This window comes from Gossypium raimondii, chromosome 8, assembly GCF_025698545.1.
Source record: "Gossypium raimondii isolate GPD5lz chromosome 8, ASM2569854v1, whole genome shotgun sequence".
Taxonomy (NCBI): domain Eukaryota; kingdom Viridiplantae; phylum Streptophyta; class Magnoliopsida; order Malvales; family Malvaceae; genus Gossypium; species Gossypium raimondii.
In genome coordinates, this window is record NC_068572.1 from 3831499 (window position 1) to 3903587 (window position 72089).

General features: G+C 30.7%; 5 protein-coding genes and 2 long non-coding RNA genes across 8 annotated transcripts; 3 read left to right on the forward strand and 4 right to left on the reverse strand.

The window, feature by feature from the left end:
• Positions 1 to 1823: 1823 nt before the first annotated feature.
• LOC105790363 (serine/arginine-rich splicing factor RS31) lies at positions 1824 to 4975 on the reverse strand. 2 transcript variants are annotated; one of them, XM_012617930.2, is made up of 6 exons: positions 4870 to 4975; positions 4555 to 4705; positions 2868 to 2980; positions 2551 to 2780; positions 2219 to 2470; positions 1824 to 2120 (listed from the first exon to the last, which is right to left on the reverse strand). In XM_012617930.2, the coding sequence occupies exons 2-6, from the start codon at positions 4658 to 4660 to the stop codon at positions 2090 to 2092; spliced, it is 732 nt and encodes a 243-aa protein (XP_012473384.1). In that variant the 5' UTR covers positions 4661 to 4705; positions 4870 to 4975; the 3' UTR covers positions 1824 to 2089. The 2 variants fall into 2 exon arrangements, with proteins under 2 accessions (XP_012473384.1, XP_012473383.1); XM_012617929.2 differs by having other exon boundaries at positions 1824 to 2123.
• A 6633-nt stretch (positions 4976 to 11608) lies between these two features.
• On the forward strand, positions 11609 to 12364 carry LOC105790364 (auxin-responsive protein SAUR32). The gene has a single exon (XM_012617931.2). The coding sequence runs from the start codon at positions 11861 to 11863 to the stop codon at positions 12224 to 12226; it is 366 nt and encodes a 121-aa protein (XP_012473385.1). The 5' UTR covers positions 11609 to 11860; the 3' UTR covers positions 12227 to 12364.
• Positions 12365 to 26216: 13852 nt separating this feature from the next.
• On the reverse strand, positions 26217 to 28660 carry LOC128042848 (uncharacterized). Its single transcript, XR_008198312.1, has 3 exons — positions 28560 to 28660; positions 28056 to 28127; positions 26217 to 26422 (listed from the first exon to the last, which is right to left on the reverse strand). It is a non-coding gene; the product is annotated as an uncharacterized LOC128042848 (long non-coding RNA).
• Positions 28661 to 33082: 4422 nt separating this feature from the next.
• LOC105790365 (uncharacterized) lies at positions 33083 to 35539 on the forward strand. The gene is made up of 3 exons (XR_001132456.2): positions 33083 to 33248; positions 35036 to 35150; positions 35321 to 35539. It is a non-coding gene; the product is annotated as an uncharacterized LOC105790365 (long non-coding RNA).
• A 1638-nt stretch (positions 35540 to 37177) lies between these two features.
• Positions 37178 to 37744, reverse strand: LOC105790366 (uncharacterized). Its single transcript, XM_012617933.2, has one exon. The coding sequence runs from the start codon at positions 37742 to 37744 to the stop codon at positions 37178 to 37180; it is 567 nt and encodes a 188-aa protein (XP_012473387.1).
• Positions 37745 to 44383: 6639 nt separating this feature from the next.
• On the forward strand, positions 44384 to 45379 carry LOC105790367 (60S acidic ribosomal protein P1). Its single transcript, XM_012617934.2, has 4 exons — positions 44384 to 44533; positions 44624 to 44704; positions 44841 to 45059; positions 45149 to 45379. The coding sequence occupies exons 2-4, from the start codon at positions 44633 to 44635 to the stop codon at positions 45200 to 45202; spliced, it is 345 nt and encodes a 114-aa protein (XP_012473388.1). The 5' UTR covers positions 44384 to 44533; positions 44624 to 44632; the 3' UTR covers positions 45203 to 45379.
• A 3602-nt stretch (positions 45380 to 48981) lies between these two features.
• Positions 48982 to 51458, reverse strand: LOC105793519 (WAT1-related protein At3g30340). Its single transcript, XM_012622421.2, has 5 exons — positions 51216 to 51458; positions 50966 to 51145; positions 50493 to 50889; positions 49819 to 49970; positions 48982 to 49387 (listed from the first exon to the last, which is right to left on the reverse strand). The coding sequence occupies exons 1-5, from the start codon at positions 51395 to 51397 to the stop codon at positions 49258 to 49260; spliced, it is 1041 nt and encodes a 346-aa protein (XP_012477875.1). The 5' UTR covers positions 51398 to 51458; the 3' UTR covers positions 48982 to 49257.
• Between the last annotated feature and the right edge of the window lie 20631 nt (positions 51459 to 72089).

Sequence of the window (72089 nt, forward strand, 5' to 3'; positions counted from 1 at the left end):
CTAAAAAGTAATAAAGGAAATATTCCGAGTTTGGGATTTTAAAGGAATTGTGCCCTAACGTATTGGGCCGCGATTTCTTAAATCTTGGATAAATGGATATTCTTTTAATTTTTTTATTATACGAGTATTCTGACCTAATTCATTTTGGAGGAAATTAGAATGTTGTACCCTAACGTATTGGGTGTGGCATTTTTGCTTCTCTGAATTGAGAAGGGTCTTAATACGCAACGTTTTAAGTTTTTAAAGATTATATTTTTAAAGTTTTCAACCTTAAGACATTAATTAATTAACTAGGTACCAATTTTTGGGTGTAATGAGGGTGCTAATCCTTCCTCATACGTAACCAACTCCCGGACCCTTTTTTCTAAAATTCGTAGACTAAAGCCGTTTTTTTAGGTGATCCAATCACACCTCAATAAAAGATTGGTGGCGACTCCCAATTTTCATTTTTTAAAGTCGACAACTTAAAATTTTTGTTTTTCAAAAAAATGGTTTCGACATAGGTCATAGACTATATATAATCTAATAATTAAAATTTTAAGGTACAGTTTTAATCAATAAGTATTTTATTTATATTTAGAAAAATTATATAATTTTAACCCATCATATCTATAATTGATGCTTTTAGGGTGCCTTAAATAAACTTTTTAATTATGTACCCAAAAATCAACTTTTTTAAGTGTTGCAATTTATTCAATAAAAAATATTAATTTATGATTATAATTTTAGAGAAATATTGTATGAAATTGAGATTCTACGTATCTTTATCTCTTTTAATAGGAGAACGATAAATCAGGTTCTTTTTTTCCCTTTAAAATACATAATTAAAAATATTTTTGGGTAAACTACACTTGAGGTCACCCAACTATGCTTAAGTTTCTTTTTTGGTCCAATTTCGTTAGCAGCAGTTAACCAACTAAAGGGTAAATCACGTGGTGGTTTTAAAATTAACATAATAATAAATTTAACCCCCAATATGTATACATTATTGTCAATTTACTCTTAATTCAAAATAAATTATAAAATTCAAAAATCATCATCATCATGTGTCCTGGTTTCAATTATTGAATGCAAAAGCTGTGGTGGCCTAGTTATTGAGTTGGAGAGTGATTATCGACCGTAGATATTGGAGTGGGGCCACAACAAACTAAAATTTCTTAAGATATTCTTTATAACTAAAAAAAGATCCTAAAATATGTTTTAATGGTGCTGCTAAGCTCCTTCCCAGTAAATTTTAGCCTCCCATTACTATTTGTTTTCAAATTTCTTTCTTCTGCTAAATTTTGTTTTAAAGACCCATTTTTCTGATTTTATTTTTCAAACTGTTTTTGGTGCTGTTGTTAGCCATTTCGAAACAATGGCGTCGCCCGGACACGAAGCGGAGACCTTCAGTGTGTTAGACTGATGTGATAACCAACTACACCACGACACCGTTTCCGCTTGATGAGTCGCAGAAGCCGTATTCAAGTTTTAAAATAATTAAGCTCGTAACGTATGTGAATTGTCTCGAGAATGATTTATATAAAAATTTAATTTGAATGTATCCCTTAAAATAGCTTATTTCATGGATTATTATTTTGTACAGGAAAATTCACATATTTGTAAAATAATAATTAAAAGATGCAGTTACACCATCTACAAAATCAGTGAGCAAACTAACAAACGCATTTCTAGTATTTTCTAAACTCATCGTTTCAATCAATATTTGGATCACATTTGATAACGTCTAATCCTGATTTGTATTATATTCCAACACTTCCAATATTTCTGTCCTGTCCTCTAATTTTTTTGCGTTACGTTAATGCTTAGCAAACATCAAAAGATTGAGCTTCAACCATGGGAATATTCTATATATTAACAGGAATAAAAGATTCTAGAGTGCATACCAAGATATCATCATAAGCCCATGATTCCCAATTCAGACTGAAAATTACAACCACCGTATCCAATTGTACTTTTGACCTAACAAATCTCTCCAACTTATAAAAGAGTTCAATCAAGAAAAATGCTACTCATTCTTCTACTCAAACTGCAAACTCTAATAAGTGCATGTTTTCAACATATTCTTCTCCATCATTCCGACCGCCATTCATGTCCGGGACCTTCGAACTGGGGATCGGCTGCTAATTCAATGAACATTAAGAACTAATAAATCATTTGAAACATGTTATAAGTGGCTCGAACAACAAGAAACAATAAATAGGCTTTTAATAACTACCTGCGATATCTCCCATACTCGGGACTCTTGTGCCTGTCATAAGCAGGACCGTTATAGCGATCATAAACAGGACTCCGAGCCCTACCATAATCAGGACTTGGTCGCCTTCTATATGCAGGGCTTGGAGACCTCCGATATGGACTATCCCCATGTCTGCCATTACCTCCTCTTCTGGGACTATCGTATCTACCATCCCTCTCATCATCATCCCTTAAAGCATATTCAACTGACACAACTCGATCCAGTAACTTGCTGTAAAATGCATAACATTAGTAGCTTAGAACCAATACTGTCTCACCATGAAATTAATACAAAAATGAGTATACTTCTACCTTCTTTGTGTAGCCTCAAGGGCTTTGCTTGCATCCTCTTGTGTGGCAAATTGCACAAATGCAAAGTTCCGCCTAATGCGAACATTAAGAACCTTCCCATATGGCTCAAAATGCTTCAGTATATCTCTTTCCCTGGTGCGAATCGGGTCAAAGTTGATAACAAACAAGGTTTTGGTGGGCCTTTGATTTGTTGTTGATCTAGATCCATCACGATGCCTACCACGTTCTCCCTGACAGTAAAACCATCCTTAAAATCATAAACCTTAAAATCAAAACCAGCAACTATCAAACATAACTCAGAAAGAGCAATAACATACCTTTGCCCACTCCACGGACAGTCGCCGCCGATCATATCCAAAAGCACTATTATCAAGTCCACGAATAGCATCTTCAGCATCACGTTCATCCTCAAAATAAACAAAAGCAAACCCTATAACATAAACCGAAATCAGAGGCAGAAATTACAGTTTTACAATTGGTGTTATACCCACACAACGACAGGTACATCAGCCAAATCAGAGAGGATTTCTTTTCCCTGCTAGAACTAAGAAAAATATACAGCACCTGCATATATGTGAAGGAATGGCTGATGCACATAAGGATGTAGAAGCGTTGCATGATGCACTAAATCAAGATGGTGGCATGTTAAAAGTTAAAATCCAAGTTTTCAGGGTCTGAAGACATTATTGCAAAGCATGTTTCGCCATTCAGACAGCAGGAGTTCAGAAATTGAAGGCATGGCATGACAGATTTCAGTTGTCCTCTATAGTCAGTGGTACAAGGCATGACATGATAGTTTGATTGGTCACCACCAGCCAGTCAGGATGGTGAGTAACATAATCGAGTGAAGAAAATGCAGGATGATGCCATCTGTGGGTGGCAGGAGAGTAGATAGGCAAGCAGACAAGATTTTTTTTGCAGAAAGTTGGCGAGCCCATATAGAAGCTCAATTTCCTTCAGAAGAAGTTCCTGCGCCAAAACAAACACTTAGGTGGCATTCTCCAGTAAACTGGAATCCTTCAGGTGTCATTTAATTTCTCCCAGATAGTGTGGTCAGATATACAGACCGCTGTAGATGTATATCTGACATCCAATTCCAAAACAAAGTAAATGACCATTTTACAATTCCGATCAATCAAAAATCAATCCCGCATCCATTCTTGAGCCTGAATATAAGCAAGTCTAGAGCTCAAGAAATCACCAGACATTCCCCACATTATCATAGCTTTAGGTTAGTTAAGACATTATAGTGTTATCATTGTTTTCTTTTCTTTCACTTATTTCATTAGATACACCTCCTTTAATTGTAAGAAAGGGATAACATTAAACTCTATACTTCTCAATATTTCAGTATCCAACAACAGACACGGACCACAGGGAAATCATGTATACCAAAAAGAAAATTGCATGTTTTGTAGATACAGATCAAGCTTTAGAGTTTATTATATATCTGATGCTATATAGAGAGATGAATAGAAAAATGCACACACATATATACATTTTGCGCTTTACTTCATTCTTTGTTTGTGTTTTTTTTTTTTTTTTTTGCGCCCTGCGCCTGAGGCAATATAAGGGTTCTAGCACCTAGAGTGCACCTTACAGAATTGAAAACAAGGTCACAGAAGGCAAAGGTCATAACTAGCGTATGCATATTCTAATTTAAGATGAATAAAAAACGAGGGATATTGATGAAAAGTTAACCGAGAAAGAAAATTCCAAAATAGTAACTCCACAAGCGTATTCATTATAAGGTAAACTCCATTAGAGCTAAAGGGGAAACAAAATTTAAAGACGTCATCATTTGCAAATGTTCCAGATTCCAGAACAATAATAAGAAAAAACGATGACATTAAGTTCTCTTTGTCAATTGAAGTAAAGAAAATGTTCTACGATCAGCCAAACTATCAAGAAAATTAAATGAAAAGACGGATCAAACCACAAAAAAAGAGCATGCATTTTAAAGCAATAAAGGTTCACATTTCACTGTTTTAACAGTATTTTTACCAGATTTCATATCAACTCGGTCGATCCTCCCATACTTGGAAAACAAACGCTCCAGTTCTGACTGCCGAGTCTCGAACTCGAAATTCCCCACAAAAACAGGCCTCATTTTCCCCGAAAAAAAATATATCGTCACCTTATCCTCACCAGAAACCTAATCGTACAAGAAGAAAAAGAAAAGACAATTTTAAACCCTGCCTTAAAAAAAATCTACCAGTACTAACATAAAATGGAGGACCGTGTTTACTGACGATTTGCCTTTATTTTCCAGGGAAACAAACAAGCCAAATGAGATAAGTGAAAAGAGAGAGAGAGTACCTTGCGATGTAGCGATTAAACCTCAAAAAAAAAAAAACCTAGATGAGAGAGAGAGAGAGAGAGAGAGAAAGCGTGTTTAGGATTTGGGTGCAAGGATAGCATAAATAAGAGAGTAGGGATTATATATATGGGCGTAAATTCTGTACTTATTAACGCCAAACAAAGCCCATACCGTTTGATTATTGTTCAGTCCAGCGTGGCACGATGATATCCGTTTGATTATCAAAGACGTAGGTTTCTAGTGAAAAGCTAAGGGCGGGTAAAAGTTTAAATTTTCAAAAGGTCCTTGTACTCTTTAGAAATTTTAACTTTAGTTCCTATACTTTAATTTTGAAGCATTTAATCCCTATATATTTTTTGAGATTTAAAAACCTTGGTGTCACTGTCAATTTTGCTGCTAGAATTGGTGTTTGGGATGTTATAAATAGGTAAAATAACTCTTTTACCCCATAATAATTACAACTTATAAAAACATACGAAAGAGTGTAAAACTATTTTTACATCAGTATAAATGGATCCCTCCCATTTATATAAATATATAGAATTATAGTATTTTTACACCGGTATAAGTTCCGAATTAGACCCTCCCCAACTCATAAATAGGAGTATAATGCGCTTCAACATACTTGAACCCACATCCTCCTGCATTGGCAACAATGCCCATACCAATCTAGCCAAAACTCAATTTTTTAATTAGTTGTTAAGTAATATATTTTAATTAACTTTACAAATTTATTACCCAAATGGTTGAACATAATTAAAATATAATAAATTCGTAATTAAAACATTTATCCATGAATATAGTTAACCAAAATTATTTCATTTCAGTTGATTTATCCTAAATGAATTTTGGTTCATTGGACCGTTAATGATTTTAAAACTTCACGAACAGACTGGATTAAATCTGGGCTTTGAGATGACTTTAAAATAACATAGGCTTGACTGAACTTTTGGGCCTAAATCTACATTAATCCCATAAAAAATAAAGAGTAAACTATAAAAATAGTCACTTTTGTTTGCCTCAGATTACATATTAGTCACTTATGTTTGAAATGTTACGTTTTAGTCACTCACGTTATTGTTTTGTTACGAAGTGGTCACTCTACTGTTAAACTTCGTTACCTCTCTAATGGCAGTCCTACGTGGCAGTCCAAATGTGTTTTAAATGCCAACTTGGATGTCCAGTTACTGGAATGAAAATAGCTTTTTAATTAAATAAATTTAATTTGGACTGCCATGTAGGACCGTCGTTAGGGAGGTAACGGAGCTTAATAGTAGAGTGACCAGTTCGTAACAAAACGATAACGTAAGTGATTTGACCTGTTCGTATTAAAAAAATTTATATTACTATTTTTATATAAAAACAAATTTTAAAAAAATATAATGCATCAAATGCACTAAAAACAAAGATAAACTATTCTCAACAAATTGAAAATAAATTAAAAAATTATTTATACTTAAATAACACTAAGATAGTTGCAACTTAGCAAGCAAAAACCTATAAAATAGTAGCAAAATTAACAATAAAACAAAAGTTATACAATATTCAAATAATAACAACAAAATAGTAACAATGTGTAGCTAAACAACAACGTAAACAACGAAAACAGCAGCAAAAAGCAACAATTTTTTATATATACTTGGGCCTGGGCCGAAAAAACTTATTTGAGACCCGACCTATCTAAAAAATGGGCCTTATTTTTTACCAAAATCTGGACTTATATTTTTGTCCAAATCCTCTAACTTTTTAAATAAACATTCGAACAGGGCCATGCGTGATATGGTCTACTAAATATCAACCCATGCCAAATTTCAAAAAATTAAATTAAGTTTAAAATTAGTTTCAAATTAATTGAAACAAAAAACCAATTACATTCTAACTTATTATTTAATTTTCAAAATTAAAATATTATACATTATTTGCAATTAAAAAAAAACAGGCTAAAATGTTGACCTCAAAAATTAGGGGGCAAAAAATCCTCCCCAGATGACCCAACCAACTTAATGGACCCTCTAGATTAATGCTCACACTATCTAATCTGCACCCTGATCGGCTCGCATCAAATGGTCATAAAACCTTTTTGGTTGTTTTTGAGGTTCACAAGTTTACTATATATATTTTTGAAGTTAGCTAATGAAATCTAACCATCAAGATATTGGGTCCCATCAGCTATGATAAGTTAAGGATGGTTTTGGTCATTTACGTTTACTACAATATTTAATTTTACCGTAATCATAATTTTTACACTAATCGTAGCTAAACGTACCATCGCCCATCTAAATCTACCCTAAGAGATTTTAATGAGATAAGGTTGCAGCAAGTTTTTAAAGTAGTTGTTTATGTGTTAGCATAAATGTCCACTTCGGTTATTATTGTACCATATACATATCTTGTCTTATTTGTTGACACGTTTGATCAAAATATTTTTAAGGATTTTGTGCAATCAATCTTGTGTTTATTATAGAGAAGATATTGGATCAAACAATATTATTTTTCAATGATTTTTATGTGATCTACTTACGTTATATACCGAGATATGCAATTTAGGAAGTTATGGATAAGTTTTATGATTTTTGTATCATTATGTTAAGGATAATTGATTTGGTAAGATTTGTGCATATCAAAATGGATGAAAGGTTACTTTTTGAATATAGATTCGTACTCTAATTGTTGAAGGCTTGATCAACCTCAGTAGATATGTTTTATTATTGATACAATTTCTTTAAATGGTTCTCGAAATGCAATGAAGTGGTCACTTCGACTAGCGCTTCGATAGGAAACATAACTTGTCACTTTTGGAGTTAGAAATCTTTTCAATCAAATCAGTAGGACGGTAACTTAAATATTTTTAGTGAATGTATGTTGACCTATATTTGAATATCCATCTTGTGGAGCAATACATTTTTTAAAGATTAGATCAGATCGAATCAAGTAATCAAATATCGTAAAATATGGAGATTGAATCATGACATATTATTATTAGTTTACGGAATCTATCAAATGGTTAATGAGTTTACGGAGGGAAGGAGGAGAGATATTATTGGTCTCCCAATTTTGCTTGCCTCTCATGGAAGCATGAAATCGACAACATTATTTTGTATGGAACAAGCAATAGTACTATTAATAAATGTAAACGTTTATGGGTCCGACCAATATGAATTATTTTCGTACCATCAAGAATTGCCCTTTTTTTAAATTATTTTTTAACCATATTTAAATTTAAAAAAACACGAATTTTTATTAATTAATAACTTGGATCGAGTCGATTAATTTTTTCTGATCGAGTCTCAGTTCAATTGGCATGTATATTATTGTCAATGCAAGAAGACGTAGGTTCGAGTATATTGAAGCGTATTGTCTTCCTATTTATGAGTTAGGGAGGAGCAGATATGATACGAACCTATAATAAAATTGTTCAAAATGAATTTTTTTTATCTTAAAACTGATCTTATTTAAATAAATAATATTGAACCGACCTAAGATTAATTAAATCACTTATAAATAATATATATAATATTAATAATTTAAATCTAAAATTTAGAAACTTTACTAATAATGAAAACTAAAATAATAAAAGAAAGAGAATAAAGAAAATAATCTAAAATCTATGCAAAAAAAAAAGCAATCAAAGAAAATTTTGTAGAAAATTAAAGCCACAGATTTTATTTGTACGGATTTTTAGTTAATAAAATTATTTTTCTCGTATTTTAGCTCAAAATATGAGTATACGTTTAGGCTCGCACATTTTAATTTTATTTTTTATAAGATTTTTTAATAGTTACTAATATTATTTATTTTTATTAAAATTTCAAACACGAACAACTTAATGTAATGTTAATAGAATTATGTATTTAATTAAAATTATAATATTATAAATCGAAGTCGAGCTTAGAGGTGCTCATGGGTCAGGTCAGGTCTAAACATCATATTAACATACTTTATATTTGCTCAAGCCCAACTCGGTCCGAAATATGAACATAAAATTTTGCTCAAATTTGCCCATATTTGAAAAAAAAAAAAAAACTAACTCAAGTTTATTTTAGGCATGCCCATATTATTTTTAAATTATAATATATTATTTTAATATTTTATTATTTATTAAAAGTTTTTATATTTTCATCTTAAAATTATTTTAATGTTTATATAATAGTATTATACTAATATATATTTAGTGTAGGTTTATTTTTTAATATGTTCTAAATTACATATATATAAAAATAACATAATATAAAATATTGTAAACTTAAAATGGGTTGAGTCAGGCTCGGGCCTTGAATGTTCAAGACCAAGCCCGACCCATATTTTAAATTGGTCTAATTTATTTGCCTAAATTCATTTTCGAGCCTAACATTTTTACCCAAAAATTCTCAAATTTTAAATAAACTTTCGAACCTCGATAAATAGCCCGACCCATAAACAAATCTAGAATGACTTAAGCTTTATGTATTAAAATCCAAATCTGATCTATTTTTAAATGAATTTAAATTTTGATATAAAATTTAAAATTATATATAAACTTTGATGAAATTTACATTTTTATACATCCAACTTTAATTGTGATTAATATTTATTAATTATATATAATTTAAAGGAAAAAAAATTCTATACGGAATTAAGAGAAAAAAGAAAACTGTACCTGTGGACATAAGTGGACATAAGAGCAGAAGCCGAGGAGACCAGACCACCTCAATTCAATGTGTACTTGACATGTTGGTGACCTGCCATTGGCCTTGTCTTCATTTCCTTTTATCTTTCTTCTACTCTTAAACAACACTTCACTCCTTGTCGTCTGTCCTTCCTTGAAAACCACATCCCCCACTCCTCCTCCATCCACGTGTTTTTGTAAGTAAAAATATTATGGAGGTGATTGTATTAAAGTTAATTTGCATTTTATCTTATTTACTTAAAAATAGGTAAGTTAATATTTTTTTTTAAAAAATTAATCATTTTGTACCATTTAAAATTGATGTGGTTAATAGAATAACCAGATTACGGGTGTTCAAATTTCGGTTAAAACTGGATTAATCGACCGAACCGAGCTAAATTAGTTAATTGGTCGGTTAACCAATCTAATTCGGTCGGAGGTCAATTAATGATTTTTTGAAAGTTCGATTATCGGTTAGTTTGGTTTGAAATCGGGTAATTAACCGAATTAACCGAACTTTCAAAAAACCAATATTATATATTACCAATTCAATTAATTTCGATTAATTTGATTAATTTTAATTTGGTTAATTTGGTTAAATGAACATTACCAATTTGTTTATATATATATATATATATATATATATATTATACTTGTTTTAACAAAAAAACAAAAACAAAAACATAAAAATTTTGGTTAACCGACCAAAGTAACCGAAATAGTTCGGTTCGGTTAATTTGTTTTGAAAAAAATTTGATTCGGTTAACGGTTAAGGGGTTAAAAAGTTCGATTAATTTGGTTAATGCTAATTCGGATCAGTTAACCGATTGAACACCCCTAAACCAAATAGTGATACGTAGCATGCCACACGTACCTTATGCTTCCCTATAAGGACCAGTTTTTAACGCTAGATACATATAAAATTTTGAACGAAAGGACCAATTTGTTCATTTTTTTTAGTAAAGGGGACACATTGATGTAATCTGACTCCTAGTACAAGGGCCTCCATAGCATTTTTACGGTTTTACCCATTCTATTCTCACTCACACTTTTGCATTTCATTTTAAATCGGAAGATAATACATCCTTCTAATTTTTCCAACAATAACAATATCGACTAACCTACAACTCAATTGGCTTATACAGAATGTTAAAACATCAACACAATTATTTCTATTCTATTATTTTTATTTGTTAAATATGCTCTAAATCTTTGTACATTTTGTACTTTTGAAATTTAGTCCTCTAGGAATTTAGTCTCCTATATTTTCATATTTCAAAATCCAAAACCAATTTATTTTTGATAAGTGTTGAACATCCGAACCAATTGTTAACAATATCAAAATTTTTCTCGTTAAGTTCGCTAATATGACATTTTGAAATTAATAAACTACTAACTTGATAGCCATGTAATAAAAAATATTGTAATGAACATGAATTTAATAAAAAAATTTAGCGATATTAATGATTAGACTTGAATTTTGAAAATTAAAAAGTAGCATAACTAAATTCCTAAAAACTAAAAGTAGAAGAACTAAATTACAAACGTTCTAATAGTATAGGGACTTAGAGTAAATTTTAACTTTTTAATTTATATAATTTTATTAATATATATATATTTACCTTCACCATGGTATCATATGAACTAACCCTAAGATTAAAAGGGGCCTAATTTTTTTTTTAGCTTTTAGTGTGGATTCATCTCCTAGGTCCTAACAACTTTTCAGTTCTTATTATATTACATTTTATAATTTTTTTAAAAGGAGTTTAATTTATTATTTTGCCTAAGGTCCCAAAAATATTAAGAATGGGCATGCATCACGATTTCTAATCTTTGTTTTATGATATAATGCTTATAACTACTTATACTCCCTCCCCAACCTTTAAATAATAAGATAATACGCTTTGACGCACTCAAAATCATGTCCTCTTATACTAGCAACAATACCTATCCCAACAGAGCTAAAACCCAATGATCATATTCCATTTTAAATAAGCCCATCTAGAATCATCAACTTTTATAATCTAGTACTTTCCACACCATATAAAATCCCCATTCTTAACATCAAATTCCATCTTTCTTTTTCCCTTCTTTTTGGCAGCATCTCTCAATTTCTTCATCTTTATATAATATTATATATAATATTTATCTTCTCCAAATTTCTGGTGGGTATGAGTTTTACGCATATTGGTGCAGATTATTATTTGTCAACCATGACCAACTCCCCCAACTCTCTCACTTACTCAATTCACTACCTCCCATTTCAACAATGAACCCTTCCCCTTCTTCTTCCCTCTAACTTCCTTTTTCTTCTTAAATTAGGGTTTTCTTCTTTTTTTTTTACGATGGGTAGTGGAGAGAAAAGCTTTAGGAACTTTCATTTACACCTACCACACCTTCATCTTCACCATCATCAACATCAGCAAGGGAAGAAGCAAGGGAGTGATGTGCCGAAAGGATGTTTAGCCATCAAGGTCGGGTCCGAAGGAGAGGAGCAACAAAGATTCGTGGTGCCTGTCATTTACTTCAATCATCCTTTGTTCATGCAGTTGTTGAAAGAAGCTGAAGAAGAGTACGGGTTCGACCAAAAGGGCACCATTACTATCCCTTGTAACGTCCAAGAGTTTAGAAATGTAAGGGGTTTGATTGATAGGGAAAATTCTCTTCACCATCATCATCACCATCATTATGTTTGGTGTTTTAGGGTTTGATGTAATAATTTAAAAAAGAATTAATGGTTTGCAAGTGCTGAACAACGGTGGCGGCCGAAACCATTAACATCAATCATAGATTTTGATTATCTCTACACTAGTATTCATCCAACTATTAATAAATTTTTATTATGATCACTTAACTATTCAATTTTATCTTTCATTACTCAGTTATTTTGAATTTTTGGGTGTCTCTACTTTTGCGTTAACTAGCTTGTGATTAAAAAAATTAATTAACTGAGTGATAATTTATAACGTTCTATAGTTAGATGATTAAAAAGAAATTTCTAATAGGTGAGTAACTATTATTGTAGTTTATCCCTTTTTTCTCTCCAATTTTTATATAGGAGAATAATGTATTTCAACGCACTTAAACACATGTCCTGCTGCACTAATAATAATGTTGGTGCCAATCGAGTTAAGACTTAATCGGTCCCAATAAATTAATTTGTTGTTGTTGGTAGAGGTTGGATGGGGTGGGTGGTGGTTAAAGAGGATCGATCCATGATGATTAAACAATGATGCCATAATGACGATATAAATGTTGCTTATAATATCAGTAACTTTTGTTTGTATTCTTTGGTTAGGAGCCGTGATGGAAACGCAGCAAAATTCTTTTCTTTTCAATATCTTAAAGATACTGAAATTAATTTATAAATTTGTAAGGGATCAAAAATGTAATTTATTGTTAGATTGATTTATGATTTTATAAATTTTCAAGGGATTTGAATATAATTTTATCATTTAAAAGGTTAATTAACTAAAAAGTTAAAATACGTTATAAGTTTACTTAATTTTCACGAATTTATAATTTATTTTTTTACTTTTATTTTTAAAAATTTAATTATTTATTTTTAAAATTTTAAAACTCGGGTTTAATTATTACTATTATTATGATGTAATTATTTTGTGGTGTGTAGTATTTCCAAGTCTTAATGGTATTTTGGCATCATTAGATTAGACGAGGGATCGTGGTAGGGTCCTTGGTGTTGCTTTAAGTTGATACATTGGAAAAGACTTTTTAATCAATTACGGAATTAATCAATTACTTTATTTTTTTTTCTCGGGAAAATTATACTTAAGGTCCTTAAACTATTAGTAAGTTTATCTTTTGATTACTTAACTACTCAAAAGTTTTTATTTAAGCCATTGGTCTGTTAAGGTTTTTTTTTTTTAAATATTCAGTTAGTGAGCTCCAAGCGATTATTCGACCATTGATACAATGAATATATTGGTACCTATCGACGAGTAGAAGAACATACCTTAGATCTAAGCCTATTTGACGGTCAATGTCAGAAATTGGAGAAAAAAGTTGTTTGAACTTTGCTTCGCAGATTTGTGGCATTCAAAGTTATTTCGTGAAAAAAAAAACTATAGAAGAGAAGCAGAAGAAGAGCTTTCGATTGGTACAGACGGTATGAACGGAGAAGGCCATACAACAACGATTTCAACAACCCAATGACTTAAATGAAAACTTTCGAATAGTTTAGTGATCATTTTATAACTTTTTAAAGTTTAGTAACTAAAATATAAACTTACTAATAATTTAGTGACGTTAAGTGTAATTTACCTTTTGTTTTTCATTTAAACCGTGATATATAGTTTTGAAACATGATAGTTTGGTGGTCGGTGCCGTTTTGGTACTAGCTGTAACATATACTTTCTCAGTCTTAAATTAGTATCAAATAGTTTAAGTTTTGTTTCAGTCAAAATTTGGTATATGTGTTTTGATCTAATTTTTGAATATCGGCTTGAGATTTTATTATTTAAATTAATTTTCAATATTTTTATCTTAATTTTTATTTTTATTTACATTTAAAATAAATATAATCATTTAATTAAATTATTCAACTTAATTACTAAATTTAAATTTTATATTTGGACATATAAATATATTTATATATATGTATGGATTAGAAGTATATATTTTGCATGCACATCAAAATATACCAATATCAATAAAAAATATAAACGATACGTTTACTAGTACAATATTAATTAATTTCACATATTTTTTTATATCATTTATGTTTGAAAACAAAAAGAAAATGTAAAATATTTTAAGTCTGAAACAGATTTAAAAACACTTTTAAAATTGACTTTTCTCATATATTATGTTTTTCAAAAGAGTCAACTCAGGGATCGACCCCTGACGGGTAGATTTTGCACCTAAAAGAAAATAAAATTTACGGTTCACAATATTTGTTTTTTGATACAATGCCTAAAATTATTTATAGTCTCTTCTCAACGCTTCAATAAGAGAATAATGCGCTTCAGCGTACTCAAATCCACGTTCTCCTGTATTGGCAATAATATCAATACCAACTGAACTAAAACTTGAATTTACTTAATTATTTTTTAACAACAACAATATGATATAAATACCTGGATTACCTGTTGTAATTAATATTAAAGTTTGTGTGGTATTGTAGGGCACACATCTGGCCTTAACACCAGACAATCAAAGTGCAATTTGTACCATAATATTCTCTGCTAACAAACCTTGCTGTGCTTTCATTGCCATAGGTGTTGTTGGGGTTTGCCTATTTTTTACTAAATTTTATATCATACCAAAACACATATATATATATATATATATATATATACTTGGGTATTGATAAGCCTAGAGATTGCTTAGATGCATGTATCTACTTAGGATGATGTAAGATTGGATCCCATTCCAATTTCATAACAAATAATTTAAGAATTACTTGCAGGTATGGTGTGTGTGTTTTTTTATTACAATAATAAAAGAGGAAGAACATTTTGATGGCAGATGGAAACTTTCATTTTGGGTAATAAAATAGAGTTCAAATACAAATATAAAACAGTTGTACTATAAATTGAATTCTCATCAATCCGAATTTACTCAATGATTTTTTATGGGATTTCCTTGATCTTGATAGAACTATACGGGATCTTTTGCATTACACCAACCAAGATGTGAGCTGTAGCATTAGCTTCTCTTGGAACTTTCTGTAAAATCACCTCCCACTTCCTCCTACAAAGTTCCTGTATGCTCCTCCATTTTCATTATTGTTCTAACCTCAATTTTCATTTGTAAGTTGCATCGAACAAGTAATATACTCGTTCATTGGTTATGAGTGGAAAGAAAATTAAAAAGATGAAAATTTGAACGGGTAGAGGAAGACGGAAAATATAGTTTTTTCTTTTTTCATACTTGGTAGAAAAGTAGAAGAATTGAAAGAAAAAGTAATTTCCTTTCCATCCATTACTTGGTAAAGTTGAAAAATAAAATAAAATATTTGAAAATGTATAATTTTGAACTATCATACATATTTGTTTCATTTTCTCTCCCATGATCATTCTAATCTAAAAGGATTGTTTTTTATGCATTAATATGAAAAATGATCATCTCTCTTATTTTCTTTCCTACCAAATACACTCAAAATTTATTTTATTTTTACTTTTTCACTCAACCAAACATAACTTGTTGACACCATTTTTTTGATAAAACGGGTCGACTTGGATTTTAAAACGAAAACTAAAAAACGGGAGTCGCCACCAATCCTTTTTAATGAGGTGTGATTGGATCACCTCAAAAAGTGGTTGTTTTTAATAAACGGTTTGATTTTATTAAAACAATGATTTTAGTCCACGAAATTTAGAAAAATAGGTTCGAGAGTCGGTTACGTATGAGGAAGGATTAGCATCCTCGTAACGCCCAAAAATTGGATTAAAATTTAAGAGGATATTTGGCTATTTAGTCCAACGAGAAATCGAAACCCAGCATGTAATAGGCCCAATTTGCCCGGGCCCAAAAGCAAAAAAAAAACCAAAAATGAAATAAATAAAACCAATAGAAATTTAAAATTAAAAGTCCAATTAACAACAGTCTAATAGCAGTCCATTTACAATAGCCAATCGACCCAATAAGGCCCAAATAGTCACTAAACCCAAACATCAGCCCAATGCCCAACCCAAATCAGCCCAAAACACAAAACGACACATGGAAACCCCAATAGCGAGGGTTCCCAGCGCAGCATTAGTGACGTCCCTTCACTCTCCCTCCGTACGTGACAAGCCCCCATGAGCTTGCGCCCTTGCCTCTGTACCTCCACGTCGACCTCTGCCCTCGTACTTGCAAAATACACACGAAAACAAGCAGAGAAAGATAACAGAATAGGGGCAACAGAGGGGATTTGGGGGGAGCATTTTTCTTTTCTTTTCTTTTATTTTCATTTTGTAATTCGGGCCATAAAAAGGTCATTCGAATACTGTAAGAAAAAAAAACACACACGCATATAGAAATACAAAAAAGAAGAGCAAAAGAAAATTTTTTGCAAAAGGTGATTCTTTTTTCTCTTTTCTGTTCGTTTACTGCTGTTGATAGTTCTAAAATAAAAGACGGGAGGTTCTTACCTTCGTGTAGACGCCGATGAAGCCTCGTTTGCTCCGCCCTAGTCGAAGTCTGATGAGGTTTCGGGTTCGAAGGCGGCGGAGGACAACGAAAGGACCTAGTTAGTTTTTTTTTGATGGTTTAAAGGAATAGTCTGAGTATAGGGATTTTAGGGTTGGGACTTGATTTTTACGGGGCATAAGGAACGACACCGTTTAGGGCCTGTTTCAATGGCTCTAAAATGGTGCCGTATTGGTACCGACCCGATGACCCGACCCAGGAGCGGCAGAGATCCGCGCGCTGTGGCTTCGGTAGGGTTATTTGCGCATTCGGTCCCCCTCCTTTGTGGCGTGTTCATATTAGTTCTTTTTCTTTATTTATGAATTTCGCACTTGATTTTGGTTTTGTTTCATTTTGGCCCAGGTTGTACGCCGCGTTTTGGAGGGACGGGATTATTTCCCATTTGGTCCCCTGAGTCATCCGCGTGCTACATTTGGCCCCTTCCCCCCTTTTTTCCTTTGTTTTATTTTATTTTTATTTTCATTTATTCCCTTCAATTCTGTCTTATTTTAATTTAATCCATATTTGTTTGATTTGATGCTTGATTTTCATTTTGTTTAAAATTTATTATTCTGTTTCAAATGTATATATGTGTATGTTTAATTTAAATCTAGCATTTATTTTAATATTTAAGCTTAAATATTGTTTTAAAGTTCATCATTAGATTCATAAAATATAACATATTATTATTTATTATTATTATTATTGCTATTATCTAAATTTATTATACATATATCATTATAAAATTTTCTTTCCGTTTTGTATGTATCGTTTATTTAAATTAGCACACGATATATACTTTGAGTTTCTTTCCATGTGAAATTTATTTGAAAATTCATTTATATATTATTATATCCCTTTCTAACCTTTTGATATATTTCAATATTCATTTTATTTATTCAAAACTTGTCACATTTTATTTATGTTATTTCACTTAGCTCTTCTTTCAAAATCGATGATTAATTCGTTTAGTTGTTGAATGTTGATATTTGTGTTCGCACGATATGTGATGGATATTATTGCCCGCATATGTATTATGTTATTTATTAGTGTTTGTTGTTTATTGATGATCGTTTGGTATATACTTTAGCTCATTAATTATAGTTTCGTGTTGTATATTAACATCCCATCGTTTTAATCTAAAATATTTAGTTTCATTAAAGCATTAAAACCCTTTTTTACAAAAGTTTTCAAAAATAACGCAATACTCGACATTTAGGATCTTCGAAAGGATTGGGCCCTAACGTATTGGGTTCCAATTCTCCTCGTTGAATCTAAATAATCGAGGATATGCTTCAATCAAAACAAAAAAAACTCATTCTCGGGAATTTGATATGTGTCCTAATGTATTGGATGCGATATGTCATTTTCTCGAAATGAGGTTTAAAAAAATAAGGGTTGTGTTCAATGCTAGGAATTTTGAGGAATTGTACTCTAACGTATTGGGTTTCAATTTTTCATCTGACTTCAAGCAATTGAATATCCCTTTTCAACCTCAAGAATTTTGAAAATCTAAAGACAAGCTCGTTCTCGAGTACTAAAAATGTCGTGTCCTAATGTATTGGGTATGACATTTTATTACTCTGAGATGAGATGGTCTTTAGCATTCACATCGATTTATCCAAGCATATTTTGTAAAATTAATATAAATAAAAAAGAAAGGATCTATTTAAAATTTTTTCAAAATTTCGACATTAAGACATTAAACAATCAATTCGGTACCAATTTTGGGCGTCACGAGGGTGCTAACCCTTCCTCGTGCATAACCGCCTCCCGAACCTATTTTCTCAAAATTCGCAGACCCAAAATTGTTTTCAAGGTGAACCGATCACACCTCAATAAAGGATCGGCGGCGACTCCCAAATTTTATTTTTAAAAATCGATCCCTGTTTTTTTTCAAACTTAAAAAGTGGTTTCGACACAGCACATTAGGGTACGTATTCTCGAATTTCCAAACGCGAAATATTGCCTTATTTTGAATTTTTTTAAAAGGATATTTGACTATGTGGTCGAACGAGAAAAAAATCGAAACCCAGCACGTTTTCTCGAATTTCCAAACGCAAAACATTTCCTTAATCGAAACCCAACACGTTTTCTCGAATTTTCAAACGCAAAACATTTCCTTACTTCGAAAATTTTTTTTAAAGGATATTTGGCTATTTGGTCGAACGAGAAAATCGAAACCCAGCACATTAAGGCATGTTTTCTAGAATTTCCAAACGCAAAACATTGCCTTACTTTGAAATTTCTTTTGATGTATAGTATTAATATGCGTAACAAAATGCTAATGAATACGATAATGTGAGCATAGATAATATGAACAATAGCAACAAAGTAAAATAAAAGGACAAAATAATATCATGCAAAATAACAAGTATATAAATAAATAAAACTAAAACATTCTTTCTAAATAATAATAAAAATATAAATAAAGAAAGTGAATAAGATTATAAAAGAGTAAAAGATATATATAAGTACGAATGTATATAAAAATTGAAAGAGAAATAAAACATGTAAGTATATTTATATATTCGTGAAAATAAAATGTGTATTGATACGTATGGATATGTATTTAAATTATAGAGATATACATGAGATATAAGTATGTACATATATATATATGTATTATAAAATGGGCATTTTACTAAAAAAAAGCCCTTTTTTTTCATTAATTACCGAAATGGGCCAACTATTTAATTATTTACCGGATTGGTCCATTTTCCCCGAAGTCGCGTCCATGTCGTAGCGATGTCGTAGTACGCTGTCAGAGACATGTTATCGTCGGTAGCGATGTCTTGATTTCAGAAGAAATCGCGTCCTAGAGGAAGCGATTTCCTGCTGAGTCAACACATCGCGCTGACGTGGCAGCGATGTCAGCCCGTGCGTGAACAGTGCCCAACGGTCAAATATTTGACCGTTGCCCCTACCCCTTTTTATTTTTTCACAAACAAATCCTCTCTCATATTTCCTCTCAATTTTCTCTCAATTTCCTTCCAAAATTCTTATAAATCCATATTTAATTTCAATTTCCTCTCAATTTCATTCCAAAAATCTCTCAAACCCATATTTAATTTCAATTTGCTCTCAATTTCCTTTTTTAAAATAGTTTTAAATTTTTTTTATATTTTTATAATCGTAAAAATTTCTACGATTTCATCAATGGCCGGATCATTGACTCGTCTTGATAGGCATCACATATCGGTGGAACAAATGAAAATGGTAAGTGTTAAATTGTTTCTGCTCTGACTTATGCATTCTGAGAACATTTTCTGCCTAATTTATAACCTCAGCCCAAACATGCTACTGTAGCAAAAGCGCGTCCCTAAGGGCGCGATTTTTACAAATTCTTCTCAAATAGCATCTTGCTAGAAGCGAATTTATACTATTTGCTCAGAAACGTCAAAAAAAAATTATTTCATCCATGACCTACTATAGCAAGAGCGTGTCCACGAGGGCGCGATTTTAAAATTTCTTCTCTAATAGCATCCTGCTAGAAGCGATTTTATACTATTTGCTCAGAAAGGTCAAAAAAAATTATTTCTTCCTGGATCTAAAAACCCTAAAAACCTAAACCCTAAGCCCTAAAAGCCGAAAAAACCTAACGTGAAAAAAAACGTCAAAATCGCGTCCCCCGGAACGTGCTACGTGTCGTGCCGATGACATCATTGACGTCGGTAGCGATGTCTTGACTTCGGCAGAAATCGCCTCTAGGACGCGATTTCTGTGAAGTCAAGACATCGCGTTGACGTGGCAAGAATGTCTCGACAGCATACTCGACATCGCTACCGACGTGGACGCGATTTCGGGGAAAATGGACCAATCCGGTAAATAATTAAATAGTTGGCCCATTTCGATAATTAATGAAAAAAATGGGCTTTTTTTGGTAAAATGCCCTTATAAAATATGATAAAGAATGTATAAACATGTGTGTATATATATTTATGAAAATTAAATATATACATAGATATGTACATAAATTATAGAATATATAAATAAGTATATATTAAAAAATAATGTATATATATTATAAAATATATGCCTATATATATGAATAATAAAATTTGAAGTTTGAAAAGTATAAATAAGTAAATAATAATATTAATATTAATGATGTAATATAATAGTAATAATAATATTAAAATAATTAATTTAATAATAAAATAACTAAAATAACAAATAGAGGATTAAATTGGAAACTAGACTAAATTTTGGGGTCGAAATTAAAAAAATGAAAAAAAATATTGAAAAGGATTAAATCATAACTCGCGTGAAAAGAAGAGGACCAAAAGGGAAATCCCACGTTAATTAAACGACGTCGTTCCAGCGAGGTCTGTGCACAGGGTCTATGGACCAAATCGAAAGAAAAATAAAAATCTGTGGCAAAATTAAAAAAAAGGGATAGGACCTAACCAGCCTCAAAAGCGGAAGGACTGAGGATGAAAATAGCCCCCTTTGTCCAAAAACACGCGTATCCTAGGCGGTTCGGGTCGGGTGGATCGGGTTAGGCCAAAACGACGCCGTTTTGGTGCCTGAGAGGCTTGCCCAAAACGACGTTGTTTTGGGGGACTATAAAAGTCAAGTTTTTTTTTTTAAATTGCATTTTCCTTCTTTCTCTAAAAAAAAGAAATTCTCTCAAATTTCCTCTCCCCTATCCGGGCACCAGCCCAAAATCCTGTAACAGCCCGATTTTGACCCTAATCGGACAAAGTTGTTTCGGGACCACAAATCCAAGTAAAAAAATATTTTTAAATTATTTTTGGTATTTGCAGTATGTGAATTGATATGTGTAAAAATTTCGTATAAAAATTTGATCATTTGAGTGCTCAATTTGATAAAATAACTTAATCGCGTAAAATGAAAATTTAGAAGGTCAAACTTAAAAGCACTCAATTGTTGTTGTCTTTCAAAAATGAGGGTTTTAAATGGTAATTAGGCCATTTAGTAGATAGTGGGCAGCAATGGTTAATATTGCCCTTAAGTTATATGTTTATAATTTATTTAATTAAGGTTAATTTAGTCATTAAGTAAATTATAATATTATAACTAAAAATAAGTAATGAAAAGATGAATATTTCATCTTTCTTAGCCGAATAGTGAAAATGAAGAAACCTTCCATGGCTTTTTAAAGTTTCGGCACTTCCATAGCAAAATTAAGATCAAGAACGAAGAAAACGGAATTGGATCAGGGGAAAACGAAAGTAGTCGAGTAATCGATCGTGTCCGCCGATATCCGAGATTTTGAGGTGGTTACGAGTTCGGGATCGTCAGTAAAGTTTATCACACTATTGGATAATTACAATCAAGAACGAAGAAAACGGAATTGTATCGGGGGAAAACGAAAGTAGTCGAGTAATCGATCGTGTCCGCCGATATCCAAGGTAAGTCAATTAGCAAGTAAATGTTATCTAAATTGAATATATATATATATATATATATATATACATTTTTTACCACACATATGATAAGTTAGAACTTAAAATGTGTAAATTAAATAAAACCTTGTAATTTACCTATATATTATAGCCGAATATAAGAATTAATATTAATAAGTTGATGTTAATGATTTACGTTTCATGTATGTTAGCTAAATATGCTATAAATTCAATGATTCAAACAAATGGTGGAATAAATATACATAGATGTGTAAATTGAATGTAAGGCTTAATTCTTTGGATTGAATTTAAGTTATGAGTTAAAGATATGGTTCTAAAGTATATTATAAGTTCTTGTAATAAAATTTAAATACTATGAATTACATATATTTTTGTGCGTATTGTTAGAACATAGTTATATACGTATATTCATGTTCTTGAGCTGGAAAATTAATGTATGAATTTTATAGGTATAAGAGGGTTCGAACATAGATTACAAAAACATTTGTGCTGAATGTAATGTTTTTTTTTTAGTTATACCTATGTGGTCCGAATGTAAGTTTATTATGAAGAATCGAATATAATTCAATGTTACGGATATGCAATTACTGAGTAAGACTTATGAAATTATAAATAACTATACGAAAGAGCGTCTTTGTATTTGAGATTCTGAGGCTTGTGCCTAGCAGGCTTAATGCCGGTCAAATATTCAGACTATACGTCTAGCAGGCTTAATGCCGGTGAAATATTCAGATTATACGTCTAGCAGGCTTAATGCCGGTGAAATATTCAGACTATACGTCTAGCAGGCTTAATGCCGGTGAAATATTCAGATCATACGTCTAGCAGGCTTAATGCCGGTGAAATATTCAGACTATACGTCCAGCAGGCTTAATGCCGGTGAAATATTCAGACTATACGTCTAGCAGGCTTCATGTCGGTGTACGGAATCAGGCTTTAAGCCTAGCAGGCTATGTGCCGGTGAATTTATTTAAAACGTGTGTTCAGAAAGTTCTTGTTAATGTAATTTTAAATGTAGTCAGACATGTGAATGAATTATATCTGCAGGTATGTATTAATTAAATGAATGAATGGAAATAAGGTAAGTTGTCTATTCGGAATGAAATATCATAAGTGTTTGTAATATTATAAGTTACCAATTTTATTTAGAGATGTAAATTGGCTTAGTTGATAACTAAGCTACCATAACGAAGGCTTATATATGGATGAATTAAGGTATGTTTAGATTAATAGAAAGGTATATGGAATTGAAAGTGTAACCAAGAGATGTATAATATCCTTATAAATAATTTAATTGTTCTTTTATTTTATTTGTTAAATTTTATCTATGCTATTGACTTACTAAGCTTTAAAATGCTTACTGTATGCGTTTGTCTGTTTATTTTGTCTTATAGATTTTGAGGTGGTTACGAGTTCGGGATTGTCAGTAAAGTTTATCACACTATTGGATAATTACGGTATTTTAAGCTGAAATTTTCTTGAAACTATGGCATGTATAGACTAGTTTGAAATTGTTTCTTTTGAGAGTATATTTGTATTAAAGCCATGCGAATATGGCTTAATTAGCTTGCTCTACTCGATTTTGGATTGGATTAAAGACCATGCACATTTTGGTTTTGGTTTGACATTATAGGAAAATTGTAAGGTAAATAAATGTTGTGTGTGTGGTTTATTCGAACTAGGTATGAGCTTAATATATATATAACATGGTTATAGGTGAAAGTATACATTATTTTAGAGAGGAATTTGGTCTTGAATGCTAATGAAAAGTTAAACTTGAGAAGTTGGATTCTATATGCAAGTATATATGTTAAAATGGGGTATGAAATGCATTTTTATAAGGTGATGAAATAAAAACTTTGTTAAATGATATTTGTATAGATAATTACGTGTGTGCATATATATGGTTTTAGTATATATATACATATATATACTTGATAATTAAAGTTGGCCTTGAAGTTTATAATATTTTGGAATAAGGCGATGGTTGAATATGCATGTTCGGCTTGGTCATAGTAAATATTAAGTAAAATGTTTCACATTTTAATTTAGCATCCATGATATATATATATATATATATATATATATATATATATATATATATGTATGTATGTATAATGGTGATTTATCAAAATGTTTGACATTAATGATGGGGTGGTTGTTGTTAAATAATGAACTTTGCTTAAAAGTATATTTGACTTGTTAAATATATAATATGAGAATAATAAAGTTGAAAGTATATATGCAGTTAGTGAGTAGAGAATATTAAATTATTGAGTTATAAATTTATGCAAAGGTTGAATAAAAAAATGCTATGTCTTGGACTCAGATTAGTAAATATTATATATATATTTGTATATATATATTCATATAGAATGTCTTGAAATTTGTTTGATTCAAGTATATAGGTGATAAGAAACATAATTATGTATATAAGATTTGCAAAATTGACACGGATATATATATGTATAAATTGCTATATGAAACTTAAGTTTTTCATTAAATGAGTATATATATAATATTTATATTCGAGTATACCTTTGATTAAATTTGGTTACGTTGATAAGGAATGGAACTATGTAATAATTTGAATTGTCTAGTAAGTATATTTAGCATTGTTCTTGCGTGTTTAAGATTGTTCAATAATTGTCTATAATCATGTTAAGTTCAGTAATGCCTTGTAACCCTAATCTGGAGACGGACACGGGTTAGGGGTGTTACAAATCCGGCCAACGCCGCCGTCGCGCCGGCCACCATACACGGTGGCCGAAAAAATAAAAAAGGTATATTTTTTATTATTTTTTATATGTTATGTATATATTTATATTATGTATATTATTAAAAATCAAAAGTAGAAAAACGAATAAATAAATAAAGTTAGAAACTAGGAAAACCTTTGTGTTTCTTTGCTCTTTATTTTTTCTTGGATCCTTTTTATTTCCGAAAGAAACCTCAAAAAACTCCTCTCCTTTTACAGCAGGTTCGGTTTTTAGCTGAAAGAAAAGAAAAAAAAATCCCTCTTTACAATTTGTTTTCTTAAGCTTTTATAGCCATTTTTACAAGATTCAAATCTATTCTTGTCATTTCTCTGCAGGCAAGTGGACGACGACGGTGGCAGAGAGTAGGTGGCGGTGGCAGGAGTTGGTGGCTGCTAAAGCGGCGGGGTGGTTGACCAGCAGGCCCTAGGTGCGACGCACCTAGGGTTAGGGATTGTTGTTTTCTGCTATTGGGTGTTGGGCTAGGGTTTTTGAATATTGGGCTATAGGTTTTGGGCTTGTTTTATTATTTTGATGGTATGGGCCTGCTGATTTGTAATTTGGACTGTTTATTGATTTTTGGTTTGGTCTTGGTCTGCTTTGAGTGTACTGGGCCCGGGCAAAATTGGGCCTGTACACAACTTAAATCTCAATCTTACCAATGATGCAGCAACCCTTTGTCATGGTTGAAAATTGAAATTATAAAATCAGAAGTTTAGATGGAGTGATTGAATTATTTCAAAAAATTTTAAAAATATAAATTCATAAAAATTCATAAAAATTAAAAATTAAAAAAAACATAATGAAAAATCCTAAATTCTTTTTTGGCATAATGCCAAAATAGACCCTAACATTTGAATGTTTGGTCACTATGGCCCTTTATGTTTTTTTTGAGCACTTTAACACCTAACCTTTTTTTTGGTCAAATTGATCTATTTTTAATAGACATGATGACGTGGCCTTTAGTTGACTAAAAGTCAACATTAACCGCTGACATGGTGCTCCAAATGTCATTAAATGCTGGCGTGTCACTATTTTGTTAGCAAATTATTTTAAAATTATTAAAATAATAATAATAAAATCCTAATTTCTTCTCCCCCAACTCTCTGTTTCTTTCCTACATTTCTAGTTTCCTATCACATTTCAATCAAAAAAATCTCACCATCTTTCTTCTTCAATAAAAAATCCCACAAAATATTTTGAAAATAAAAATCTATAATGGAAGAACAAAGATATGGGGAATATTAAGAAGGCTACTGAAGAAAGAATCATGGAGGTGGAAGTACGTTTTAGGGTCAACTTTCAAGTGAAAGTGTAACCCCCTTAACCCTAAACCGTCGCCGAAACAGGGTTACGGAGCATTACCGGATATATCGGATAACTTATAACTAGTTCACAAATAAATAGCATATATAGCATACTTGTATCAAATATGTCATATTAGTTCCATTTCATACTTATAACCAATTTAAACATCATTCTACAACCACAAGCACAAAACTCTTATACTTAAACCTATACATCACTTAGGTACATGCCACGTTATCAAAAGAAAGGTACATCACTAAAATTTCTCTGAGGTCGAGATTGCTCTGGATGCTGGACCAAACACTGGTTTTCTACTAACCTGCTCATGGAAACAACCGTACGCTGAGTATGGGAATACTCAGTGGTATTACCATAATTCAAATTTATAACATTCATCGGTAAATTATATACATTCAATTTATACCTACAGTTATTCATTAATTATCTCATACTTTAAATCAACTTGATCATTAATAACAATAAGCAATATTTCAATCTTATATTTAATTGTATTCATACCTTATTTCACTATCTAAATTTTATTGGATTTTTCAACATCTCATTCTAATAACTCATTCCAATTCATGCAAATTCAATCAATTTATCAACTCATTCATTATCATTTCTATTGATATTCAATTTATACTTTAAATCTTTTAATAATCAAATTAAACATTTAGACCAATATGTTTCAATAATAATAATAACTAATTTTATAAAATTGTATTCAAATTAACTCATACACTATTTCTTAATTCAATTTATACGATTAATCTTTCAATAAACATTTAATACATAAAATCAACTTGTTTCAACAACAACAACAATAATAACTATCTTTTAATTCGATTCGTTCATTTGTAATCAATTTACACTTATAATCTTTTAACACTCAATTTATACATTAAATCCATAAATAAATTTCAAGAACTTGTATTCGATTAAATTCACATATTATTTCACTATTTCAAATCATTTTATTTTCACTTCTCATTTCTCAACAATATCTATTTCAATTTGCTTTTCTTCACTTAGATTTTTACATCATCTCATACTACCAAAACCATTTCATGAACTATACCATTATCTATTTCTTGAACCCATGGTTCATACATTTCATTTCCATATCTCAATTTAATATCTTATTTCAATTCATATTCAAGATCATTCAATAAAATTATATTATCCTTATTATTCATTTACCCCTATTAACTTGACTCGGACTTTGCCAGATACACGGATCCAACCAAACACACCAGAATGGCACCCAGTGTCTCATCGGATAATTCGAAGCAATAGTTGACACCCAGTGTCTCATCGGCAAAGCCGAAGAAATATAGTGACACCCAGTGTCTCATCGACTCGAGGTCGAAGTATCCCTGAACTCTTCCAATCCTATGGCATGCCAACTATATCCGACTCAGCCCAACTAGTTAATAGGGTATTCAAATAATTTTTTTTTCTATTTCAAATTCACTTTCGATTCAATCACAATTCATTTCAAATTCACTTTTCACTTACTAATCAATATACAATTCAATACCAATACATTTTTCCACTTTCCAATCAATGTACCATCAAATGCTCATATATATTCATACTTCATTTCAATTTCATTCAATTCAGAATTTCTCATGTTCACAATTCAAATCAATTTCTCAATCTAATATGTGTTTCAGTACCACATTCATTCTTTTAGTTCAAATCATATCACTAGTAATTTCCATTCAATTCACATATAATTCAATATCATTTAATTCAATATCGATATTCATCTTATTTTTATTTACTAAACATATTATTCAAAATTCAACAATTGCTATTAATAAATTCAATACCAATACATATTTTTCATTCAATTCAATCATGATACTTACCTCAATTTGCTTATCATGTATATTAATTTAAAATTTAACAATTAATAATTAAATTCGAATTATGGTAATACTAACCGAAATTTTCTCGAATCACCTTGTCCACCTTCTCCTTTCCTTTCTCGAACAATGACTCTTGCACGACATTAGCTACGTAATTAAACAATTAAAAATCATTAGTACAAAATTTCATCAAAATATTTCCATTTATACCTAAATTTACTTAAATTCTAATTTAATCTCTTATCAATACTAATTTTATTTTCCCAATCTAACTCCATATTCTCTATTAATTCTTACTATAAACTCATTTTAACTCTTCAATTTCACCATAAATCCCTAATTTCAAAATTCTTTCAATTTAGTCCCTACTATTCAAAACTTATGTTTTATTTTATAAATCAACCCTTTACTAACTTCTAACTTGAAATTCAATCAATTTAACCCTAATTCATCAATTAATTCAACATAACTCATGTCTAAAAATCTACTATCTTTCAAAATTTCAACACATACTTAATAGTATTTTGCTCTAATTTCATAAAACTCAAAATTACAAGAAAAGGAGTTAAATTAACTTACCAAATTAACTTTGAACCTTGAAACCCTAAATTTTCCTTCTTTCCTTCCCTTTCTTTTTTTTTCCTTCCTCCCTGTTTTCGTTTTGCTATTGTGTTTCTATTCTCTTTTCTATCTTTTAATTCTTTTGTTTTATATATATAATAATATAATATTATAATAATATAATTAATATTATAATAATATAATTAATATAATATTATAATATTATAATTAATATTGTAATATTATAATATTATAATTAATATTATAATAATATAATTAATATAATAATTATTTATTAAGTAAATAAATATAATATATATTAACTAAAATATCTCAGATATTTCTTTGGTTGTGCCGCCTCAATTTAGGCTGATGGCATAATTGCCTATTTAGTCCTTTTAACTTTTCTTTAATCTATAATTAAACTTTTATCTCTATTACAATTTAATTCTTTTCATAATTAGCCTCAATTTAGACAAATTCACTTAATTAAAACCTAATTAACTACATTAACTAACTTCATAAATATTTATCATAAATATTTATGAGTCCAATTACCGAAATGGAGTCTCGGAATATTTTTTCAATTTTATCATTTTTAATCAATTAACCATCGAACATTAAAATTTCTTAACGAAACTTTAATACTACCCTAATGACACTCCGTAAATATTTATAAAAATATTTACGGCTTAGTTTATAATATCGAGGTCTCGATACCTCGTTTTCGACCCAATTTATCTAATAAATTTTTTTTAAATCACAAAATTTACTAATTTTAGAAATATTTCTAAAATCACACTTAACTTATAATTATTAATTAATAAAATTTCTAAATTTTTCATCGGATTTAGTGATCTCAAATAACGGTTCTAACATTACTGAAAATTGGGCTGTGGGCTGTTACAGAAAGAGACTAAACATTCATCACTTTTCTTTCATTGACGATTTGCTTTTCAAAATCGCTTTGAAATTCAAAATCGCTTCCATTTTCGAAGCAATTTTCTTGGTTTCTACTATTTGTTTCTTCTATCTTTGTTGTATATATATTTATCTGTGGGTTCCTTTTTGGCATTTTCTTTTGGGTTTAGATACGAGAGAATAAAGATTTAATATCAATGGCTTTTACAATAAGAAGGAAGAAAAAAAGTTTCATTCTTTGTGTTTTAGATTGTTGGGTTTAGGTTTGAGTTTTTAAGATGAGAATGGGGATGATATGGGTTTGGGTTTTAGACCATCGATCTAACTTTTTCGAATGGAGTACTAGCTCACGAGAGTAGCTCCGTCGAGGTTTGAAAGCTTCACAATGGAGACGACTACGAAGATGAACAATGGAGAAGAAGAAACAACGGTGATGATGATGATTTTAAAATAATTTTAGTAATTTTAAGAACAGGTTTCAAAAACCCAGAAAGTGATTAAGGAGGCTTTTCAATGGAACAGGGATAATAATGATGAGGAACGATGGTGATGATGATGATGATTTTAAAATCATTTGCTGACGTGATATATAAAATAAAATAGTGCCACGTCAGCATTTAATTACATTTGGACCGCCATATCAGCAGTTAATGTTGATAGTTAGTCAATTAATGACCACATCAGCATCTCTGTTAAAAATAGATCAATTTGACCCCAAAAAAAGCTAAGTGTTAAAGTGCTCTCTATAAAATGCATAAAAGGTCAAAGTGACCAGACAGCACGTTAGGAGCCATTTTTGACATTATACCCTTTTTTTTCTTTTATATAATTGGGAGAGGAAGATGAGTTATCAACCCAAGCTCACATACCCTCTCAATGTACTAACTTCTTTTATTAAATTAATTCAAATTTAATTAAAAAACAATAAATATAGTCTTAGTGGGTTTTAACCAGTTTTAAAGGTTAAAATATATTGTTAGGTCCTATATTTTGACAAAATTTGAAATTTAATTCATATACTTAAAAGTTAAAAATTAAGTCCTATTTTTTTATTTAAAAATTTCAATTTAGTCATTAAAATCGTAAGTATTTTCTATCAAATTTAATCAACTTGAAATTTTTAGCTATTGATTTTTAATAATTCTATAAATTCTTTAATTTTTTAATAATGCCCCTAATTTTTTATTTTAATTTCTTGATTTTTTTAATACCCTTAATTAATAACATTCAGGGGTTGGACTCACTAACTTTTTTAATAATATTTTTCACTGAATTTTTTTATGAATAGAATACCAGCTGGTGCATTTATCTCTATCTTCAATAAGGCCGCAGTCACCATTGGATCGGACAAGATCTTGATTAGGGCCTCAAATATCAAAGGTGTTATTCTTTGGGCTCTTTTTTTCAATTCGGTATCTAAATTTGATCTCAAAGTTCAATTTAGTACCTAAGTTACTTGGCTTTATATTTCAATTTGCTTCAAATAAGTAATTTATTGTAAGCTACTAATCTCGATAGTCAACGTCATAAATTGGAATCTCCTTGCGAGTTAGAAATACCTATAAAGTTAGGACTTCGCAAGCTCATGATCTCGTGAAGTCAAGACCCTGTGAGCTCATATCATGGGGTCACATCTTAACATGGATAGAATAAATGCCATCCATTTATTACTTATATTTGTTATCTTGACATGACATTCCATCTAGGCCTTTAGCGTAGCTGTTTACAGTCGTTGGCTTTCAGTAGAGCATGGAGATAAAATTCTCATTTCAAGACAATTCATTCGATTGTAGGAAGACCGGATTGACTACTTGACAAACAACACTTCTAAAACTTCTCCCAAAAGAACTGGTCTTCCTCAACACTCCTCAAACAAACACGCAAAAAAAATTAAAGGGTAAACTACCAAAATAGTCACTTTTGTTTGGCTCAGGTTACATTTTAGTCACTTATGTTTGAAATATTACGTTTTAGTCACTTATGTTATCACGTTGTAACATTTTAGTCACTGAGCCGTTAGTTTACATTATGATTATGTGATAAATTGATGTGGCACGTTAAATCATCATGTCAAACAAAAATTCTAGGTTAATTTATACAATCGGTCCCCATATTTTTTCGTTTGGAGCAATTTAATTTTTTTTCTTTTATGTTTTTTTAACTTTCTTTCTTTTCCATTCTCTTATGCTTCTCACTTTGTTTTTCTCCCTTCTCCATTTCTTTCAACGTAGTTTTTCTATGTTTTATTTTTTAGAACAATTTAATTTTTTTCGAGTGAGGCGAGCTTGTGGGCTAGTTACAAATGGAAAGCATAGAAAAACTATGTTAAAAGAAATGAAGAAGGGAGGAAAATAGAGGGAGAAGCATAAGAGAATGGAAAAAAAAAGTTAGAAGAACATAAAAGAAAATTTTTAAATTGTTGAAAATGAAAAAATATAGGGACCAATTGTAGAATTTAACCTAAAATTTTCGTTTGAAATGATGATTTAACATGCCACATCAACTTACCGTTACACCATTGTCGACAATTAACGACTCAGTGACTAAAATGTTACAACACGATAACGTAAGTGACTAAAACGTAACATTTCAAACATAAGTGACTAAAATGTAACCTAAGGCAAACAAAAGTGACTATTTTGATAGTTTACCCAAAATTAAACAACTAATTTAAACATAGGGAATATTGTAACACGGAATTATACTACATATGTTAAATTACACATTTTTAGTACATATATTGTTCATTCGAGTTAACTTTAAGGACTAAATGTGACATTCACCATTTATATAACTAATATACAAATTTTATTATTACAAAAGTTAGGGTCCGTTTGTTTGGTGTAAAATGTTTTCCGGAAAACATTTTCCGAAATTTCCGGTGTTTGTTTTGTGTAAAATGAATTCCCATATGAAAACATTTTACAAACACAGGTAAAATCAAAAGCAGATTTTGGAAATTGTCTTACCGATTTCTAATCTGTAAGACATTTTCCCTCTTCTCTTCTAAGGGTCTGTTTGATTGACGGAATTGATTTTCCGGAAAATCATTTCCAACTTTTCCAGCGTTTGATTGGAGGAAAATATTTTCCATTTGGAAAATGAACTCCAAAACAAGGGAAAATGGGTTACATTTAGGAAAATGTCTTACCCTTTCAATTTCGTAAGACATTTTCCGTGCTCTCCTCTCTATCGCCTCCTTCATTCCTTCCTTCATTTCAGGTAGAAAATTACTTACATTTATCGATTTTCCAAGAACTTGTTTTTAATTATTCAATACTTATTTTTTAACACAATTACAAATAATTTATTTGATATTAGTTTTTCAATTTATAACGATTAATATTGTAGCTTAATAATTGAGTATTATTATAAATAAATCAATGCAATATATGTAAAAATAATTTAAAATATAAAAATTTATTAATATATATTAATATATGTAAAACAACTTTTCCGAAAAATATTTTCAAAAAATGCCAAGCGAGAAAATATTTTACATGATTCAATCAAACACCGTAAAATATTTTCCATAAATCATTTTACGAAAAGTAAAACATTTTCCGTAAATCATTTTACGGAAAATATTTTCTTGGCAATCAAACAGACCCTAAGTAGTGGTTCTCCCTCTTCCTCCGACTCCTCATCTCCGTTCATTGGCCTCACCGCACCATCTTTGCATCGTCGTCTCTGTCGGTCGACCATCGGCCTTGCCTCTGTATTCTGAAGAAACCCTAAAACATTAGGGTCCACAGTCGAGAAAAATTCATCTCTGATCTCCTCGAGGTATCTACATATTTCTCTAATGTCTCATCTCTGATCGATTACTCTTATGTTTTCCTTCCTTTTCTCTCTAATTTTTGTTTCATGTAATACAGAAATTTTTTTAAATAATAAAAAAGAAAAATCGAAGCCCTTCGTTTTTCAACTTTGTCTTACCCGATCAATTTGAGCTACAGTTTTGTGTTATGATATGGATATTGAGTGTTGGGTTTAAATGATTGCTTAATCTTAGCTTGGACTCACACTAACTTTAGACTCATCTGTTAGTATTTTCTGGTTTACTGGTTTCAGGTAAAGCATGGTTGTCTAGTAAACAAGAATTATGATGCTTATAGGTATATTTAACTTGTGCATCAGTGACTGTAACTTCTACAGATTTCTTGCCTTCACCTTGACTGAGTAGCTACAATGGAATCTAAAAATCAGTATATGTATTGTGCTCCCAGGATTCTGGTTTGCTAGTAGTCCTTTTTTATCCATTAACTCCAAAATTCTAGTGATATGTTCTTGATTTTCCACAAAGTTAGCATATTTCTGGTTGTTAGATTCCTTAAATGTGTCCAGTTGAATCTAGAATGGGTATTGAGTCTAGTTCCTTCTGCCATTTCTTTGTATTTCTTGTGCTTTTCCAGCATCTATGGCTGAATCTTGACTAGCTCTAAAACCAAATTTTTACTTAATCAAGAATTGAGAAGAGAGGCCAGAGAAGAAAAAGGAATTTGAGTCTGTTCAGTCATAATCTCTTAATACAGAAACTATACATATATAATATCTAACAATAATCCCTTGCTAATAGTTGCCTGATTTCTGATTTTGCTTGATGAGCTTGCCTGCACAATTTTGCCACAAGTATTTGACTTTGTTGAGTTGGCATTTGTTGCAAGGTTAATAGTGTGCTTCAGAAATTGTCCTTCAATGCTATGTTTATACATTAGGGATCTGCTAGTTTTTCTATGTACGTCCTCTGTCCTAGCAATAGAATTGCTCTTCCTTCTTAGAGAGTTAAGAGCAGGTGATTTACATGTGATGAAGGACAAGATCATGCTAGTTCTATTGGAAGTGTCAATAAAAGTTTGGATATCTGTTGTTGGCATTTTGTACAAGGATATGTTGGTCATTTCTTTTACTTCAATACTTTAACATTTGATCCTGCATTTTCTCATATTAAGGGGATAATGATGTGGAATTTATCATGCTTATTGAAGGATTATATTTTGGACATGTTTCATTAGTTTCATATTATGTTTTATTGGGTTCAATTGTAAATTTCAGTATCGAGGAAACTTTTTGTCATTTTTGATTGAGTGAAATTTGAGTTTCAACTGTTGTTTCAGTAGAAAATTTTCAAATTTTTTTATGCCCTTTTGTTTTCCTTGGATAACTAAGAAATCACCCAAATAAATGTTTTGAATAAGATGTTTTGTAATGTCATGGAACTACTACTAGGATTATGTTGAACTTGAACATGTAGCAAAACTGGAAACTTCTTACATAGGTCGGCTTCTAGCAGTACTTTGTGATAAACCATTTGCAGAGTCTCATTGTATTTTATTACATACATCTGAATAAGATGTTTTGTAATGTCATGGAACTACTACAAAAATGTCTTGGTTCTTCTTGAGCAAGTATAAAATTTTAATTGTTCTTTCATGCTTGTAATCAGGTACTTGAATTTGCAATTACTTTTGTGATAAAATCATCAATGTTCCATCGTGTAAAATGAATTTGCAATTCTATACTTTTGGTTTTTTAATTTGTGATACTAGGAGTGATTTTTTTTAAATTTGTAGAGAGTTAAGGCATTGCATATTCGGGACATGGATGTTGTAGTTGAGCCCGGAATTTGATGGATGGAACTTAATGAATACTTGGAGCCTTATGGTTTATTTTTCCCTCTTGATCCAGGTCAGTTTGTTAGAGTTATCCTTGCAACATATCATTTTCTTAATGAAAAATAACTTATTGCAACATTCAGCTACACTCCTTGATGAAAGGACCATATATATATATATATATATTATATTATTTATTGGCTTGAGTGTAACATTATCATCTTAAACCATGTTGACCTGCAGGGCCTGGTGCAACAATAGGAGGCATGTGCGCAACACGCTGCTCTGGATCTTTAGCCATGATGTAGTTGCTACTCTACTACTGTCTTTCTTTGCATTCCCTAGTTGCCCCCTTAGTCTGTTGAAAAATTACATTTGAAATCTCTCTTACTGAGGTTTGTAGAATTTTCATTTCAGCAATTTTGTACCAAACAAGTGTATTCAGATATGAAATGATGGATGTTTTTTTCTCCTGGAAAATGTATATCTCTGTTTAAACTTCTGAAAGAATGCATAGGTGTTGATTCCTCACTGAAAACATTTTATGCGATTAGGGCACTTATATCTTCAATGCCTATATAGTCCATGTTTTAGTTCACCATGGGTTAAACAATGGTCTACGGGCTTTTGTGTCCCTTTTGATAAATAATAAACATTAAAAACATTTAAATGCCTCACATACTGAGGAGTCAGCTTGTGCCATTAGTGACCTTTTTCAGCAGAACAGTAGTTATTTTCAGGAAAATATATGTAAAAATAACTTTTCTGGAAAATATTTTTAGGAAATCTGCCAAACAGCAGAAAATATTCTACACAGATTCATCCAAACACTAGAAAATATTTTCTGTAAATCATTTTACAGAAAAGTAAAACATTTTCCAGAAATCATTTTACGGAAAATATTTTATTGGCAAACAAACGGACCCTTAGTATGAAATAATTTTGATTGGATAATGACCCATCAGCTCTGGATTTTAAGGAACAATTTTTAGTACATATAAAATAGGTTTAAGCTTCAAAAAGCCCTCAAATTTAAAAAAAAAAAAACAATTAAGTTCTTGCTTTTTTTTTTACTCATTTGGGTACTTAAACTTTCAAAATGCATTAAGAATGCCCTCAAACCTTTTCAGAAAAAGTAATTAAGCTCTTACTTTTTTTTGTACTCAATTGGGTACTTGAACTTTCAAAATGCATCAAAAAGACCCTCAAACTTAAAAAAAAAAAGCAATTAAGCTCATGCTTTTATTAAAAATTAGAAAAAAATATAAAAATTAAAATCAATAAAAGTTATAAATATTGTTAAATTTTAATTAAAAATTCAAATATTAAAAATTAGAAAAATATAAAATAGTAAAAATGTAAAAAATGTAAAATTTTATAAAGTCGTAAGAAAATTATACAAAATATACGAAATATAAATTTTGTAAATTTTTATCGTATCAAAAGAAGAATTTTATAATTTTCTATAACTTTTATTGATTTTTACTTTTTTGTCATTTTTATGACATGTCACATGGTGTTGCAACACGTGATAACTTTAATTGAAAATTACTAGGGTCGTTAATTTTTTTATGATTTTATAAAATTTTATAATTTGTTACGATTTTATAAAAAATTCTAATTTTTCTATATTTTATTAAAATTTAATAATTTTTATAAAATTTATTAATTTTATAAATTATTTTCTAATTTTTAATAAGAGAAGGGGTTTAATTGCTTTTTTGAAAAAATTTGAGGGTCTTTTTGATGCATTTTGAAAGTTCAAGTACCCAATTGAGTGAACAAAATATAGGCTCAGTTGCTTTGTTTGAAGAAGTTTGAGAGCCTTTTTGATGGATTTTGAAAGTTTAAGTGCTCAATTGAGTGAAAAAAAAAAAGAAGGGCTTAATTGCTTCTTTTATTTTTATTTTTTGAAAATGTTTGAGGGCTTTTTACACAGCCTATAAAATATTGCAAATTTGATTAAACTTCAAGGGCTAAACTTGACATTAATCCCCTTATATAATTTTTGAAAATTACATAATTACATATAAAATAAGTACCCCAAATTTAATTAAACATAAAAATATTATCCCTTTAATTTGTACACTAATAACGAGGTCACCATCTATCTTGAGCATAATTTCTCAACGATCCTTTCCCACCACAAGACACACACCACTGATCAGACTTAGCCACCGACGACGATGACACCCCATCCCCACACTTAGCCACCGCCCTCACACTCTCTATCAACGCCTCCGTTCGAGCCTCCTGCGCCATGATCTCCGCCAACTTGTCCGGACTTATCACTAGCTTCACTTTCCACACTCTGGGTGTCGCCGCCTCCTCCGTGTCGGTTCTCTTCAACAGTACCCTCTGCTGATGATCGAACGACATACGATACGGAGACGAAGAAGTGGATACAAGATCGTTGCTGTTGTTGTTGTTGTTGTTGAGGGGCAGGAGATAGTAGAGCTGGCCTGCACGGAGCTTTTCGTTGTTAAACAAAGGCTGCTGAGAGAGCAAAGTGTGAGGGGTGCGGCGGTAAATGGCCATGCCTGGGAACTGTTTTGTTATGCAGGCGGCGGAGATGGGTGGCGAAAGCTCCATGATGCCGCCGTTGGGTGTTGCCACTTTTATTGTTTCTTCAGCTTCATCGAATGGTTTGAAAACGCAATTGCCCATATTAGGTCTTCTTCTCTATTTTCTCTCAGCTGCTAATAAATAATATAAATTAAGCTTCTTCTTCATGGTCTTGGTTTTATAGAAATTTAGGTAGGGATGGAATGGGGGGGGGGGGTTTATGCCATGAAATATTAAAAAAAAAAATCAATGAAAACTGTCCTATTTAAAATTTTAATATTTTGATTAAAAATTAATTTAATTTATTTAAACAATTGATAGTTAAATATAACATATTTTTTAATAAATAAACTGCCTATATCTAACTAACATAATTGAATAATTTGTCATGAACAACTACTAGCTCTTCAGGGGTGTCTTCAAACACTTGTACATCTGTACTTCTCTCTATAACCATCTTAGCAAGACGATCAGTGACTTCATTTCTCTCTCTTGGAATATGCTTTATTTGTTAATGTTCTATGGTTTATAAGATCATGTGAATCCTTCTTACCAAAGTTGAAGATGAGTCAGCCAAGTAAATATCTTGAAGAGCTTTGACGACTTCTAGACTACCCATATGGATAACAACTTTATTATATCCTCTTCTTTGGATGAAGGTCAGATCATCTAAAATACCTCAGAATTCAGCATCACATCACTCCCCTAGCAGCAACAAGCCCTGCATCTATCTTAACAGCCCCATCAATATACAAATGAATCTAATTACCTGTCACAGAAGGTTGTCTTTATGAACTCAAAAATCCCAGATCACATAGTTTCAGTGGGGTTCCAACTTATTTATTGAAAAATAAAAAAAAAGTTATTGTTCAAAGTAATTAAACTAAAAAGGGTGGACTAAATACTCCAATATATAACCATTTTAAAAGTAATCTTTAATATCACATATAAATTAAAATATGATATAAAGCAAATATAGAAACATATGAGAATTTCAAAATGGGTAAAATTATTGAAATCGTCGGTGCGAAACCGAAATCCAAAATCTTGTGGCATTCATCTATGGACGCCCCACTTTTCTGAGCTTGTACCACAAAATCGTCATATATGCGTTATAGATGATCATCATCTTCGGTACAAGAAATATTTTGAGTTGGGATTATTATTGAACTAAATGATGATAAATTGAAAAAAAAATTAAATATAGGGTTTTTAGTATAAAGTTTTATGAGTATTAAGTTTGTATTATAAAACTATTTGTTATGACAGTAAAAAAAATTAAAAATTAAAAATAATTATGTTAAATTTAAATAAAGTTTACTATTATTTGTATTATTATTAAATAGTTATTAGTCAAGTTGACAAGATTCTATCTATGCAAATGAGACCAAAAACTTGATCCTTCGAACTATTTTATTTCTTAATATGGAACTTTCTTCCCTATATATTGAAGTGTTAGACTAGTCAATCTTGAGCATGATGAATATATTAAGGGGTAATTACGAGGTGTGGTGTGATGGTCGCTTACTTCATTTTTTAACTATGAGGTTAGGTGTTCAATATTGGGTAAACTATAAAAATAGTCACTTTTGTTTGCCCCGGATTACATGTTAGTCACTTGTGTTTGAAATGATGCGTTTTAGTCACTTACGTTATCGTTTTGTTACGAAGTGGTCACTCTACTGTTAAGCTCTGTTATGACCTCCTTAATGGCGGTCCTACGTGGCAGTACAAATTAAATTTGTTTAATTAAAAACTTATTTTCATCCCAACAACTGGACAATCCAAGTTGTCATTTAAAACCTATTTGGACTGCCGCGAAGGACTGCCTTTAAGGAGGTAACGAGTTTAACGACAACGTAAGTGATTAAAACGTAACATATCAAATATAAGTAACTAAAATGTAATCTGAGGCAAAGAAAAGTGGTTGTTTTTGTAGTTTACCCGTTCAATCTTCACCCACGGGAATAGAGAACATTTTATGACTAGTCGTTTATCTCTTTAGAGAACTCCCATGACGAAGAGGTTAATCACTACTACTGATGATGAACACCCTAATTTTGACCAAAGTAAAATATATATACCAAAGGATAAGTGAAGAATAGAAAAGTTAAGCATGAATAATAGTTTTAAAAGGTTTTAAGTTTGGAGATGTTGAAATCCCAACTGAAGTATTGGGTAGGTCAAGGACAGGAGGGGGCCAATAGATTCTGATTGATCTCCAATCATAGAGATTTTTATTTTTTTTAATTTGGTACCCTCAATAGAATCCATTTAAATGTAATTTTTTTATTTTTTATTAAAAATAGTTATTAAATATGTTTTCATTGTTAACAATAATTTTTAATTTACAAAATGTGATTCTCAGATTTTTTAAAAGATTTTTTAAAATTTGAAAATAAAAATATTTTCTGAAATTATTGATTTAATCAATTTCTTTGTTGTCTTTGTATTTGGAGGAAATAATGCTTTTGCTATTTTAAATACACTATAAATGTACTTAACCTTAATAAAAAATTCGATTTAATTTAGTGATACAAACCTAGTCAACTCAATAAAAAAGTTTAATGACAAATTTGGCTACTAACGTTTACATGTTTTTATCAAAATAGTCCTAACTGTATTTTTGAACATTTTTAGCCATCAACTTTTGTCATTCTTTTCAAATTGCTTTTTAACAGATATGATAAGAATACGATTAAAAGGTTAACGGGATAATGTGAAATTTCATATGTGGAATATTTTTAGTGAGATGTAATTTATTACTTAGATAATCCAATAAAATAATTATGTGTGGAAAATAATAAAACAAATAATTCATGAAGTTAAAAAAGAACCCTTAATTTAAAGAAAATAAACGTAATTATCTTATTAGGTTACCTAAGTAATAAATTACATCTCATTAAAATATTCCACATAATATCCGTTAATTTTTTAATGGTACTTTTATTAATTTTGTTAGAAAAAGCAGTTAGAATAAAAAGTTGGTGGCAAAAAAAAGCTCAAAAATACAATTTGGGTCATTTTGACAACATGTAAACGTTAGTGGCCAAGTTTGTCATTAAGCCTAAAAAACTAATTCATCAAAATAAATATATTATTATTTTAGTAAGTTGTTGTTTGATAAATTGGAAAATTTAAATATTGAAAAAATTAAGTATTCAATTTAAGTTATAAAATATGATTGGTATAGTCTTAAATTAAGTACGAAATATAATTAAATTGTTCGATAAATATAATTTTTAAAATTTATGTAACACACCAAACTCAACCTTTTAGGAGGGTCCAAGTATGACATGTCACTTTAGAGAAATCATTTATTTTTAAAATTGTTTTTGTCGTATACTCTATAAAATTGGGGTTTTGTATCAAACATTTAAATAAATAATAAAACATACTATAAGTCATGTGACGTATAAGTTTTAATAATATAATTTTCATAGTATGAAATATAACACTGGAAAATCATTTCATATCTCAAATGAGTTTCATTAAAACATAGTTTATCAACATAGGTTTCAAGTACAATTTCTTCTCAAATTACAATCAGACATCACATCTCATAAGTTATACAAAGTACAACATGATAGAAGTCTCACAGCAGCAGATGTCCTCTAGCGTAGTTTAACGAATGCCTTCCTTCAACAGTAAGCTTGTGAAGGAAAAGGAAAACAGGGTAAGTTCAAACAAAGAAGTCTTATCAATAACTATTAATACTTCAAGGAAATCACATCAAATAGTTGAACACAATCACATACTTCGCCAGATGGCGAGTACCATACACAGACAGTCTATTCGTCAATTTTCTATCCCTTTGGTTCATACATTATGCCCATATGACCATACATATAAACCTTCTTCATACCAGCCACGTACCCAATCCCTTAGTTAGATTCATATCATAAATTCAATTCATATTCTTTTGTTTGTATTATTCTTAATGATTTGCCAATTTGATTTGCAACAAACATTTGTCTTACCAGAGGCTACACAACTGTTGTCATGTATCACGATCTGCCAGTTCAATGTACATTCCATTGAAGGCATCGCCATGAATATTTCCTTAACATCATTTCCATGTTTCAATTCATATCATTCTTGTTAGAAGCATAGGGTAGTGGTTTAAGCATGAAGAATGATTCTTACTCTTTAACACATATATTACAAACCTAGACTGACAACTCTGAACAACCATTTTTCATATACACACTTCACCTTTATAGAGCATAAGTATTTACCTTACACCAATATAAAACATGAATACCACACACATGGAAGTATGAAGAAACTCACTAGAAATACACCAAAGTCTATATAGCAAGACCTTTTCCTTTATCCCTCAGACTTTCTGCAGTGTTTTGAGTTAAAATACAAATAATTAAGCTTATCAAATCATTACACCATTGAACCCAAACATGCATGTAAGAAACATTAACATTTAACCCAAAATCAAGAAGCTTCCTTCTTTACATACTGATATGATATTTATGCATGCAGAGTTAAAAATACGTAAATAACTATGAGAATAACCTAACGTTCATCAATATTTACCAGAGAGCTAAAGCAAACGTAGAAGTTGGCTGAATACAGCGAACCCAAATTCAAATAGGTTTCTAGACTTAAGCTTTTCAGAGAATGTAGAGAAAATCAAGAAGAAGATGGATGAAAAAAAAAAGAAAACACAATGTTTTTCAGTGAAGACACTGATATTCTTATATACCTATGCACAAAGACAAGGTTTAGTAGAAGGATTAGATTATTTCACTAACACGCTTGATTTTCGTGATTAAGTATACTTATCATCATTTAAGTCTTATCAATTACAGTATCTTAATTCCATTCTAACCAGTTCTTACTTGGCTAACTAAATAGTCTTATAAAAATAATAAACAAACCTATTAATTACAAACTTAACGAATTCGCCTAAACTTTTGGGTGGCGTATACTCAACAAAATAATCCGCCAACCCAAAGATCTCAGCAAATTGCGCTATTCGCTAAACACATTATTCACCAATTGGCACATACACAAAATACTATACTCAGACAAAACTAACACCTTACTTTCTCAGAGCTATGTTTAACACCATAACACAATAAACAATAACCAAATACAGAGACTTCATTGGATGGACTGTTACAATTTAAATGTAAACTATTTAAAAGATAATGTTAACATAATAAAAAGAGTCGAAAAATTATATCGTTTTCAACATTTTTTCATGAAAAAATTCTACTATTTACTTTTTATTATAGATTATCAAACATGTTCAAAATATTTAAATCATATGTGTTTTCTAATTTACCATCTAATTTTATTTAGTTCACTTTCATATTTAAATTATTATATTTATCTTAATTTACCTTAAGAAAATATCAAAATGATTAACATGCCACATTTCATATTCTTATTAGTTGGTTTTGAATTTTTAGGATAAACTAAGATAAAATAATAAAAATAATAATTGAAGCTATTCTCTTAAAAAATTATTTGCATATAAGAAAACCACTCACAACATATTTATTATTTTTAATAACAATGAAAAATTCTTTTGGTATGTCAAAATCGATAAAAAATTTCTCCATCTCTCGAAATTTTGATATTGAGCAAATTTGTCCCTTTAAAAATCAAAGCAATTTAATCTTTGTCAATTTTAAAAGTGAGCAAATAAGGACAATTAGTCACAACATTGATGTTTTTCGTCAAATTCACATAAATTTGACTATTTATAATAGCAAATTTAGCTTTTATAATTTATACATTCTATCAATTTGATCGTTGATTTAACAATTTTAGCCTTGAATATTTTTGTAAATGTGTAACTGTTGAGACTAAATTTGTTGAATTTTTTAGAATCAAGACCAAATTAACAAAATATATAAACATTGAAGGCTAAATTTGTTATTAAACCAATCAAAATTATTTTCAATTGACAAAACATATTAACACCGTGGTTATGTCACAGGGCTAGGCATTTTGTCTCGTAATCTTTGCGGCCTTAGACGATTTTTTTGCTTCAAATGCACATAAGTCAGCCTAACTCTTGCAAAGTGAGAATTCTTTTAGAAATTCTCTAAGGCACCGAATTATAAAATGGAAGCAACGCAAAGACAGAAGAAAGCTTGAAAGAACAGAATAGCCACAGAAAAGCAAAACACGCCAAGTGTTTAAGTAGATGCTCTTAATTAGTATTCACTACTAAAGAATAGAATACAATAGATGATTACAAATGAGGGGAACCCTCTATTTATAGTTGAGCTCTCCCAAATCCAACAGTACAACTAGCTTTATATCAATGAACGAGATCGAAGCATATTTACAATTAAGGTATTTACACAATCCCTAAGATTAAAAAATCAAATATTAATAGATTACAAATCTTCTAAGATTTCTTTCCCTATTTATCAATGTAGCTCTAATTTTCCATAAGTGCTTCACTGAGCCACCAAGACTTCAAGTAGATGGCTTTGTCACTTGTTTTTCGAATTAGACAAGTTCAAGTGGGTCAAATGAGCCTTATTAAATATGTACACCTCCATGAGACGCCCTTTGTGCTTTGGTCATGGGATTTGAACCGCGGCCCATGATAATTAATTATCCTTGATTGCTCACTTTCAAAATTGTCAGGGACTAATTTTCTAAATTTAAAAATTGAGAAGGACTAAAATGATCTTTTTACCATAAAAGTCTAATAGCAAGAAGAAAAATGGTTTGGAGGCCTCATTTTAGATATAGGACTCTTTGGTTCATAAGGCCGTTAAAGCCCAATTCACTATTTTATTTCTTTAAAATCCCTTTTCAATGCCGAATATGAAACCCTAGCAACAGTCTGTTCAGAACTTTGAAGAGCGGCTGCTCAGATTTTGCCTATTTCCCAGATTTTTCTCTCAGGTAACAATCTGCCATTGTATCGATGTTAATAGTAATCTTTATATGGATTGTGTTTTAGTCTCTTTTATGTATTTATTTTAATGTTAACAGTTTGAAACGATGTCTACGGCTGGTGAAGCTGCTTGTTCTTACGCTGCTTTGATTCTCTATGATGATGGAATTCCCATCACCGTATCCTTTATGCTTTTTGTATGAACAAAGAAAAGAGGGGGGAAATCTGGTGATTTTGATTATTTGTTATTGAATGAATTAGCCGTAGTTTTGGGGAAGATGGGTTTTTGTTAGTTTTCTTTAACTTTGTTAATAGGCTGAGAAAATTGCAACAATTGTTAAAGCTGCAAATGTTTCGGTTGAATCTTATTGGCCAAGCTTGTTTGCAAAGCTTTTCGAAAAGTGCAACATTGAGGATCTTATAACCAATGTTGGTGCTGCTGGTGCTGGTGCTCCAGTTGCCGCAGCTGCACCTGTTGCTGCTGGCGGTGGTGGTGGTGCCGCTGCTCCACCTCCTGCTGAGGAAAAGAAGAAGGTCTGGACTGAAAACTACAAATGATAAATTGATGAATTTCTTTTGTTGCCATTTGTTCTCTTATACTATTTTTTTGTGTAATTTTGCAGGAAGAACCAGAGGAAGAGAGTGATGACGATATGGGATTCAGTTTGTTTGATTAGAAGTTCCTTTCAGTGCTTGATTTGGTTGATTACTGTTTTAATGCATTAAAGCTGTGACAGTAGTTGTTGAGGTTTCTTGGTATTATTATTATTTATCTGCTTTTGAGTAAAAACTTTCTTTGAGTTGTATGTTTGAAGCTTCTATATATAAAAGTTTTCTAGACCAATTTTTGCCAATTGTTATGTGCGTTGAATTGATTTTTGGTTAATTCCATTGTAATGCATGATTTTGTGTTTAGTTTGTTGCTTTGATCAATAGCTGAGTATTGGATATAAGTGTCTAGTATGGCTATGCTTACTTCATATATTTGAAGGATTGTACTTTCGTATACATACTAAATATGTCAACATGAGTGTTACATAACATAGGCTATTTATGCTAATGGATTGGTGTCATTACTTTAGAGAATTGATCCGGCCTCTTATGTACAATTTTTTCCAAGCTTGTTGATAATGTCTTGAAACACATTGCTACTTTATCTTTTGTTGAAACAAATAGGGTACGAAAAAGTTCACTGTTGAGTTTCTTCTTGATGAATGTCTATTTACTTAAACATGCATGGTTGTATCATGTTGCACTAGGTCATTACAATGTTGGTTGTTGATTTGTGTTGTCACTATACAATTGCATCGGACCTTGCCATTTTATCTTCAAAATCATTAAGAATTATTTTCAATCGAAGTAATTCACATATTCTAAGTGCCGTTGACCTGAATTTTGGCTCCACACTTGACCTTGCCATTAGATTGTCACCTATGAATGTACAATAAAGTTAACCTCCCGTCAACTAATGTTCTATCATAGTTTACATCAGTATAAAGCTTTTAGAGTCATGCTTCCTCTTTTCTTGAACAAGATTCTTCTTCCAAGATTATCCTATAAATACTGCAAACTTTTTGTACAGCTTTGAGATGTATCTTTCCAAGATCCTTTGGCTATTAATCTTGCCTAAATTTATTGGTATGGGAATTGGGTGGAGATTGCCAATAAAGTTTTTATGGCTTGCAAATAAGTTTTGGTAGGTCATTAAAAGGTATAGTGGATGTTTTGTGTAGGTTTTGGTTCCTTTTTCTAAGAACAATGTGTAGATCATTAACATTTGGCTGAACTGGTTCACCATTAATGGGTCGATTGATGTTAGCTGGTGGTATAGTGTCTTTTATAGGCATTGAAGTTGTTCTTGGGTATTAACCAATGCTGGCTAGCAATATATGGTGTTTTTAGGTTTTGAATAGTTGCTCTAATAGGAAATTGTATCTGCACCGGTCGAGTCGTCGAGAGATGCTGATTTTCCTCAGAGAATGTATGTCTGCAATGATCCGAGTATCATCTTGTTTCTCCCATGTCTTTCATCCTCCTCGATGTTTTGTGAGTCGAGGATGAAAACATTTGTACCCTTTTTCTGTGGAAGAATACCCAATAAAGTAACATCGAAGAGCATGTAGATCAAGCTTTCCTAGAATGAATATGGACAAAAGAACAAGACAATAACTTTCTAAGTAAGATTGTAGGATATGAGGTAGACTTTGGAAATATTTGATGAGAATGTCTATTGTTTTTTTTTTCTTTTTAAATCAAAGACCTTTGTTGCAAGTCTATAAATGAGATAGGACATTTTGTTAAGGGTAGATTATACACATAGTCATAATTTAAAAAAAAAACTCAAAATTTACAAATATTCTCAATTTTTTCCAAATTTTAAAATTAAAAAAATATAAGAACACATAAATATTTTCAAAAAATATAATAGTAAAATAAAATTTTATATTAATATTAATATCAAATAAATAAAAAAACCCCTGGCCATTGGAGGCTTTGGTTTGCAATTTCTCTTCATTGGAAACAACAGAACTGAAAAGGGCATACATACCGAGTTTGCAAAACAATAAGAAATTTTCATGGCATAATACCTAATGAAATTATGACCAAATTATATGCGCGGAGTGGTGGAGGTTTTTTTTATTTATAAATTTAATATCAATATAATTGTTTTTATTTAATATTAAATTTAATATAAAATTTAAATTTATTGTTATATTTTTGAAAAATATTTACGTCTTTTTATATTTTTTGAATTTTCTAGAATTAGGATCAAATCGAGAATATTTATAAACTTAATTTTTAAAATAATATATAAAAGTTTAGGACTAATTTCGTTATTATATTGATTTATTAACTATCATTTGTGATTTTAACGAGTAACCAAAATAATCAAATTATGTAATGTGACTACTTAATTTGTAAAATTTTTATTTTGGAGGCTTAAAATGAAACTTTTTTTATAATTAAACGAGTGTTTGTAGAATTTAGCTTTTAATTAAATAATAATGTTAGGTGCGTTGGCATCTACTTATCAATAAAAAGACGAAAACCACTAAGCAGTCGAAATATTAGGAACTGGGGATGGGCCCTATAGAAAAGGAAGAAAGGGTGTTATATTGCTAGGTGAAAAAAGTACAATATATCATCTTAATTTAATTTGAAATTTTTTGAATCGAGTTTAGTAAAATAAAGTTTAAGTCAAATTTTGAATTAAATTAAAATAGTAAATATGTCAAATTTTATTTCTTTTTTTTTACAATATAACTAATTTCATATTAGAGTACGTAAATTTGAAATCATATATTTTTGAAAACTCTTTCAAAACAAAATAAGAGAAAAAAGAGACTTTATTATAAATTTGAATCATTAATTTGCTTATTTAGGTCTCAGAAATTATTATTTTAGATTTTTTAATTTTTCTATATTCTTTAGATTTTTAATATTTTTAAATTTTATAAATTTAAAAATATAAATTTTGGAATTTTATAAATATTTTGAATTTATTTTGTAACTGTTGATGAGAGAGAGACCAAGTTGTTCATTTTCAAAATTGAAAGGGACCAAATGTGTATTTATACCAATCTGTTATTTAAATTATTCCAATTTAAGTTATTCAAATTGAAAATTTTAACTCAACTCGAACTACTTATTCGAGTTGACTCGGAAAAAACCAAATAACTCAGATTTGATTAACTCAAAATTCGATTTTTTCGAGTTGAATCGAGTTTTACTAACCCCTACTTTTCGTACATCTGGAATTTAACTCTTTTACTTTTACTTTTAAGAGTTTAATCTGTTTATTTTTAAAATTTAACTGCTAAAATTTTTCTATTAAATTCCTACCATTAAAATTAAAAAATTAACCCATTACAATTAGCAAAACCCCAACATATCCAAAAGTAGGGCTGTTCCACACATTCTTTAATTTTGATAAATTAATAATATGTGTTATATAAATTATGAAGCATAGATTAAGTTTAACAAATATTTTTATAAAAACTGATATGATTAATAAATGAGATTTTGGTTAAATGGTAAAATATAAATGTTAAAAATTATAGAGGTTTGGGTTTAAATTTTGTGTATTTATATGTCTATTTTTCTATATAAAAGATATAAAATGGTAAAAACAGCTTTAAAATAACATAATTAGGTCAAATTTTGCTATCAGACTTTGTACATTGAGTAAGTTATGTATTTAATACATGTACTTTAATTTGATCAATTTTAGTCCCTATATATTTCAGTATTTTGAAATTTTAGTCCTAACCCAATAGTAGCAGATTAAATCTATTTGGTTAAATTATGTCATTTAGTCCCGTATTATGCGTGAAGCTATATTTTTGAATTTCAAAATTTCAGTCTTAATACAAGCGATAGTCGTTAAATCTATTAACTGATTTTTATAAGTAATATGTGAAAATAACAAAATAAACAAGACATTACATATGCGATAATATGTTTGACACATCAAAATTTAAAATAACACAACTTAACTTAATGAATTTAATAACTATCATTTGATCAGGACTAAAATTTTCATATTCTAAAAATACAAGGACTGCAACTTATGCAAAGTATAAGGTCTAGTAATAGAATTTGACCCATAACTCACTTTGTGAAATATGAATATTTTAGTCATTACCTAATTAAATTGGTGCCATCGATTGGTAGATACTGAACTCAACAGAAGAAAGTTACTAAGCATCTAATCTAAAACCAGAGGTTTTTGTTAGACTTGTGACCATACATTACAGTCTTTTTCTTCTCCTTCTTGGGGTTGCTTCATTTCTTGTGCCTCAGAGTTTCTTCCCCATAGCAGTATATATAAACCAATTACAATTAAGATTGATCCAATGACACTGTTCATTTGCATAAAGCATGGTCAGAAAATGCAATATAGTAGAGGTTAAAAATGTGTTATACTTCTCTATATTCTTTTATAAATTTAGAATTTAATTCATCTACTTTTATTTTTAAAATTTAGTCCTTTTCAGATTTTAAAATTCAAATATAATTGTTCACACTGCTAAACATTTTAGTGTAACATTTTAAAATTAAAAAAAACTCACTTGGTAGCAATACAACTAAAAAATGGCGTTAGAACCTGAATTTAACAAAATAATTTCAACAGTGTCAACAATTGGACTGAAATTTAAAATATAAAAAGTAAAAAACTAAATTCCTAAAAATAAAAATATAAAGACTAAATTCTAAATTTATGAAAAGTAGAAAAATTTATGACATAATAAATATTTGAGAAAATTCACCAAGAGGGGTTAAAATAAATAACCTCCCCAAGTAGATTTTTCCATGTAAAAAGGAGAAATCAAACATTGCTACAAATATTTGCACCAATGGACTGAAAGCTGAAGTGAAGACTGGACCCTTATGTTCCACACACCATGACATTCCAACATAGCATAATCCTGATGCCACTATTCCCTATTTTGAACAACATTAAAAAAAAAAAATTATCGCGATTGCGGATATAATTCAATTTGGCAAGATTTAATACATAATTTAGTATTTGAGTTTGATATTTTTCTAATATGGTATTTGTGTTACATTTTGATCCAATTTAGTATTTTATTTGACAAAAGTTATATATTTTGTACTTAAAGGTAACAATATTAATTTTTAGTGTTTACTTGGGTTTTAGAGCTGATTTGATGAAAATTCATAATTAGCTAACGATATCAACAATCGACTTTCATTGAATTAACTCTAAAATGTGAATTAAATCATATCAATCGGATTGTATTTGATACATTAATCGCAAAATTAAACAAAATCATGAGAAATTCAAACCTAATATTAGCAATTAACTTACATCAAATCAATTCTAAAATCCGAATTAAACACTAAAAAATTAACATCGCTACCTTTAAATATTAAATTATATAACTTTTGTCGACCTGGGATATCGAATAATATATAAAGGGATTCGGTGAGGAGGGTACTTACTGCAATTATGACTGTTGTTACTTCAAGTTCATCCTTCAAAATCCATTTAGTAAACTCCCTCTCTGTTATCAACCCTAATATGGTTGATTGAAATGCACTAAACAAAGACATAAAGGCAGTGCTTGAATATTTGCAAGGGTACACTTTTCCGATCCTCGATTGAAGTAGGAACCACGACGAAAAACATACGGCGCTTGCCATCGGGAATATCGGACCGATGCCCCATCGGTCTTTCTTCTTAGTTGCTACTACCGTTGTATTATTGTCACTTGAATTGGATGATCCCACCAATGTTCTTCCTTTGTAAAGTGTCAATACCATAGCTCCACTAATACAAACCAATGTGCCAACAACCTTTGCTTTCCCGGCCTTATTTCCCATGTTCACTTTCTCGAGCCTGAAATATAAACAGAGTTACGTTCGGTTCGGTTAATTTAAACTCGATCGAGTTAGAGCGATATGTATACACTTACCCGAACGGTAGAGCCAAAACCAAGGTGATTGCAGGGACTATATTTAGGAATGCACATGTGAATGTTGGTGAAGCATATTGAAGTCCAAGAAGGAAAAAATATTGTGTCAAAACTAAACCTATAAGAGCATTAAAGAAGAGGTGGCACATGATACTAGGTGTGAGCTTTGGTCTACTTTTTCTGCAAGAAAGCTATTATAGTAAGTTCCCATCACAAGATATAATCTTTCAAATATATGAAACGTATTTACCTTTCTCGAAAGAAGGCGATCGGTGTTAAACAAATCACGGAAATCGTGTGACGATATATTAAGATGATTACACCATTCATTCCTTCATTGAGAATCATTTTGAAAAGGGCATTTGTTATAGCAAGTGCAAAGTTGACAGCTACCATTGCAATAACAAAGCTCCATTGTCCACAGCAGTTCATGATCTTCAGCAATATATGGCCTATATATCTCTCTCTGTGTGTTTATATATATGAATGATTTGTTTACTACTATGCTTACTCCATGGGGATATATATATATATATATATATATATATATACATATATACATGACTGATTTTATTGGAATTATGACATCCAAGCAATCAACTTTGCCAACTTTTTTTTTTTTTTGGTAAAAAGACCTTTTCAGTCACTCTCAATTTTAAAATTGAACAAATTAGCCCCTTTCAAAAAATTGAAGCAATTAATCATTGTCAATTTTAAAATGAGCAATTAAGGACAATTAATTACGGCGTTAATATTATTCGTCAATTTCCCATAAATTTGATGGTGTAATAACAAATTTAGTTCTCATAATTTACACATTCTATCAATTTGGTAATGATTTAACAAATTTAACCCGCAATGTTTTTGTAAATGTGTAAATTTTAAGGCTAAATTTGTTGAATTTATGTAAAATTATAAATATCGAGGCTAAATTTTTATTATACCTATAAAATTTATGTAAAATTGAAAAAAACAATTAACGCCGTGATTAATTAATCTTAATTGCTTATTTTCAAAATCAACAGGAAGTAAATTACTTAAATTTTATTAGAGAGACCAATATATTCGAGTTTTTTTTTTTTTCATAATATGGAAAGTTAAATGAATCATCCAATTCATAATCACTAGCAACCAACTTGTTTGGTTGTTTTTGTCACCAATTCAAATGCTTGTTTATTGCAACTTTTAGGTAAGTCATAGGTGATGATAGGGCATCTTCATGAAAGTGGTGAGTGGTGAGAGCCAGACAAGACCCAAGCTTCCATTATGGCCATGGAATTAAACAATGTGGATTGTTATATGTCAAGTCATACATCTAAAACACTGTGCAAGGATGCTGAAGAGTGCTTATCTATGTTAAATACTGTTATTGCCATTACATTTTTGCAATAATTATGCTCTCTCTCCATATTTCTGGAAAGGTCAGAAATTTTATGTAAATTCAGAAATATTTTTGAGAAGATCAGAAATTAAAAGAAAAATTATGTGCATCCCTAAACATAATGCTTTTCCGAATCCACCTTTTTTTGTGTTTCTTTCTTCAGTATATTCATTGGAAAGATTAGGAACAAGGAGATCTATAGACATCACTGTCTAGTGTTGAATTTAGACACACACACATTGAAAGAAAAATAATTCAAATATCATCACAAATTATCGAAATTCATAGTAGGATTAAATATAATTTGAAAGTTCTAAAATGATATTTGTGAGTAAAATTCAAGCAGTGTCAGAAGCCGCGTTGAAGATTAGTGTCAACTGCTTTCAGACACTGAGTATAAATAAGATCGGAAAATAAAGAACACACGATATGTTTATGCAATTTGTTTTCCCAAAGTCTACAGAACCTTGCTTAGAGAGATAATCTACTATCTTAACAACCCGTATAACAAGTGATTACAACCTCTACCCTTCACCAGATTAAGCTTCTCACTTTTGTACTTAAGATCTAGACAACTATTCTCTAAATTTACCCCTGTGAACTTAGGACATTAGTCAAGTAACACACTTGATATTTCACCCAATGCACTCAAAAAAAATGTTCATAAGAACAAGAGTAAGTGTCCTCCATTCAATGCATCACTTATACAAGTCTCCTAAATTTATAAGGAACAGACACTTGCTAACATAATCTGTCAATTACAATGAATCTCCCCATATAACTAATAAGATAACAAGAATAAAGAAGATTTCCAATGAGCTTAGGTAAATCTTTAATCTGCAAGATATATTTCCAAAGTTCACCTGATTCTATTCAATCCCACCAAACTTGGGAAGTTGATTGCCTTGATCCAAATCTAAATGATCTCCAAGATATGTTACTATATGCAGTTTGGATATCAAGGCTGGGCTTGCAGTCGCCCAAAGTATCAGCTAAATCAAAACCCAAAGCCTTTTGTTGCCAAAATTGTCAACTCAAACATGGCAAGTTTTGAGTTAAGCCAATGGGCAATGCTCCTTAGCACTACTTAAAATCTGCCTCAACATAATTATATATCGAAAACAAATATATTGTTATATGTATTTAATTATTTAAAGGATCGTATTATGTATATCTATATCTAGATATATGAGAAAATAGTTTGATATTTTTGAGCTGATATGTGACTTGATATTGGGATAATTGCAGCTAGACCAAGTGACTAGTGAATAGGGGCGAAACTAGGAAATTTTTTTAGGGGGTCAAAATGAAATTTTAATTTTTAATAGTCTATATCTTTATAATTTTTAAAGGATTAAATCAAATTTTTATAATATTAAGGGGGCCAAACTATAATTTTACCTTTATTAATTTAAAATTTTTAAAATTTCTAAAGGGCCTAAATAATAATTTTCTATTTTAAGGGGGGTCGGGCCCCTGCCAACCCCCCTAGATTCGCCTCTGCTAGTGAAGAACAGCAAATGAAACTAACATAATTCGCCTCTGCTAGTGAAGAACAGCAAATGAAACTAACATAAAGGCACCTACATGTGAAGGGCTTTGCCCAAAGAGCTAATCCACAATCTTCAAACACATAGAATAAATTATTTAAGTCCTACAACTCACCATTTGGCAACACTAGCATAAGCAACATCATGTTCTAGCTCTTCCTCAAGCTCAACTTATTCTTCCCTTTTTTGGTAAAAAATCCAAAGTAACTCAAGGCAGTTGCGACCAGAGGAACATCTTCATAAGTTGAAGTTCCATTAATAACAACACAAATTATAACAAGTAAGAAGCATCATGAATAAACGAAACAACTAACAACAGTAAGCATGCCAAAGGAGAACTTTGCGCCGGTTCTAGCGTCAATACACTCTCCCCCAGTAAGATGTTTTGACAGGGTGTGTTGGATGTCTTAACAAGGCTTCTATATAGAGAGCTAGAATCCAATTTCACTGAGTAAACTTCAGTATATTTTGGTTTGTCCAATCTTGAAAAGTAACATTGTTCTATCTAATTTCTTCTTCGATTATAATATTAAAATTAGTTATACAAAACCCTAAAAAATATATAAACAAATAACCAAGAAATCTTACTTTAACATGTGAAGAAATAAGATAAATTTTATCATACTGTCAGCTATTGTTAAAGTTGCTATTGACATGTACTAACAACTATATATATTAGATATGAATATGTCATTGCAAAATAGACCGTATCCCACCAACATGAAAAGCAAAACAGTCACTCTCCACGAAAATAAAACAATGTGTTCCTAACGACAAACATGAATCTAAAGAAAACTAGCCTGCATCTCATTATGAGTGGATACTTAACGAATAAACTAAACCTAGTAAATAAATAAATAGATTCTCAAGTTGGGTGGGGAGCAGCATTATTAATGTATATATGAGTGGGAATGGACTAGAGATTTTTTGTTCATGTGTGAGTGCGCAACTTCAAGATTTTGAGGGTGTCATTGCATTGTTGACATTAATTTGAGGTGCATGTTAATTGGTAATTCCTTTTCGTTCCATGATAGGCTATGAAGTTATTAAGATGTGTAGTGTATTAATAAGAAAGTTGGCTCGTGAGCTGAAAAGTAGATATGATTGTTCTTTGGGAAACTAGAAAAAAATGTTTGGTATTATATGATTAAACAATGAGATGATAAAAATTGGAGAGAAATGAATACAAATATTTTACACAACAAACCCTTAAAGAAGGAAAAATCACGAGCAAAGGATGTATTGACTTTTCACTAAATGAGTAAACAAATGAGAGTACAACATTGAGAAAATAAATCTAAATGTACTAAGCGTACATTACCCCAATCTCGAAAACAAAGTCCTAACTCATGAATAATTTTCTTTCCTTAGTTACCAAAAAACTCTTACCAAAACTCATATGCGACTACATCTTGTTGTTCTCAAAGAAAAACCCTTACTGATTAGCATGTCAAAGCAAGGATACAATGACCCCTTTAAATAGGGTTAGATTAGAGTTCTAATCATATTAAAATATCCATAGAATAATCAGAATCTAACCGGGAGAAGCAGTCCTGCTTGAAGTCTAAAATGTTGTTGCCAAATAGGAGAACACGTCGTGACGTGCCGGCTCTCCTCATCACGACATCGATGTCGCATTTGCATGGAGTTTACACTGTGCCATCCTGACAAGCCCTACATGCTCGTCACGACGCCAAACCTGTTTTGGCCCTTCTTCGACTACTTGTTGATTGTTGTCTTAAGTGCCTGCAAACTTTCCGATAAATGCGAGGCACACCACACAAAAAGTTATTGGGTCTTTGGATTTTTATAGTACTAGATGATAGTTTGTGTTGATAGTTGAGATTTTAAATGAATCGAGGAGAAATTCATTGGTTGTAATTTTAGTTAGTAATTGGAATTAGAATAATTGAATTTGAGTGTAATTGTTTGTAATTAATTAAAAGTAGCATATTTGAGTAACCATTGTAATTGGTGAATCTCACCCAATTAGGTGTAATTCGAGTGCTTCAATTACACTTTCCAATTCTTAGGAGAGAGGATGAGAAATGAAGTAATTACGCAGGTAATTACACCCAAATTTAATTTTAAAAAAATAGTTTTGTACAAATTAAAAAAATTATATTATAAGCATGAACGCATATGACTGTTTGGTATGGTTATGACCAAAATTTTATTATATTATAAATCCTAAAATATATATTATAAAAAGATTTTGTATTTTATAAAGTTATAACAAAAATATATATTATTTAAATCATAAAAGGTATGACCTAAAAATTTATTATAAAAATAATTTATATGCTATAAAAGTATTATAATATATTTATTTATAAAAATATATGGCCAAGAAGTATGGATGTAATTTTTTATGTCTCGTGCTATATATTATAAAGTGATATATTTATTCATAAAAAATGTTATAGGTTTTTTTTCATAACTTATTTATAAAAATAATTTTATTAAGTTATGACAAAAATATATTATTTATAAAAGTGTGATAAAAGTTATTAGATAATTTATAATACTTTTTTATAAAGGTTATATATTTAAAATTTTATATTATTTATGACTTAGTTTACGTATTATAGAAAGAGATATAACTTAACATAAGTTTTTCTCCAAATTAAGTTTATATACATTTTTTTATAATAAAAGCTACATACTATTTGGACTGTGAACCCAAATATTTTCATGGACCATATCATAGGGGTGTGATTCTATTTGAAAGAATGATGACAAACATAAGCTCCATAAACAACTTGCAAACTCTTTAATTTAAGACATTCAAGGCTTTGAAATGTGGTTGAGAAGACATTCGCAATTCTAAAAACATATTTATCATGTTAACAACATCACCTTAGTATACCGTAAAAAAACAATGTTAGATTGTACTAACATGTTGCACATTTCATAACTTCAATCATTAGTGGAATTGAGATGATTCATACTTCAAGAGTACATGGAAGACGTAGATCTTGATCATTTTAATGATGTAGATTCAAATTTAGATGATGATGAACTTGATCAAGGACCAACAAATGATGGTAATATGCATATGTTAAATATTAAAGATGGAATAGCCTAACAAATATGTACTAGAAGTACAATTAGATAAAATTGCATATGATGTTTATTTTTCTTGTTATTTTTATTAGTAATCGTATTATCAACTTTTTTAGACTAACACCTTACATACGATGATTTGAATTTAATTTTTGTTTGTTGTTTAAAATTTATTTCTATCTCATTAATATTTTTATAGTAATTAATATTTTAAAAATATAAATGATGTAATTATGTAATTACAATTTGTACTGCCAAACATGACATGAGAATCACACACTGTTAGCCAAACACGTCTAGGGAATTACAATTCTCTGTAATTACAAATTACATTTTTAATCAATTACTCTGTACTGTCCAAACAGATCCTTACATCGGTGTAAAATTAAAGTAGTTTACATCTTTTTGTATATTTTTGTGCGATTAATGGTTTAACGATCAATCCGTTGAATTTGTCAATGTAATTGTACTTATCATGCATGTAAATTTTCAAATTGATTCAATATTAATATTTATTAAAAAATTGAAAGTTTTTTTTATATAAAATAAATAGTTAGAAATATTAAATTTGTTGAGAGGAGGTTAGACTATCTTTGAGAGAAGTATTCAAAATATTGTTTGGGGAGTCAACAAATCCCTCAATTATGGAGGTATTATACTCGACGGGTTCACTGAGTGAGAATGCCTTATCCACCAAGAAAATGTAAACATTTGGTCTTGGTAGGGTTCGAACTCATGCCCATAAAATGAGGGTCAATATATTAAGGCTTCCTTTGGATTACTTATGAGATTGCCTTCAGTGAAGTTAAAAACAACAATGACAAAGGATTGAATTATATAACGGTGAGATTAAAATCAACAATTGGGTGTGTTTTTGAATTTAAACGCAATAAATACATTAAATAAAACATATATATCAATATATAATAAACTATAAAAAATATTTAAATTAATTAAAAAGTCATAATTATATTTATATTTATGCTAATTATAATAAAAAATTATTAAACTTATATTTATATTAAAAATTAAATCATTAAAAGATTTACTAAATAATAATATATAATGAAATGATATTATATAAAATTATTATTTAAATAAATAAATTATTAAACAATTTGAAAATCCCTAGCGGGAATTAATGTTTTATCTTTTATATCATCTTTAAATAAATAATTACAAATTATAAGTTTAAAAATCAAACACTTGTTCAAAAATAGTATTAAAATACAAGTTTGTTATCACTTCACTAGACCTATCCAAGGGCCGAGTAGTCCACCCGACCCAGTATGTTTGGCTCAACTAGGGTTGAGCTTGTATAAGGATTTTCACACCTTGGGCTAGTCCAACCCGACCTAAATTCAATTTAAATAATGGAAATATTTTTAAATTTAAATTTAATTATAAATGTATATAAAGTGTCAATTGAAAATTTAGATTTAATATATTTTTTTGAAAGGTGAAATGGGCCTTTTGGGTGGACTAAGCCTGCCTGACCTGAAAATGGACTTAGGCTTGAATTTTTTAAAACTAGGCTTTGGCTCTGTTCGGCTAGGTCCATGGGCACCTTTACACTCCAACTAGGGATGTAAATGAGAAATTGCTGCTTGCAAGCTACTCAGATTCGACTTGAAAAAAATTCAAACTCGATTGGGTAATGATTGAGTCGAATTCGAGCTAGTAATACTTGACTTGAATGACTTGCGAGTTTTATCGAGCTTTTCATATTTTTATATTATTAAATCATGTTATTACCCTTAGTTTATATTATTAACCCTAAGCTTAATTATCAAGCAAAGCTCGAGTTCAAACTTGAGTAAAAAATTGGTAAACGATCTTAATCGACCTCAAATTTGAGTAGCTTGATTATATCTCAAGCCGAGCTCAAGTTTAAAAATAGATGTTTGATTGAGCTCGAGCTTGATAGTATTCGAGCTTGGCTTGACTTGACTTGGCTCGATTGCACCCTACTTATATTCACTATTGAATAAATTTTAAAAGAAAACATTTTCTTTTAACCCACATCGTAGGTGTGATAAAATCTAATTTTATATAATGCGAATGCACCTAATGATCAAGATTGTTGGAACTAGACTAGATCATTCAAAACACGAATACGGAGAAAAAAAGGTTGAACAAGTTGATATGCAAATTGATACGAACCGATTGAATCAAATTTATTTATTTATAATGAATATGTAAATAATTTATTTAATTAAATCAGACCAATTGATCAATCGAAAATTAATAATCTAATCAGTTCGATCATTGATCCGATTCTATCAATTAATTTTGATTAATTGGACTTGCTTAAAAAATTGTAAACCTATCCAAAGGCTGGGCCTTGGATAAGGTTATTTACAAATTGGGCCAACTAGCCCAGATTAATAATTCAATAATAAAAATATTTATTTAATTTTGATTATAAATATATATAAGAAAACCACACTCATATCTTAAAATATATATATATAGAATAATAGTTAAATTCTACTATTAGTCTCTATACTTTGCAAAAGTTATGGATTTAATCCTGTAATTATTTGGTTATTTTTATTCCTTGTGTAATGCCAGCTCTCACCAAATAATAACTTTTAAATTCATTAAAAATATACAAAAGTTCATAAAAATTAACATGAAGTATACATGGATTGACATGCGAGCTATCATGTTTAAAATTGAACGTTTTAGTTAATATATTCGTTAAAAAACAACAATTCAACTCTTTTGAAAGATTGATGGTCAAATTCAACTATTTTTAAAAGGTTGAGAGCTAAATTTAGCTAAAAAGAATAAAGGCCAAATTGATATGTCTATTTTATAAGCTCTTCACTTTTATTATTTCAATCATAAATTTCAAAAGTTTACGATTTAGTCCTTAGCTTCATGAACATGCAATATTTACTATAATCTCACTTCAACATCACTTTATGTCTATCTCATTATAATATTTCACTTCAATTAAACCTTCTTTAAAATATTATATTTCACATATAAAATTTTTGATATTTTATTTTACTAATTTACCACAACATTCACAAAGTTTACATTTTAGTCTTTAGCCTTAAATCACTTGTTTTCTCTTTTCTTTGACACTTGAATCACTTCATCTACTTTTCATGAGAATTCTCTACTTTAACATTAAACTTAAAAACATGATGGAACCTTGAAATTATTACCTTGTTCTCTTGATTTCAAGCCTTAGCTTGATTTTCTTTCTGCTCTAACATGAACATACAATATTCCTTCTTGAGATTGTTGGAGGCTTGATTTTACTAAAAAAATTAATGGAATTTCAAGAATTTCTCTCTTAATTTCAAGGAAAGGGCCAAATTGAAAAGAAAATAAAACTCATTTTCTCCATGGACGGTGGTGGCATGAACTTGAAAGATATACTTAATCATTAATCAATATAAAAATATCTTAAAATAAAATAATAGTAAAATTAATAATAAAATATTTTAACCAAGAAGATTTCTACACCAAAATTTTTTAATTATTACACTTCAATAATTGATAATTATCTAAATTGAGAAATTAAAATTTTTCCCTTCAACATTCTCTACAATTCCATCATTGAATCACTATTTATTTTTTATAAAATTATAATTTAGTCCTGTGATAGCCCGAAATAGGGCCTAATTGGAATAGTGGTTTCGTAACCACAAATCCGAAGTGAAATATTTTAATTTTTATAAATTTTTATTAGTTACTGATTGATTGAAATATTGTGTGAAAATATGGATAGAAAATTTTAATGATTTAGTGGCTAATTGAATTTTTAGGACTAAATCGAGAAAATGCAAAGTGTGTCTAATTAGTTATTAAATGACTTAATTGAATTATTGCATGAAATTGGAAGTGTTTATGTGGCAATTAGACCATAAATTAGTGTTATGGACACAAAAGGGTAATTCTAGAAAATATCTAAGTAATGGGTCAAGGGCATTTTGTCCAAATTGAGAAAAGACAAAATAAAGTGAAAATAAGTGTCCATCTTCTTCAAAATCAGACGTTTGCTGCCAAAAAAATTCATGTCACCATAGCTAGGGTTCTTGATCTTCCTAAGCTCAATTGTAAGTGATTTCTTGCCCCGTTTTTACTTATTTTCGTATTTTTATGCTTATTGATGCTTGAATTTCATGTTTCTACCATTTAATTTAAATGAAATTAAAGTTTAAAATTGACCCATTCATGATATAATTGTAAATTGATTAGTGATGTTAGATAATGAATGTTTGAAGTGTTAATTTCAAGTTTTACTAGATGAATTTCAATGAAAATGTTGAAAAAGGGCTAAATTGTGAAAGATGGTAAAGTATGCATAAAGTTGTGATTTTGTGAAATTGAGGGCTGTTATGAGCATGAAATATGATTTAGTGAAGTTTGAAATTTAAGAATTTAGTGAATTTTATTTTTACGAGCTTAGGGACAAAAGTGGAATTTTGAAAAGTTTTGGGGAAAATGTAAATTTGCCAAAATGTTGCGTATGAATTGTATTTGAATGAAATGTTGATAAAATGTATTAAATTGTGTTAATATAGATCAAGAAAGAAGAAATAGTGGAAGTGATCGGGGAAAAGAGAAAGTTATCGACTAAATTACAAAAATAGTCGTTTTGCATCTGAGGTAAGTTATGTGTAAATAATAGCAATATATTTTTATAAATTGTAAATTATATTTGATATGTGAATTAATATTGATATGTGAATTAATATTGAATGTGGAAGGAAAATTGTTCATGAATTATTCAAGTGATAAAGTGTTGAAAATAAAGTGTTAAGTGTAAATTCCCGGTTGAACTTAGGAATAGAAGTGGATACAAGTGACATGTCACTAGAGACCAGTGTTACAGTGTTACAGTGTTACAGTGAGTCCCGGGAGCTGGGTGGTCTAGCATGTGTTGCAGACACCTGACAGCTTGTGTGAGCAGACCCGTGGACATTTCCAGTGTTATTGATCAGTGGTAGCTTCGGCTACATCTCAGTGGTAGTTTCGGTTACATTCAGTGGTAACTTCGGTTACATATCAGTGGTAGCTTCGGCTATATATCAGTGTGACACTTATGTGCTAAATCTATATGTATCCGTGTATATTCCAAGTGTTCAACGGGATTAATAATGAATTAAAGAGAACATGAAATGAAGTGTGTATGCAGGTACATTTGAAAAGAATGAGCATAAGTGATAAAGGTTAAGTGTGAAAATGTATATGCAAGTGAATTGGTAAGATTGTGCATGTGTAAGTGATTGAAATTGCCAAGAAATGTTTTGATTAGTCATAAGTTAAAAGTGTTAATTATTAAATGAGTACCTATTATTTACATGTAACTTACTAAGCTATTAGTAGCTTACACCTTTCTTCTTTTTCTTTGTTTTATAGTGATTTGAACTTGGTCGAATTGGGGATCGTCGGAGCTCGTATCACACTATCATAATCATCTTGGTATTATGTGCTTTTCAAAATGTTTAAACTATGGCATGTATAGGGTCTTAATCATTTTGAGCATGATCATATGATATGGCTAAGATTAGTTATTGAAATGGTTAGTAAAGATTATGGTTTGGTGTTATGTATGTGTAAATGGTAGCTAATACAAAGAAGCAGTTTCTTTGACAGGAGCAGTGACGTGAATGTGAAAAATCACCAAAAATTGTGTGAATTGAATTAGAGAGTGAATGATATATAGAATTAAAGCTTATCAAGTCTATTTTTACATGAAAGAAACGGTGTAGGCAAAATAATTTTTTATTTTGAGATATTTTAATTTTAGTGAGACAGGGTCAGAATGATTTTTGAAGTCCCCTGTTCTGACTTTAGAAAATCATTATAAATTGTACAGGAAGAATTATAGGTCATAATTTATATGTGTAGATTCCTTAGTGAGTCTATTTTTAAAAGAAATAAATGGTAACCTTATATGAATTCTATGCAATGAGATAATTGATTTTTAGTGCCAAGAGGTTAGAACTGTCAAGTAGTGAAACAGGGGAGACTTCAATGAATAAACTTTACTAATTGGATGAACCAAAAAATTCTGAAAATTTTATGGTAAGTAGGAATATGAGTCTAGTTTCAGGGAAAATTTATAGATTTAAATTTTGAGTTTCGTAACTCGAGTTATAATTAAATTAGTGACAGTCGCGCAGGTGGATAGTTTTGTTGTGAACAGTGAATTTAATTTTAAAAGCAAATTTTTATGCTCCGAATTGGTAAGTTAAATGGGATGACATCTCGTACTCGATTCCGGCGACGGTCTCGGGTAAGGGGTGTTACAAGTCCATTATATTTCTCCACTTATTCAATTCGACCCCAAATTACTAATTTTGTGTTATAAGAACTTTTGGGTTATTTACACTTTTGGTCCTCCAATTTCCACATATTTATATTTTGTAACACCCCAAACTCAGCCTAGACATTACGGTCGTATCTGGCAATGTCACACGATAGTGTTTTTGAAACCTCGTTGTTACGTTGAAAACATTCCATGTTATTATCTTTAGTATACCTTTGTTAGAACTTAGGAAGTCGTCTTTAATCATTTAAAACATTTGTTTTGAAACATCCCTCGTTGCGGAAGCTTTAATAAAACAGTCTAAGTGGTCATGCGTTTAGAAACTACTTTAACTTTTTGAAAACTGAATTTCCTACGACCAGCAGGTATAAATCCATAAAGTAAAATAAATAAATAAAAACCCAAAATTTAAAACCAAAGTCCTAGAGGGTCCTTAAATTACAACCCAAATAATCAATAATAATTAAATCATAAAACGTAAATTGAAAACCATGAAGTCCAAAAAATTTCTGTGGTCACCGCTGAGTCCTCCGTCGCACCGATCTGTCTAAGTCTGGGGATTACCTGTGCACATTAAACAAAAAGGGTGAGTTTACGTAAACTCAGTGTGTAATCTTGTAGAAACAAACAAACAATCAGTATTCACAGTGCATAGTTGAACAGTCTTGAGCCTAAGCCCTTTTTAGTATCAGTGATAGTTTGGCCTTAGCCCATCTCAGTACAGTGTCAAAAATGCAGCAGGACCTTAGCCCATCACAATATTAGTAGCAGTAACAGTTATGCAGTAGCAAAATCCTACCCATTCAGCCTCTACATACCATCTTCGTCCAACCCTACACTCCATGTGGGGATATAATCAACCCACCCATCCCTACACTCCAAGTAGTACCGAATGCGGTACAAAACAGTAGTTTGCAAATGAGCTGCAAGTAGATTAGGCTTAAAGTCTTTCAGTACACTTCCTCCGAATCACAACCCCCAACCCAATGCAATGCAACATACAATGGATGATATGCTATTATGCAATTTCAATACATATATTCGGTTCAGATATTAACATGCTCAGTACAGATATCATTCAGTTAATTTCAAACATTTAGGGGTTTAAGTAGCGGTTATTGACCTTACAGTAGGTTCACAGTCGACTTGGGTGAACCGTGCAACCATAGAAACATTCCAGTAAAAATGGGCCCACACACCCGTGTGGCCCACTCGACCTAAATTGGCATTGGTCGTGTGACCCATTTTTAATGTAACCCATGCTAGCTAAATATTCATATATGTTTTCACTATTTACTTATATGCTCATTCAAAACTGTCCACTTGAGTCATTGTCACTAAATTATTTATATCTTGAGCTACAGAATTTCAAATTAAGATCCGCTAGATGTTTTTGAAACTAGACTCAAGTACCTTTCTACCATAAAATTTTTAGATTTTATAGTTTATCAAATAAGTACAGTAAAGTCTTCAAATGTATCCTGATTCTATTGTTTGACAGCTTCAACATTTCCTTACTAAAAATTATTTATCTCTTAGTACAGAATTCGGATGATGTTTCCGTTTGTTTCTCTTGAAAATAGACTCGTTAAGGATTTGAACATATAAATTTAAGCCCCTAATCATTTTTTTTACAATTTTCGATATTTTTCCAAAGTCAGAATAGAGGAACCAAACCCATTTTGACATTGTCTCACAAAATTCATTATATCTCATAACTTACAATTTCATTGCTTACACTGTTTCTTCCATGAAAAACTAGACTCAAACTTTAATTTCGTATTTTATTCAATCACTAACTCAATTTCCACTATTTTTTATGATTTTTCAAAGTTAGACTATTGCTGCTGTCTAAAACTATTTTAGTGTAGAATGTTGATTTCCAAGTTTATAACACCCTTATTTCCTTTCTCTACAATTTTTCGCATCATTTTCTCTTATTTCTCTTATTTCTCGACAGCAAGCAATTTCGGATTTTTGCCAAATCCCATTTTCTGCGTTTCGGGTACACACCTGGTATCATTTCTGATGCGTAAGCACTCCTAAGCCTCCAAAACCTAAAAATCGGCGAACAAATCTCTAGATTAATCACTTAATTCATTTTTAATCAACCAATTTTGGAAGGAACTCAACTAAAAACCTAACAAAACCCTTACCTCTCTTGAGTAACCACGACTTCGCACAATTACAGCGTTGATTCAAAACCATCAGCCCCTTGATTAACTCCTAAACACCAAAAAGGAATCTCCCTTTTAGAGATTAACCAAGAACGATTAACAATAGACAAAACCGTTACTTACCGAACACACGCAACCAATGATGAACAACCAAATCAATTGGAAAATAAAGAAAGAAACAGAAGGGGAAAAAATAATGGAAATTTCGGCAGCAAGTAAGAAAAGAATCGGCAAAGAAGGGAAAAAGAAAAAGAAAACGTCAGAAAAAGTTTAGGTAATTGGAGAGAAAACTGAAACTCTACTTTTTTTTCTGCAACAAAAAGATAATCAGATTATTTTCTGATAACCTCTCGCCCATTATCTCTTAAAATCACTCCCTATTAACCCACTAAAACACAACTACTCAGAATTTTTCCCCAACACAACTCTTAGCCAAAATTGGAGAAAAAATACTACCTCCACACCATCACAAAGAATTGAACACAGGACTTCCTTCACACCAACACTCCACTTATCCACCAAACCAACAGGCCCATTCTATTAATTATTTGCCAACTTTTACTTAAAAGCCTTTTTTTTAGAAGGAAAGTACTTTTACTTAAAAGCCTACTGACCAAAGATAGGGCTTATTCATAAAATACTAAAATTTGCCCAAGTCCTAGCTTGAACTTGAGAGCTCTCACACACCTAGAACACTTAACCACTGAAGCAGATACACAGTTGTGTCACACCTTCGTAAGAACAAAAATAAAAATTCTAGGGCATTACACTTTTTAACCTTAATGTTTTGAACAATTATACTTGGCCCCTAGAACTTTTCACTTTTTATGATTTAGTCCTTAAATTAATATATCACAACATACTTCTTAGTTAACTTTCTTTAGCATCCATCAACCTTCTCTTTTATCATTTATATTCCTATTTTACTTTACTAAGGAATCCATTATGCACGATTCTCACTTAATATTACTTTTATAACATAACAATTTTAGGGATTTACATTTTAGACAATTTTTATACAATAAAGGTTAATTCTATTACAATTTGGACTTATTTGATTTTTTTGTAATGGTATAGGGACCAAATTGATTCATTTAATAATAAATGGAGTAATTTGATCCAGTCCCTATAGTACAAAGACCTCTTAGATAGTTTAACTGTTGAAAAAGTCACTAGTGATGGTTGTAATGTTGAAATTTTGAGATTTCTCGGTAACACCCCTCACACGTCCCCATAACTGGAATCGAGTTACGGGATGCTACAGTACAAAACGAAACAATAAATAATTAATAGTAAAAAAATCAACTACCTTAATCAATTCAATCATAAAATACCATTTAAAACTTTTCCCGAGTCTTATATAAGTTTACGTGAGCTCTAGAGTTAACCCGAGAACAAACAATGATCAAATTACAACATTTTATCAAAAGTCACATGGCCATGTGGTTGGACCGTGTAACAAACTGAGACCGTGTGAAAACTAGATGACCAAATCTACAGTACTCACACGGGCGTGTGGCTAGCCCGTACGACAATCGAGAACCGTGTGCTTCTAAATCTTCATATTATCCAGTTGACACACAGCTATATGGACAGGCCATATGGTGCAAAAATATGCCATTTGGTATATGTTTCAATTTCAACCTAAAAAGACAACTTTAAAACACAATTTGGCCAAATGATAAACCTATTCAAAACAATCCAAAAACATACTGTATAAACCCCCTGATCATCTAACTAATATGCCTAAATGGAACCATCACAAAAAGATCTTAGGAACATTCAAACCATTCATATAAACTGATTTCAATCAACACCATTCATCCAATTCAGACATGCATATAAACCTATGTTACAAATTCACAAATTATGTAAAAATAACTTGCCAATTCTCACCTCGTTAATTTCACCTTATCTCATACCAAAACTTGACCATTTAGGCTTCAAACTTAGTAACTACCTACTAACATACATATCTTAACCATTATATCCAAGCATCCCAAAAACTATCATCTTTCTTAATTAAAAAACATGAACACTTCAACTAAACATACACATACCATTCAAGTCTTATAGAAATACCATATATACTTTCAAAACAAACATTACAAAGAACCATTTCATTATATTTCCAAAATTTTCACTGAAAAACATAAACCTTTATTCACAACCAAGCCTATAAACATGCCACATAACCGAAATTAGAATTGTAACACCTCTAACCCGTATCCGGCGCTAGAACAAGGTTACGGAGCATTATCAGACTTATAGCTCAATCAATCAAACATTTCATATACATTTTTCATTCAAATAAAAAACCATTCATAATCAATCATATTGTTCCTAATACGAGCCCTCGAGGCCCCAAATAGACATTAAAAATGGTTTGGGACTAAACTGAGTACTCAAGAAATTTTTAAGAAAACATTGAAATTTTTCAAAATGCAGGGGACACACGCCCATGTGTCTCACACGGCTAAGAGACACGCTTGTGTCTCAGGTCATGTTGGCATTCGAAATGAGCCACACACCTGTGTCCTAGCCCGTGCAACTCACTGATTTGGGTCACACGGCCATACCACATGCACCTGTGCCAGGCCGTGTACTATTTGAAATGGCCTCACACACCCGTGTGCCATGCTGTGTGTTAGGCCGTGTGAAAACTAGAGGGTATACTAACTTGTGCCACAAAGAAAATCCACATGTCCGTGTGCTAGGCCGTGTAAAGCTACTGACTTGATTTCTATAGAAGTATCATGGGACACACGACCATGCAACCTAGCCATGTGTGACACACGGTTAAGACACACGCCCGTGTGGACAAAAATAGGTCATTTTTCAAGCCATATATCTCACCCAAAGTGGTACCAACCTAAGCTCAACAATGTACATACAACCATGGCAAAAATAGGCATTCAAAACATACCAATATGAAGTTTGTAACATGTTAAAAAACCACACACCATCATGATATCCATAAGCACTTCAATTGACCACATATATTCATGCGATCTATGTATCTCAAATATACCTAAATGGTCAAAATACCTACATGCATCATTGTGCTTAAAACATAACACATATGTCACTTATCCATTTCAACCATTTTGTACCCAAAATACCAATTCACAAACAAGGCATTCACATGGCAACTATACACCATATACAAAGGCTATTTACATATTTGCATAACCAAAATATGTTCACAAAACAAGCCAACACAAATGGCCAAAACACAACAAGACATGTAGGCTACCATTAGCCAAAATGACCTATACATGTCGTTTAACCCAAAATATAAAGTCAAAAGTACCAAAATAAAGTTTGATAGTGTGATGCGGTCTCCGACAACTTCCAATCCAAACGAGCTTCCGAATCACTATAAAATACGGGAAAATAAACAGAGTAAGTAATTAAGCTTAGTCAGTTCGCATAATACAGAATTAAACTTACCATTTAACCACAAATTTAGGTAAGTAACTCAAAGCATAACATAATTCAATTTGGCCAAAGCCTATCACATTTGGACGATAGTGATATTCTTTAGATTTCTTTGATGTTGACTGTTGAGACTTTCCCGTAAATCTCTTTCTCGAATCTATAGCTTCAAATTCAACTTTTCTCTTTTCTTTACTAAGCTCCTCAGCTTTGTGTGTTTTGTCGACTAACACAACAAATTCTTTCAGTTCAAGTATTTCAACTAAAACCTTAACGTCTTCATTCAACCCGTCTTCAAACCTTTTACACATAACCACTTCGGTTGGAATGCACTCACGAGCATACTTGCTCAGTCTGACAAACTCTATTCCATATTTAGATATGGTCATACGACCTTGTTTCAGCTCTAGAAATTCTTTATGCTTTTGATCGAGGAACCGTTGACTTATATATTTATTTCTGAATTTTGTCTGAAAGAATCCCCATGTAACTCGTTCCCTCGGTACTATAGAAATTAATGTACTCCACCATTGGTATGTAGCATCTTTCAAAAGAGGCACGACACATTTAACACATTCTATTGGTGTACAAGACAGATAATAAAAAAACTTTGATCGTATTCTCTAGCCAAAACTCGACTCTCTTCGGATCGTGATCAATAGTAGCTCTAAACTCTTCAGCCCCATATCTGTGAATTTTATTAATGGGTGGTTTACTCAAGCGTACGGGTTCTAAAACTTGAGGAGCTACGGGGATTAGTTAGGGAAAAGGTGGGGGTGGAGGTTGCTGAGCAACTAGATTAGTTCGAACAAACTCAGTAAACCACTTGTTCATCATATGGAAAAAGGCTTCCTTAACCACTCCTCCGCGACCCTCAAATATGGGTCTCGATTCAGACAACGCTGCTCCATGAATGAAGGCCGGCGCGTTACTTTTAACATTATAGGAGTCTGCTCGATTGGAATCCATTACTATATAAAAACATGATTTAAACTGTCAGGAGACATCACACTATCACATGTTATAAAAGGGCATGTATAGCTAGACTCACATATGCTACGTTAGTCCGAGAATCGACTAAACTGTAGCTTTGATACCAATAAATATAACACCTTTAACCCGTATCCGACGCTGAAACAAGGTTACAGAGCATTATTGAACTTATAGCACAATCAATCAAACATTTTATATAGATTTCTTATTCAAATAAAAAACCATTCATAATCAATTATATTGTCCCTAATACGAGCCCTCGAGGCCCCAAATAGACATTAAAAATGGTTCGAGACTAAACCGAGTACTCAAGAAATTCTTAAGAAAACATTAAAATTTTTCAAAGTGTAGGGGACATACACCCGTGTGGCTAGACCGTGTGTCTCACACGGCCAAGAGACACGCTCGTGTCTCAGGTCGTGTTGGCATTCGAAATGGGCCACACACCCGTGTCCTAGCCCGTGTAACTCACTAACTTGGGTCACACGGCCAGACCACACGCACGTATGCCAGGCCGTGTATTATTTGAAATGGCCTCACACACTAGTGTGCCAGGCCGTGTGAAAACTAAAGGGTATACTAACTTGTGCCACAAAGAAAATCCACATGCCCGTGTGCTACGCCGTGTGAAGCTACCAACTTAATTTCTATAGAAGTATCAGGGGACACACGACCGTGCCACCTAGCTGTGTGTGTAACACCCCTAACCCGTATCCTTCTCCAGAATAGGGTTATAGAGCATTACCGGAGTTTACAAATTAATTTTCAGACATTTCATTTCATCAAGCATTCATATTTATAACCAATCAAAATCAAAATATTTATGAGCTAACATTAACCAATTTAACTTATACAAGTCATTATAACCAGAATCAAATCATCCAAAATTACCGATAGAACTAATGGATAATGTGATATATCTCCAACAAGCTTCCGATAATCATTTCAAAACATCTAATAATTATACATATTACCAATAATAAAACACACTCACATATATAATATTCATTACCAAATAGCGTTCACTTCAATTAAAATTATACAAAATATAGTTCATACGAACTTACCAAGCTAAATTGCAAAAATACTACAATTTAGGGACATTTTGGAAATTTTTTTCTCGAATTTCCACCCAATCTCGATCTAAATTAATATTTCATTCAATTTACTAATTTAAAAAGTAAAACAATTCATTTCACGCAATTTGGTCACTTTTTGACATTTTTACAAATTTACCCTTAAAGTTTCACATTTGTTCAATTAGTCCCTGAACCTAAAACATGTAAATTGGTCATTTTTAATGAAAACTCATGCTAGTTGAATAATCATATATTTCTCAATTTTCCTCCTCCTCCTCTCCAGTCCTCATCCTTAATGTAATTAACACACTTAAACTACATTAATTATAATTCCACTATTCACTCACATGTATATTCAAAGCTATTTATCCGAGTCAGAGTCACTAAATTATTTTCCCCAGATCTACAGAACTCCAAATTAAGATCTGTAAATTTTCCCCAAAACTAGATTCACATATCTTCTTACCATAAAAATTTTAGAATTTTTGTTTAGCCAAATAGTACAGTTTATTCTTTAAAGTTTCCCCTGTTTCTCTGCTTGACAGTTCTGACCTCTCTTCACTTAAAATTAATTATTTCATTGTAAAGAATTCGGATAATGTTTCCGTTTATTTCCTTTAAAATAAGACTCATTAAGGATTCTAAGCATATAAATTATAACTCATAATTATTTTTTTACAATTTTTAAAAATTTTCCAAAGTCAGAACAGGGGAATTCTGACATTGTCTCACAAAATTTAATATATCTCATGATTTACAATTTCATTGCTTACACCGTTCTTTTATGAGAAACTAGACTCAATAAGTTTTAATTTCATATTTTATGCACCCTCTAATTCAATTCCCACAATTTTTGGTGATTTTTCAAAGTTACACTACTGCTGCTGTCCAAAACTGCTTTAGTGCAAAATGTTGATTTCCATTTTGCCTCAAATTTCACAATTTATGCAATTCGGTCCTTTCTCAATTAACCCCTCAATTAATATAATTTTCTCAATTAATACTTTACCTAGACATTATAAGTTATTTCACAACTATTCAAATTCAGAATTTCCACATATAACCCTAACTTCAAACTCTTTTACTATTAGGTCCCAAACATTCACTTTCTAATCAATTCTTTCAATAAAACCAGCATATGAACA

Coding starts and splice junctions, on each gene's coding strand:
- LOC105790364 (XM_012617931.2), top strand. CDS start 11,861: ATGGGTAGTGGAGAGAAAAGCTTTAGGAACTTTCATTTACACCTACCA.
- LOC105790367 (XM_012617934.2), top strand. CDS start 44,633: ATGTCTACGGCTGGTGAAGCTGCTTGTTCTTACGCTGCTTTGATTCTC. Junction 44,705..44,840: donor ATGATGGAATTCCCATCACC/GTATCCTTTATG, acceptor CTTTGTTAATAG/GCTGAGAAAATTGCAACAAT. Junction 45,060..45,148: donor CTGCTGAGGAAAAGAAGAAG/GTCTGGACTGAA, acceptor GTAATTTTGCAG/GAAGAACCAGAGGAAGAGAG.
- LOC105790363 (XM_012617929.2), bottom strand. CDS start 4,660: ATGAGGCCTGTTTTTGTGGGGAATTTCGAGTTCGAGACTCGGCAGTCA. Junction 2,981..4,554: donor CCGAGTTGATATGAAATCTG/GTAAAAATACTG, acceptor TTTATGTTATAG/GGTTTGCTTTTGTTTATTTT. Junction 2,781..2,867: donor TGTCCGTGGAGTGGGCAAAG/GTATGTTATTGC, acceptor TTTTACTGTCAG/GGAGAACGTGGTAGGCATCG.
- LOC105793519 (XM_012622421.2), bottom strand. CDS start 51,397: ATGAACTGCTGTGGACAATGGAGCTTTGTTATTGCAATGGTAGCTGTC. Junction 51,146..51,215: donor ATCGCCTTCTTTCGAGAAAG/GTAAATACGTTT, acceptor GCTTTCTTGCAG/AAAAAGTAGACCAAAGCTCA. Junction 49,971..50,492: donor TAACAACAGTCATAATTGCA/GTAAGTACCCTC, acceptor TGTTCAAAATAG/GGAATAGTGGCATCAGGATT.
- LOC105790366 (XM_012617933.2), bottom strand. CDS start 37,744: ATGGGCAATTGCGTTTTCAAACCATTCGATGAAGCTGAAGAAACAATA.